This window comes from Tachysurus fulvidraco, chromosome 4 (assembly GCF_022655615.1).
Source record: "Tachysurus fulvidraco isolate hzauxx_2018 chromosome 4, HZAU_PFXX_2.0, whole genome shotgun sequence".
Taxonomy (NCBI): Eukaryota; Metazoa; Chordata; class Actinopteri; order Siluriformes; family Bagridae; genus Tachysurus; species Tachysurus fulvidraco.
Window position 1 is genome coordinate 12690788 of NC_062521.1, and position 72089 is coordinate 12762876.

The following is a 72089-nucleotide window of genomic DNA, read 5'->3' on the forward strand; positions in this document are numbered from 1 at the left end:
CCAGGATTTCAGCTCTAAGGCAGATTGTGCCAGTGCTAAACCAGCTCTGAGGGTTGATGCGAATGTACTGGGCCACTGTGGGTTCAGGGAGCAAAGCCAGCACAGGAGTCTCCTGGTCCTGACTCCCCACAAACACCTATACAGAGATATACATGAAATACCAGTTTAGCAGAACAGTCTGTGCTGTTAGGTATATATGCAGTATTAATAATCCATAATCATAAAACTCACAGCTTCTTGTGATCCATTCATGCAGGGCTGCCACGTCATAGAGTCATTACTGAACTGCACTTTATACTTTGTGACCCAGTGTAAGCTGCACGCGCACACACACACACACACACACACACACACACACACACACACACACAAAATTAATATAAGGTATAACACAAATAACTAGTCTTGAGACACATCACTGTTCAAAAATTCTAGGCACGCTAATTTTTGTGCAAATTTTGTTATCAATATTACATCCATCCATTGTCTGTACTGTTTACCCTACTCATGGTGACAGGAAGCCTGGATTTTTTCCCATGGGACTCTGGGCACAAGGCAGGGGCCACTATGGACAATTTAGAAATACCACTCAGCCTACAACACGTCATTGGACCCGTGGAGGAAACCGGAGAGCCAAAAGAAACCCCCAAAGCATGGGGAGAACATGAAACACCACACACAGGGCAGTGATGGGAGTTAAACCTACAACCCTAGTGTTCCGAGGCAAACATGCAAACCACTTATTCAACATGACACATTAAAATATATATTTATCTTGTGAATTCTGCATTATTGAGTCAGTACAAAAGCATTTTAGATTTTGATTACTTGTCAAGAAAATTTATGTTACAGAAAAAGATTTGTATGTCAGTAAAGAAAGCAACATATATAAAAGACAAAACCATTTCACACAGAAAAAAAATAATGAAGACTCCTGTTTTTTTTTACATGCAAATAAAAGTGCAATATCAATATATCCAGAAAAACTGTTTCTCCAAGATGCTGAATAACACATAGATATAAAACATAAATACATAACTTGCACATGGGACTACAAGTGAAGCTATATTAAAAAAAAGCAAAGCAAAAACTCCAAATACTGAGTCTGTGTAGAATATTACTGTTTACTCCAGATTTGTCTTCTACCTTTTATGGCACATTTTCTGTATTTTTATTTTAAATAGAAAGATATAATTTCATTCATTTTGAAGTTAGCTTCACTTTTTAGCATTTCTACATGTGCTTAAAACTTTTGTATGTATAAGTATACAGACACTTACTGAGTACTGTTAAGGGTGTATATGTTGGCTTTAACATATATTATGATCTCACTGTGTTGCTGTCATCATGTGCTGTTAATTGACACATCTGACTCAAAATACTCCAAGACTCACCTTTTCGGTTTCATATAACTCAGCCAAAACTAAAACGATATCCATATAATTACTAAACATTATTTATATTATTATAAAATTAATAATAGAAAAAGGCATTTGATGCTAAACAAAAAGCCTTATTTGACAAGCAACCTGAGAGATAAGGAAAATGTTCACACTTGCCTCCAGATGGAGCTTCTTCCCTGCAGAATGACCCCAGTGAAGAGTGTCGGCCTGAGAGCATCCAACTGCAGCCACTGCTCCTTATCCTCCGTCTCAGCACACCATGCTCCATCATACTCATCTCCGTCCTCTAGACCTGACTGTACACCAGTTACACTCATTTACCTCCTATAGACATGAGTCATAGTTGTGTACCAGACTACATAAACCTATACTACCCTTCATGCAGTGTCAGCACCTTCGAAAACCAAAAATAAGGCAACATAGTGTGGTGCAGTGATTTCATGATGAGGTCAGTAGTCTGTGCTGAATACACAAGGCTGCTAATATGTATATGATTCAGTTTCCAGAATCCCCATTACCATAAAAACCACACTTATGGAATGTTGGCTGACCTGTATGTTGAGGCGTCCCCTGTGGGGGCCTAACCCACTCCTCAGTGATGACGAGGCCTGTAGCTGGTAATCAGACACTCTCAGAGACTCCAAACCCACTGGTGGACAGTCTATAAGGGGGTGGGGGGTGGGGGTTTGTGGGTGATAGAGCAAAAGCAGACATGTAGAAAGGGAGAGAAAGGGAGTAAAGGTTGAGTCCTCAAACCAGAAATAGGCAAACATTTAGTCACTATGTGCAAGAAGATTGTTACAGACTGTTACAGAGAATTGAAAGGATTTCAACTCTAATTTAGAAATGCTTAAATGTTTTTGAAGAAAGAATTTTATTTATGAAATTCATTAGAATTCCCGCCCCCCTAAAGAGTCACTCTGTAATCTATTGCAAGGATAAGATCGATCTGTGTAATTTAAAACTTTGAACATGGATGGATTTTTTTTTTGACTATGTGTACAGTATCACATTGATGACTCATGCAATTTGGTGTAAAACATGTTAGGTTTTCAGCAAACTAAAAAGTACTTTGGAGTGATGAATAATGAACTGTAAAGAATACAGTAACACAAAATATTTTATACTGCAAAGCTTACATACATTAAAACTCATGGTTTAAACACCCCATAATCAATTTATTTAACACCTTTTCATAACTATTCATGAAATATGTGGTATCACAGTCAGGTTCAGAATTACTGGTAGCCTCAGTTATGTTTTGTTAAGGTGCAAAATTGTGCATAAAAAGACTCCACAACCAGTGTTGTTTTGAACATGTATTTGCTTGCTGAGTGGAAAGAAGATCCACTTCCTACTGTGCAGGAACCCACTGGGTTGTGGTATTTTGTCACATGCACAGGTCCTTTAATCATTACAAACTCTTATCATGTAACAACTTGCATCAGTACTTTCACAAAAGAAAATTGTGCAAATTATATAACATGTCACTGATCCTGTCTGTGGTTTTCTAAAGTTTCTTTACATCTGTTGAGTTCTCCAAAAAGCAACAGTTCTAGAGAAGGTTTGGCAAGACAGGTACAATGAAATAAAACATTTCTCAGAAGACAAGTTATTAATCACTATGAATTTTGTTTGGAAAAAGCTCAGAGATCTGAGATATTTAGTGCACTTAATAAATCTCCAAACCATATGTCAAGGTTTTATACTAGATCTAAGTTATCTCTAGTGTGTACCCAACACCAGCTGAAGAATCCAGCATAAATCCATCCATTTTCTGTCTCGCTTATTGTTTGCAGGGTTGCAGGGAGCCTGGAGCCTATCCCAACGGGTTTGGGCCACAAGGTAGAGGACACACTAGTCTGGGGGTACAATTGCAAACACACATTCTCAAACTATGGAATTTAGAGATGCCAATCAACCTACCACATATGTTTTTGGACTGGGAGAGGAAATCGGAATTCCCAGAAGATTACCCCGAAAAAAAAAACAGGCTGAACATTTTATAGACAGGACTTGAACCCACAACCCAGGAGGTGTGCGACAAATGTTCTCACTTCTAAGCCACCCCCAATAAATAAACATTTACAGCACTTGGCAGACATCCTTATCCAGAGCGACTTACATTATCTCATTTTTATACAACTGAGCAATTGAGGGTTAAGGGCCTTTCTCAGGGGCCCAACAATGGCAGCTTGGTGGACCTGGGATCGAAGTCACAAACTTCCGATTGTTAGCCCAACACCTTAACTACTAGGCTACCACATATACATCAGAACACACATATAAAATATACATCAATAGATGAAAAATACATGCAATTCATATTCATGCACCCCTAATCTCCATTCCATTCCCAGAACCTAAAAAAAGTTTTTCACTTGCCAGGTATTGTCTTGTGTTCTGTGTCCGACTTTTCCTTCTGCACATCATGGACTTTCTGCTCCGTATCGTTCACCGCAGGCGTCCTAGCGCGCGCCACCTCAGTGCCATTATCTGTACTAGCAGTACTAGGGGTTGTTAAATATAATTCCGTATCATTAAAAGTCAAGATGGTCACATTGCTTTTTACGGTCTCGTTTTGAAAGCAGGTAATGAGTCCAAAAGACAGCAACAGCACTGGTGCCAGATCGACGCGCATTGTGTCTCTGCAGCAACCTTTTTTTTTGACTCCCGCTAATACTATAAATCCGAGAGACCCCAGAAGACCAGCCCAGTATCATAATACAGCTGTTACCGTAAAGTCTACCGTAAAGTGTATAGTAGTCGAAGTAAAAAAAATAAATATTATCACGTGAGAAAAGTGAGGGTTATCGTGACAATTCTGTGGATGACATGACTTTTAATTGGGTATGAAATCATTATTACTTTAACTTATTAGAGGCGTTAAAGTAGAAGTGAGGGGCTCAATAACTGTGTTAACCTGATGGTGAATAGATGATTTGTCGTCAAGAAGTTTTTATTGTCATTTCAACCATATATAGATGTTGCAGTACACAGAGTAATGAGAAAACGTTTCTCCAGGACCAGGTTGCTACATAAAAGCAAAGACAGAGCTATAAGGACTTAGTAAGTTAGTCTTAGCCACATAAAGTGCATCTGTGCAACCTGGTGCAAACAGTGAAGAAGACAGTGAAGGACAAAAGACAAGAAGACAGTGCAGGACAAAAGACAAGAAGACAGTGCAGGACCAATGACAAGAAGACAGTACAGGACCAAAGGCAAGAAGACAGTGCAGGACAAAAGACAAGAAGACAGTGCAGGACAAAAGACAAGAAGACAGTGCAGGACCAAAGGCAAAAAGACAGTGCAGGACAAAAGACAAGAAGACAGTGCAGGACAAAAGACAAGAAGACAGTGCAGGACCAAAGGCAAAAAGACAGTGCAGGACCAAAGACAAGAAGACAGTGCAGGACCAAAGACAAGAGGACAGTGCAGGACAATAGACAAGAAGACAGTGCAGGACCGAAGACAGAAAGACAGTGCAGGACAAAAGACAAGAAGACAGTGCAGGACAAAAGACAAGAAGACAGTGCAGGACAATAGACAAGAAGACAGTGCAGACCAAAAAAAGAAGACAGTGCAGACCAAAGACAGGAAGACAGTGCAGGACAAAATACAAGAAGACAGTGCAGGACCAAAGACAAGAAGACAGCGCAGGACAAAAGACAAGAAGACAGTGCAGGACCAAAGACAAGAAGACAGTGCAGACCAAAATACAAGAAGACAGTGTATGACCAAAGACAAAAAGACAGTGCAGGACCAAAGACAAGAAGACAGTGCAGGACCGAAGACAGAAAGACAGTGCAGGACAAAAGACAAGAAGACAGTGCAGGACCAAAGACAAGAAGACAGTGCAGGACAAAAGACAAGAAGACAGTGCAGGACAAAAGACAAGAAGACAGTGTAGGACAAAAGAAACTGTCACACATTCTGGCCGGATGTGGCTAAGATATATGAAAGTATCTTATTTATATTTTCAGCAAAGTCCATATTATGGTGTTTCTGAATAAATGAGTTTTTTGCGGCTGCTCCCTGTTCAGTGTCCCCAAAGCAGATCACATGCTCCACATATTAGATTTGGCACAGGTTTTTCTCCGGATGCTCTTCCTGCCGCAATCCTCCCATTTTATCCGGGCTTTGTTTTGTTATGATTGTGTTTTGGGTCTTAGACTTGCTGCATGATAAAATTCTTCCATATTAGACTGGATGCTTTTCTCTGTAAATTGGCAGACAGAATGTGTCTGTAGACTTCTGAATTCATTCTGCTGCTTCCATCATGAGTTACATCATCATTAAAGCTGATGATCATCTCTGTAATTATATGTGAACTTCAATCTGGCCTCCTGTTTGTTAATGCTGATGTGTTGTTTGCATCTTGTGGTATATCCTCTATATTTCTGCTCTCAAAATATTCTTTGTGTGGTGGACTGTGATACCTTCATTCCTGCCCTGAGGGTTGTTGTTAGTGATGTCAGTGACTGTAGTTTTGCATTTTTCTTCACAGCTCTCCCAATGTTTCTGTTATCAACTTCCCTTGTTTTCCCTGGCTAAACTGTTCAAGGTCTGGTTATTAGTAGAACTGTGGATTCTTTTACAAGACATCTCAAATTGTGCTACTGGCTATGCCCAGTGCATGTGCTCAAGTTTTCTTCCTTTTTCAGCTTCAAAATATAAGAGAATGTAATATAAGATATCTATATGCAATATATTATCCATTAAAGAACATGGTTGTTTGACAAGGGAGGTATTGGATATGAAGAACACATAATAAATGCAAAGCATAATAAAAAACTATGTGGAAAAAGAAGATTACAGCTTCAGAATTGCATAGTGCTGTTGGGGTTCATTCTTAGGCTTTGCTGTTTTAAAAGAAATGAGATGCCACCTCCAAAGCAAACTGTTTGAGTAAAGATCCTTCTGATTGCAAGCCACAACACACAGAAGCCGAACAGGTGCCTTGCTTATTTAGAAAAGCAGCTGTATTTGTGTCTCTAATTTTAAAGTTAGAAGAGCTTGCCTTTATTATTGCCACAAATACATTACAGTGAAATACTATTCTTCACATATCCCAGCTAAGGAAGTTAAGATCAGAGAACAGGGGCAGCTATGATGCAGTGCCTCTGGAGGTTAATGGCCTGGCTCAATTGCCTGAAAGTGGCAGCTTGGTACAGTACTGTAGTTCTGGGCCTTGAACCCCAACTTTCTGATCAACAACACAGACTCTTAATAACTTGAGCCAATACTTTTCCCAAAGTTGCACTCTCCTGTCCAGTGATCCTTCTTTTTTTAAATTCTGATTAAAAAAATTGATTATATATTTTTTTATTCTCCCCAACTGTGACTGCCTGAAGTTGTTTTATAAAATCAAATTAACAAAATAACATTATTTGCATTTCATTTAAATTTTTTTTGTAAAATCAGCAAGGCAATACAAAAGAATGGACAAATACAGTAAGCATACCTGCATTAATCTTATTGCGCCTGTAGTGCCTGTGCTTTATGTCCATTGATTTACGTTTTCAAACTAATGCAGTCACACCTGAATGACCTAAAGGAGCCGACTCAAAGAACCGATTCGTTCCCGAAGGCCACATCGTTACCTTTAAAACAATTTAGTTGTGGCTGGTATTTCTAAACCTTCTTTTCATTGTCAGAGCTGTGCTTACTGTATATCTATGGTTATGTCAGGTAACTCAAATCTGAATGTTATAACATCATCATTAAGGCTACTAAATATCCATTCTTAAATCCAGTGATTTATTCCTTTTTTTGTTTTTTACGTTCCTAGCTCAAACATGACGAGGATACAGTTTTTCTTTACATTTACTTATAGGGAAGATGACAAGACGTAACGAAAAACAAATCTGTTTCTAACCGCAGTGATGTCTCAGAAGGTGCTAAAATACACTGCATACTGGCAGTCATTAAAAATTTAATTATTGTGTCAAACAATCCCCTGACACTGTTTTATAATCCGTTTTTTTTGTTATTACTGCGAAAACACCTTGTGACGTTAACATAAGGTATGATGAATTGAATGGTCATAATGTGCCAAAATAAACAAGCGATTGTGGTGGACTTTAACTGTGGCTGTATTTCGACATTAGGCCAAAAACATTAAGTCAAAAACATTTATTTTCTTGTGCACTGTGTTTTACTGGCACTTCACTGGACAAAGTAGACTTTACCTTTATTGAATTTAAATTCTATGTATGTGACGAATAAAATTTTAATTTGAATAAATGTGAAGAAGACGTTGACCAAGGGTTGATCCAATTTATCTTTTCCATTTATCTTTATCTTTTATCTATAATTTGTATAGGCAAACGGTTTAAAGAGTGACTCTATAAATTTATTTGTTTGTTTATATCATGTTTTGTGATACAAAGTAAATAAATCCAGGACTAGAGAGAAGACTAATCTACTGCATGCATACACACATCAGGTTTCTTATGAATCATTTTGTTAAAAAAAATCATGTACAGTGTCACACATTATTGTTATAATAATTTATGTCCAGTACGTTGATTAAACAAGAAGTAAAATAAAAGTAGTATGAAATATAACCGAAATATAGTATCTGCAACATACAGTTGTGCTCAAAAGTTTGCATACCCTGAAAGAAACTGTTAAACATTTATTTGTAAAATATGACTGATAATGCAAAAGATTTTTTAGTGGTCACATGAAGTCATTAATTATCACATAGTTGTGTGACTCCTTTTTAAAACCTAATGATAACTGAAATCACCTAAACAACCCTGATCAAAAGTTTACATATGAATGTAAGGTACATATGAACCCCCCCAGGCTGCTCTGGAAAAAAGTGGTGTTGTTTCAAGGAGCACAATAAGGAGGTACTCGAACACAAATGACCTGCATGGTCGAGTTGCCAGGAGAAAGCCGTTACTGTGCCCATGCCACAGAAAGGCCAGCCTTCAGTACACCAGACAGCATCTAGACAAGCCTTACAGCTTCTGGAGTCATTTGGAGTGATGAGACCAAAATTTTACTTTATATTCACAACGATAAACACTGTGCATGGAGAGGAGCCAACACGGCCTACTGTGAAAAGTACACCATCCCCACTGTAAAGCATGGTGGTGGATCTCTCATTTTTATGGCTGTGTGAGCTATATGAATGCAGCATGTTATCAGATAATACTGGCAGACAATTTGCCTTCTACATTTTTCTGAAAGCTGCACGTGGGAAACTCTTGGATGTTTCAACATGACAATTGATCTAAAGCATAAGGCAAGGCTGACCCTCTAATGGCTACAGCAAAAAAAAAAAAAGAAAAAAAAAATAAATAAATAAAAAAGAAGGCTCTGGAGTGTCCATTACAGTCTCCTGACCTCAATATGGGGAGATCTCTAATGTGCAGTTTCTGCAAAGCAACCAAAAAATTTTACAGGAACTGTAGGCATTTTGCCAAGAAGACTGTGTAGCTATACCACCTGAGAGAATAAGGACCTCATGCACAATTATTACAAAAGACTGCATTCCATCATTAATGCTTAATATTAAGAACTAAAGCTATGCAAACTTTCAAACATGGATTTCCTTACATATTAAATTGAGTCTTATAAAAATGTAATTTTTTTTTTTTTGCCTTCTCAAGGTATGCAAACATTTGAGCACAGCTGTGATGTAGTCACTCATTATTGCATTGTGGACGATGTCCTGTGCTCTTCTGAAACGTACTGTATTAAGTTTGAGTCCAACATGTCAATAAATAATACCAGGGACATCCTCTGAAACAAACAGGGCACCATGACAACTGTGATATGAAGGACGTTCTAACCGTCCTATCGGCATACTGCTTATTTGTAGCCAATCCACGCATGAGGCGGGACTTGGAACATTGAAACGGAAATGATTTGCCTGACTCCGCCCACTCTCAGATGGCGGCTTCTTAGAGTGGGGGCGAAATTATCACGTTTTATAAAGATGTCATTCACTTGTACGTTTGGAAAATAACTATTGCTGACCTTCATTCAGACACGAGAATGTAGTCAAGGTACTCATTTAATTTTGTCATTAAAACAAACGTATCTAGAGGGACTAGCTAGCCTGTGTAGCCAGTACCTAGCGGCTAACCCAAACTAGCTAATGTTTACATAGCCGGAAGCACTCTGTATTCTTTATCAAGTACTGTTTAAGCTGCTAAAAAGTGATCATCAAGCCTCCTGTTTAATGTAATTTAACAAAACATTATTTGTAACGGGCTGCGATATCTAAAAACTAAAATGGATCATTAGTTAACCTGCTAAACCTGTGCTGTCAGCTAACACTTTACTGCAACTATAGAAAAGTACAGAATTATTTGTTTACTACCGGGTAGAATATTTACTGTAACTTTACCTGAACGTGCTCAGTAAATGCTAAGTGTAAAATTCGTAGCTATGTGTTCTAAGTAAAGGTGAATACATTATTTCTGGGCTCAAATGTTATATTTATTTATGTCTGACGATGACAGAGGGGCGTGTAAGTGACCTGGATGACATCATAGCTACAGCACATAAATAGACAGACAGATAGATAGATAGATAGATAGATAGACAGACAGATGTCTGTAGTGGCTGTGCTGTCTGTAGAGAGTTTAACTAAACTGTAGACAAGTTTTTCACTCATTTCCCCTTTAAAATCTCATCTTAATGTGTTGATGAACAAATGTTTCATTACATCACATCATTAATGTTTATTATACAGTATAATCTGTTGGGCCAAAATGACTGGCTTCTGCAAAAGGCATTTTTAACATTGGAAGCTTTGACTGTTCATATAATTTGTTCAGAAAAGTATGTAGGAGATATGCCCAAAATATATCACAATACTATTAGACATTACTTTGACACCCATTATATCATGAACCAAATCCTGTTTTTTTCTGCATTTATAAAACACTAAAATGTTGAAATCTAATAAGGAAATTAGATGTTAACATGTATACAACGATTAAATCTGTGCACAACTTTGACATCAAATCAGTTAGATAAAAGGCACAAAATGTTAACAAATTATGTCATGATACACACAAAAGTACAGTCTGACATCATATACAACAATTGATATATCATCATCATCATATTATATTTCCCAGCCCTTCAATAAATGACACCATGTGACGTGACATACGGCTAAGTATGGTGACCCATACTGTTCTCTGCATTTAACCCATTCAAAGTGCACACACACACAGATGAAATATTAACAGTAACCAGACTGTTTCTAAGTAAATAATAAAATGTAACTTTAATTGCATTTATGTCTATAAAAGCATAACAGGAGTAAACTGTCTATAAAAAGGTGATGAATTAAAGGACAGACTGCTGGCTTTGTGCGCTTAGGGAATTTTTGCTTATGCAACACACACACACACACACACACACTTACTTGTGGTGCTGAATTAAATAATGCCACATCCTCTGTGGATTGTTAACTGCATGACTGTAGATAATCTGTTGATCAGCACAGTTTGTACCAGTGTTTGTTTAATCTCTTGTATCAGTGAATAAAAAAGTATAATTGGTCAGCTGTGTTTTAGATAGTGGACCAGTACAGATGTACTGAGACAGTACTCACCCAATTGTCAAACCTTAAAGCCCATTTTAAACCTGAATCGTCAGAGCATTTAATAGGAAATTTTATATATATAAAACTATGTATATCTATCTTGTATATAACCAGTTGTATATATCTTATATATATACCTGGTGCACATGACAATGTTGAGTTACATCAATGATCTATCCAAAAGGGTTTCTGTCAGATATTAAATAAGATGCAAAAGATTTTCTCATGCTCACATGCCTTTGTTTTTGTCTAGATGTTTTAGAAGACCTCTAAGGACACCGTCTTTCCTTCCTTCAAATTTAAAATGCAAAATAACCTCAGGCAGCACATCACCTCTATGGGTGAGAGATGCACTTCAGTGTTGCACATACCTGAAAGGCTGTTTAGTTCATTACTTGTTCTACCTTACATGTAGTTAATTGAGTAACATCTATTGTGCAGCATGCATCATTTGTGTATCAGCTCATGGCCGCAAAATGTATATGGTGACTACTGGGAGGTGATGCTGTCCGTGAAATCTCTAACCCTGAGCTTTTGGTCATGGCAAGAGTATGCTTCTTTGGTGGCTGGGTATATCCTCAAAGTTGAGCTGTTAGATATAAATCTAAGAACTTCATCATTACTGATATTCAGGCTGGGTCATTTGGTGCCGGGTTTTCTGGGTAGCATGGTGCTTCCTTTAGCTAATGCCTAACACATGAATAGCACAAACATAACTCCTTCTTCTCTTTGTTCTATTCTAGTGAAAGACATAATTCCACTCGGTCGTCCATTACATCACAGAGATGATGATAGAGGAAGAGCTCGCCCAGTTCCACAGTGCTCATCTCAGGAGACAAATAAAAAACATGCACACACTCTGAAACCTTTAAACCCATTCTCACAATGTATACCTCCTCATAAATCTGTGCTAGAAAGGAAGAATAGAGCTGCTGTAGAAATACCTTCAGATGCCAAAAAGACCTTTGCAGGAGACCAAGAGAGTCTCTCTAATTACAATGCATCAATGAGAAAAGTACTATTTAACAACAACAATGACAACTACATAACCAATGAAAGATCATGTCAGTCTACAGGTAAAAAAGATGCTCCTTTACAAAGGCAGGGTTCATATGTCAAAGAGAGAGAATTTGCCCTTGCTTTCTTTAAGCAGCTGAATGAGAATTTGAAGGTAACTAAAAGATTCAGATATTCTTCAGATATCAGAAAATCTATATCTGTTTTTATATATTACACTTCTTGCATTGTTTCCCTTAGTAAAGACCATAAACTATAGCTATAAAATCTTTTATTACTATCTCAGCGTTTCTATTCAATATTTTCTATATTGTATGTAAAAGCAGCATTAAAAACCTTTTAACAGTTAAGTCTAATCTGTGATATTTAGGTTGCAAAGCCTGTTGCGCAGTCGGGGAATACTCCACATAAGATGCCTTCTGTGCAGCCTCCTCTCATTTCCTCTAACATTTCTGAGAGCCACAAAGCATCAGCTCCACCAAACTCTCAGAAAAGACAGCATTTCGAAAGAGGTGTGAATCAGCAGAGCCAGCAGTTCGTTGAAAAGATGGACAAACCGGTTGATTGGGATCACAGCTCATTTTCCCTTAGCCAGGTTAGAAAGATTTCTGAGTAATCTTGTCAAAAATAATTATTTCAACTTGATGACATGGATATGACCGTGCATCTTTTAATATGGTCATGATTTTAACCCTGTTGTGCTGTAGGGAGAACATGTGCAGCACCAGGGAACTGTACCAGGTATGTCTCTTCTAAGCTCTTACAGTTTGACACTGCATGAAGTTACTGCATGAGGATTTCAACTTTGTTAGCATGAGTTTCTTCCGGTTCCCTCCCAGTGTCCAAATATAAATTTATATGTTACTGTATATTCCAAAGCAATACAATATTTAATTATTTTAAACTATTCTAACTATCGCCTATATATTATATGGAGTACTAGTTGAAGAGTTTTCTGAAAGCAATTTGGAAAATATATGTTCTTACACCATAGGGCAGAAACTACCCAAAATTCATTTTATATGAGAATATGGTTTAAATAAAAAATAGGGGGTTGAAGAGAAACAGAGAGTAAGATACCATCTGGGACAGAGTGCACATCTTTGTTAATCTGACTTCTCTGCATTTGGTCTATTTTTTTTTTTTTTTTTTTTTATAACAGGTGACAAATCTCTGTCCTTGAAGAGACGAAGAGAATCCATCGCAGAAAGACATGGGGAGAGCAAGAGACTGTGTCAAGATGATGTTGAACATTACTCATTATCTTCTAGTTCTTCCATTTCCTGCTCGCCACCAAAATATATTAAGCGTGCCTTCTTAAAGGAATTTGATGGGCCTGTGCTGACTCTAAAGGAGAAATGCTCCCCAAAGTTAAATAACTATACTGAAGACAGGATAAAGACCTCAAACAGTGTAGCCAAACCATGGACAGAAAGCCATAAACTCCAGACAGCAACTCCGATGACTACGGGCCATGGAACAGGTCATAAAAAAGAGATGAGAAGATCTACTGAAAATAAATGCCTTAGAGGCAACTCGGCCACTGCTGACCCTTGTGCTTCACATACCAGCAAAAAACAGGAAGAAGGCGGTTCACCCGTCTCCTCACACTCAAGCTCTTTGCCAGTCCTTACGGATAGCCTTGAGATCAGCTGTCCTATCCAGCAATCAGATATAACTTCACCCAGCTCTCTGGATGTCACGGACTCACACAATTCAAAGACTATTACCAGATTTAAGAAGGATGTTGGCTTGGTATGGCATGATCCTCTAGATTTGGAGTTTGAGGAGGATGAGTTGTTGGATACCTGTGTTCTCAGCCTCAGCAGCAGCCATAGTAGTGAGGAGGATCAACTGCTGCCTTTGAAGGATATCTTTGCACGCAGCACACGTGTGCCTGTGACTCCAGAGAAGATGACATTCTCTGAGCCCAGCACTCCAGACGTTAAAGTTGCTGTAAGCTCGCTTCAACACCCCTTTTAAACATATTAACAACTAAAAGATGAACTGAAGAAAAATCACTCAAGCTGTAAAGGCAGCAGTCGACGTTTTTTTTCAGTTCATAAAAAGATCTTTATACATTTTAGAAATCTGTAAAATATCTGTTCAGAAGAATTAAACTATAATGAATGAATACCCTATAACAGCAAATTGGAGAAAAATCTAAATTATATGAACTACCAACATTCAACCTTTCAAGCCAGTCATGTCGCCTGTCAATTTATAAATTTCTGCCTCTTGTACCAGCATTCAGGCATGTTAGCTTTAGCTTCTGTTTTGCAGATGTGAATTTACAATTTTAAAATTGCTAGGTTTAAAGAGTTTGTGATTTTGGTTACTTTGTTTAACAAATTGCACTCTGAATGTTTGCTATTTCCTGAAATGATCTTTTCACACATATTCACATTTTTGGAATGTCAATTTATATAGTCAAAAAAGTTACCCATGTTCCATATATAGGACAGCCGTATTATTTAGGACAACATTTTGAGACAGCATATCCTATTTAATGATCTGCAATTTTCTTTTAGCCAGAGGATTGTAAAAATAAGGCTGCAAGTTATAAGAATACACTGGAGCAAATGCTGAAGGAGAAGGAGCAGAATAGAAAGTAAGTCAGGAAATGCTTTGTACACGATTGCTAACCATACACGTCGACGTATAAGCAAGCCCATTCTAATTCGCCAGGCAAAAAGTCGCATGGCATTCGTAGTTCCTACTTTATTTCATTTCCTTGACATTTATAGATCTAAGGAGCGTGAAATGCAGCTGCTTCAAGCTTGTAAAGAAGACCTGTTGAAACTAGAGGAAGAAGATGAAAATGAAGAAGAAGAACTTTCCCATGAGCAAAGGTAATTTTTTTGATGGTGTTTTCACTTTGAGGAGTTTGAAACAGTTATGCAAATTGTTATCTGTCTTTTGTCTATAGGGAATTCTTACAAAGATTCTCGGTTACATCATGCGTCATAAGAGACATCCACCCTGGAGAGGAAGTGTTCACTCTCACCAACTCTGGCCGACTCTTCGACCATCATAGTCTGGACTTGAGGAAGACGGGTATTACCCCAAACAACAGAGCGCAGAAGACTCTGCTACAGTAAGATCAAAACCTACATATGTAAAATAAAAGCTTTATAAGAGTAGATGGAAAAGCTTCTTTTCTTATTCCACACCGCTTAATATGACGGTCTAAGAGGGAAATGGCCAACGAGTCTACTTTGTGCTGAATGCATGTTTCTCTCTGTGCAGAGCGCCTTTAGAGCAGCTTCTGCCACTGCTGAGTGCAGGCTTGTTTAGAAGAGCCTACTCATCTTCCCCCTGCCAGCCTCAGGTCACCTGCTGGCTGTTTCAGGTAAGGAGTTCTACATCACAGCATATTTTAGATACACACATAGCATTTCATACAGAGTCACAGGGTCATGGGCGTAAATTTCATTTAACAGTAAGGGGTTGGGCAATAAATGTAAAATTTCTCATGAGCAATTTTTGAAGGGGGACATAAATAATACAGTCTAATTGTACTTACAAAGACATGTTCGCACAGTGAAAAACGTTGCTATTATTATTGTAGCACGGAGACTGCGTCATTATGGTTATTTTCAATGTTTTTCTCAGGTTCAATGACGAAGCAGATTTTTCTTCAAAACTATTTATTGCATTGTTTGTGTTGTTTACAGTTAAGCCATCAACATACAATAAAATATAAACATGACTGTTATTGTGAAAAATATATAGAAATTAAGTATCAAAATTATTAAATAGTCAATTTACAGTAACTGCTCTATAAAAACAACAAAAAGGCTTTGGCGTGTTAGTTACAGTGCTCTATGCAACAAGCTATTGCAGATTCATGGAAAATTACATTGGTAATCAGCATTTTTGTCGCAACTAATTTATGAATGAGTCTGCATTAAAGGGAATCGCTTTATTTAAAGTGAATAAAATCCCCTACTTAATGGAGCTGAACATTAATTGAGCCGCAGCCACACACCTGACTCGCGTGTGCAGAGTACGTGAGATGAACTGGGAAAACAGGCAGTGGGTCAAACCACTGTGAGGAAGGGGAGGGGGAACTCAACTGTTTCTAAATGCATTTTTTGCATTTGTTTTTTTTCTACTTACACAATTATTTAGGTATACATACATATATTTTTCACAATAGAGAGTGCAATTTTTTTTTATAATTTTTTTGTGGAGGACAAGTCTCGGATGGGTGGGTGGGGGGACATCTCCCCTCCGTCCCCCCGGGATTTACGCCCATTAAACCGAATCACTATGCTCACATATTAATAAAATACTCAAGCTTTGCTTACTTGAAGAGCAGTTATTTATTTCTGTCCATTAATGTTTAACCTATGTGATGTAAACACAAAATAACAGAATAAGCATTAAAAGTTGTGATGTACATGTCCTATATGAATGGTGTATTTTATTAAGGAAAAGAAGGTATTTTTATCTCATAATCTTGTGATTCTTCTCTCATGAATGAGATGGAATTATATCTTGGATAGTTTCTTTGTTTAGATGGATAGGTTGTTTGTGCCGTTCTGTATTTTTGCAGTAAATTTGATTTTCGAATTAAATGACAGATGATGTCAGTGCACCCGAACCCAATCGTCTGTGCACAGATTCTTCAGGCCTTGACGTCTATTGCCTTATCCGCTGCTCAACAAATAGGTATGCTATCATGTGCCTCAAAGTTACTCTGTGCTACTACAGTAGTTGGTGTATTTACAGTTTCTGCTGTTCGTGTGTTGTAGTGGAGAAAAGCAATAAGAAGTTCGAGGTATGGGTGCCCACTATACAGGATGTTGCTCTAGTCTTTCTGAACATGGGTGCATCATTTGTCAGTTTGTTTCCATTGGAGGCTCTACAACCCTCTTTCACAGAGGGAGATCTGCTGTGAGTACTGAACCTCTGCTTCATTCAACATCCAACACACACACACACACACACACACACACACACACACACACACACACACACACACACACACACACACACACACACATGCCCGCCATCACTTCACTTACTGTTAATTTTTAACGTTCTTTGCTAGTGAGAGTTTGGAAATCAAGCCTGATGTTACAAGAAGTGAGAAAGAACGTGATGCATTTCCAGAGCACAATTTTGAGAACATTATCAAGGTAATTTTTCAGAAAAAATACATTATGATTTGTATGTTTTTAGATTTCCATGATGTGATTGTGTTGATTGATACCGTGTTTGTGTGAATTTTCTCGGCTAGTACATGGCACTATGTGCAGCCTTGTGTCCAAAGGTGTACCGTGACGAGGAGCTGTTGTTGATGTTGACAGTGGTGTGTAGAGTTAGTCTGGAAACACGTTTGCAGCTGCTGCCCACTGGAGACCTCAGCTGCCTGATACAGCACCTCCTCAACAACATGACACAATGGGAAATACAGGTTAGACAATGTCCCTGAACAAGATATTTGTTAACATAATTATATACATTTAGATTGGATTAGATGCCCCTTTTCCCCGTTCTCATCCACACATTCAACTCTTTTTAGCTCACCTGTCATTTAGACTCCCGGAACAGACACCACCACTATTATAGATCTTTTTTGCTATATTTCCTCTTTATTTACATTGTTGACAGCAAGAACATACAAAGAATATTTAAAGGTAGGGCCGGCAAACAAAACAAAAACAAAACTAACATGTAGCCAGTGAGCAGAAAGGGGCGTGTCTTGTCAATATGGGCGGAGAGAGAGTTCAGTGCGCATGTGTGACATTTGCAGAAAGCGATTGAAACATTGACATGGAGGATAAAAACAAAGAAAGAAAGAGAAAGGCTTACGAAAAGACAAGAAGTAGGACCTGTGTTAATATAGGATCAGCTTTCCAGCACTGGAGAGAACAGAAGGAGCGATAAGGCCTGCAATGGGACGCCGAGGGACTTGAGTAAAGTTGGCCGCATATTAAATATGAAGTAAAGTTGGCCGTATGTATTAAAAATGACATTTCCCCCAAATAAGTGTTGTAGTATAACTATCAGGACATCAGTGATGTGTGAGCTGAATTTGGTGACAGTACAGTGTATTACAGTAAAGTTATTGACTGTTTTTTAGTATTCGCTTTTCGGGTTTTGCACTTTGCAGACGGTCCCTTGGATTCTGTCTCTCAGTCGTCCGCACATAGAGACTTGTGTATATTGTCCACTGTGGAGGAAAGCTGATTTTGAGGAAAATTGGGTTGTAGCTGCCTCTCTACATTACTACGATTACATACATAACCGTGGGCGGAGCTATCAATACAGGGTTGGGACCCATTTGGGTTAGGGGCGTGTTTGTTTTGGTGATTTCAAATGTCAACATTGGCTTTCAAACAACGGAGATCCCACCTTTAAATAACACGTAGTGGAATAACTTCTGCATTTATTTGTCATTATGTTTAAAAAATGAATAATAATGCTCGATAAACCCATGCTAATGTTTTAAAACAATATTAAAGTATGTTAGTGGACTGGCCTCTGTTTGATATTTTGTGTACTTTACAAAAAATGAGTGAGATGAATACAGCTGATTGGAATGTAAACTGGCAAAAAAAATAAATTTCTCTTTCCCTCGCTCTCTCTCTCTCGCTCTCTTTCTCTCACTTTTGTGCACATTCACTCGCTCTCTTCCTTTCCTTGACCCCATGCTGCAGACTGAAAAGCATGCACATTGCTATAAAGGAGACATTATACTTTTGAGTTGAGTATACCTGAGCACAGTGCCAGAGTACCCTCACTATGTGGGAAGCAGTGGTGGTAGCATATAAAGTCCTAATTCCAGCAATGTAAAGCCTTTTGTTACACTTTGATCTTGTTTCACTTTGTAAGCATTTACTGTATATACTGATAAACACATCCCACATACTTTTCTGACTCATTGCTCACTGTGGTTTTCTCTTCTTTATGTGCAGTTGTCTCAGGTTTGCCAGGCCTTTACCAATCTGAGTGAGGATCACCACAACCTCAGACGTCTGGTACAGCTTCTACCTCATAGCGTCCGAGGAAAGTGAGTATTGTCTTTCTATGAAAATAAGTATGCTCTGATTACATTGTTTAACATATTTAAATATTTATATTCTCACTATGAAGGCAATTAAGGAGACACGTGAGCCTGTCGGTCATCTCTAAACTGTTAAACCACCGATGCACTTATACGCCCTCATGCATCGAATTTCAGGTTAGAAGAATTTTGTTATATTGTGGTTAGATAAAATCTTTAAGATTTGATCTGACTAACTTTACCAAATTATACCAAGAGGAAACAAGACATACGCTTGCATTTTTGTCCTGTCCACAGTTGTCTGATCTGAGATGTTACCTACCTCGAATGCGTCCCTCTTTGCTGTTAAAGGGCTTAATGGCTGCAAATACCACAGAGCCACAGGACACTGATGACTGTGCCACCACTCCAGACCAACAGGTGAACTGGGAGCATGTGGGCTGCATTACACTTGTCTTCAGAATATAAAAGTGTCTTCATTTTTTCAAATTTCACTTACATAGCGGTTAACTTGTATGTTTTATATTTATTTATGCTGTCTAGAATAACCTTGATTTGCAGCACACTGAGCACACAGAATTTGTCTCTTTTTAATTTGTGATAATGGATTTTCTACATTTTGTATGCATGATGTGCTACTTTTTTTTAGGCTTATTATCTCTGCTACAGCCTTTTGGCTTTGACAAACGAAGCCTCCAATTTTGAATTTTTGCCCCAAAATCAGAGAGTAAGTGTGACCTTTCTGTTCAGTATGTCTTTGTGTGTGTATTAATGAGACACTAAATAGTGCTGTCAGGAAAGACCGATACACTTTGTCTCTCTCTGTTGCTTACATACCCTAAAGACGTTTTTCTTTTTAAAAGAAAAAGAATTTTTTCTTTTCTTATTTTTTTTTCTTATTTCTTTTTATTTTCTGAAATAAGTTATAGTTTATACGATGTTCATACGATTTGTATGTTAGTGGATGGTCTGTGGGTGGAAGGGTGAAATTCTGTGAATTTTATGTGTTCTCTGCATTGTAAGAGCTCAAGGTCAGATTTGAATACCATAGTGAAATAGCAGTTCTGTTTCTTTTCAGCAGTAAGACCCTGTAAACAGTAATTGCTTGTCTATTGATGTTGAAAAAGTAATAGTAGCCTTACTCACAGGCTGCCATTTTGGTTTTGGTAACTAAGAATGTGTGTATAGTTAATAGTTTTGATAATATGGACTTTGACAAAAACACAGTACTTCCCTGTGTTCCCTGAGTTTTAGTTTAGCAATTATACACAGTGTCTGTCTATCTGTCTGTCATTCAGAATGAGCTGCTGCTACTGTGTGCTGAACTAGAGAAACACGTTAAGTGCGACATCAGGGAGAGTGAGAAAATGCTTTACAGGAGTAAGGTACATAATATCTATAAACTTCCAAAAATTATCCCTCTAGCTACAGACCGTCAATTAAAAAACAATAACATAAAAAAAATCATAATAATATATTTTTGTTATTTGCAGGTAAAAGATTTTGTTGCTAGAATATACACCAAATGGCAGGTGCTTCTCAAAAGATCAAGATCCAATGAGGTATAATCTATTTATGTATTTAAATGTATTTTTTTTGTCTGATATTCCAGTTTTCATGTATCCTTGATTACCAGGGTACCAAAGCTCACTACACTGATTTATTGTGCAGATAGTCTTCTTAAGGAGCTGCATTTTATTTTATTGTAAGCAGTGAGGTGGCCAGACAGCACTCAAATCTAACTGTGAGGAGTCAGAAAACTACCCAGACACAGCTAAAACTGATTGCTGTCATTGTAATACTGGGCCATCAGTCAGGTGTATCTGTGATTTTAGACATTCTTGTATGATCCAGATCACTGAACTCATTTTTTTTTTTTTTAACTTCCTTTGTTTTTAACCCAGGCATTTGATTTCTGGAAACCTCTCCCTGAGAATGAAAAGCCCATAAAAAATGAGAGCCAATGTGGTAAGCTGGAAGACACAGAGGAGTCATTGAGTGAGGAGTCTGCTATTGTCCAGTCAGAGGAGGACGAGGGCATGGAGGAGAATGAAGACGTACCGATGGAGAGTGAAGAACAGCTAGAGGACAGTGATGAACTGATTCAAGACAAGATTGAAACGTTACAGGAAGCTTTCTCTGAAATGAAAGAGAATCAAAGCTCTTTAAGCCTGGATGAAAAAGATGCAGATGAGATGAAAGATTTTAATGCAATTGATGAACTGCTAGGAAGAAGTTCTGAAGGGTCAGTGGAAAGTGATGAGGATGAAGACCTCATTACAAGAGAAGAAGAGCTTCTTAAAGATGACGAGTCTCTAGATAGAAATGGGGATCTTGAAGGAGAAAATGAGCTTGAGTTTGATACGTTAGAGAAAACAAATAAGGAGCTAATCTTAGATGAATAGTCATTTATTGACATCTGGACATGGTTGCCCCCACTTTCCTGTATCACACAAACATACCCAATGTTATATGAAAGGGCAGCATCATACAAATATAGAATAGTCACGCAAAGTGTCCAAAGTATGCGGCCATTAAAATTTGTGAATGTGTGGAGAGCAGTTTCCTCATTTAACGCTTTTGGGAAGCTTAAGCTGTCCACATATTTACTCTGTACTTTCAGTACAACTGTACCAGGCACTTACTTGCTTGGTTCAAGTCACTGTGCTAGAGAGTGAAAGAACACTTCGATACAAAAGTTTTATAGTACATTTGTATAAAAAAAGCATGATGCACTGCCATAACGACCCTGTAGAGGGAGCTTTTATCCTAATCAGTCAGTGGGACAGGGTTTCTCTTGTTTATGCTGCTATCTTTGAAGGTTTATTTATATTTTTAAATTTTTTGAGAGGTGTGTGTGTGTATGTATTACTGGGGAATTTGGCTGTAATGGCTTTGTTAATAAGATGTTAAGGTGGATTTATTTTTATCTGTTTCTATGACCGTTTACAAGATACATAGGTGTCAACATGTACAAATAAATTGTAATGCACTTTTTACATTTCATTAAAAATATTTTTTAATGGCCAAATAGTTGTGGTTTTTTTTATGTTTACTTTCATTGCATGAAAATTCATTGAACGTTACAGTATAATTCCTGGCTAAACAATTTATAACTGAATGTATGTACAGAAAGAAGCTATTTTTCTGTTTATACATTACTTAAATGTATCCTAGTTGATTATGTGGCACAATCATGAGGACGACAACCTACTTATCAATAGAATATTTGTCGTACTGTATATTTATCATCAGACCATCCAGACTCACCCAAATGAGGATGGGTTCCCCTTTGAGTCTGGCTCCACTTAAGGTTTCCAAGGGAGTTTTTCCTTGCCACAGTCGCCTTAATCAACTCAGGCTTGTTCATTGAAGATAAATACAAACACATTTAAATATATCTAATATTAATCTTGAATTTTTGCACTATATTAATCTTTATATTGTTTCATTATATTAATCTTTATATTGTTATATTTTAATGTTAATTTTCTGTAAAGCTGCTTTGAGGCAATATCCAATGTTAAAAGTGCTATACAAATAAATCTGATTTTGATGAAGCTGATGGTGAGTGCATCTCAACACGTACAGAAATATTGAACCTTGAGCTAGATGGGTTACAACAGTAGACTTCCACATGGGGTTCCACTCCTCTAAGCCAGAATCTGAGAGGAACCTCATGTGCTCGAGGTTTGATATGGTGTTCATTATGAATGCTTTTCTGCTCACCTCAGCACTGTAAATAGTGCTTATCTGAATTACAATTTGAGAGATTACAATTTGCTGAATTCCTTTCAACTCAAGAGTCGACATGGTGTTTCACCTGGCAGATCCTCTGCTTACAGGATGCTTTTCTACACCATTCAGAGTAAATTTTAGTCTGTTGTGTGTGAAAATCCCAGCAGATCAGCAGTTTGTAGAATACTCAAACCAGCCCAGAACCAAGAACCAGGTCAGGGTTAGTCACAGAGATCACACTTCCCCATGCTGATCTGTAAACATAATAAAGTGGACAGCCAGTGCATGGTTAATATCGAGTTGTGTGTACTCTCAGAAAAAAGGTACTAATTTATATTTTTCCTTTACACTGGGGTGGTACCATAGGGTGATATTTTGTACCGTTTAGGACCCATCATTTACTTAATAAAACAAGAAGCACAGTATTTATTGTCCACCATTTGTGTACTTCACATTTCAAAAGGTAAATATCCAGCTTTTTTTAAGATAAAAAATAATATCTAAGGTAAAGGAATCACTCCCAGCGAGAAGGAAAAGTGACTTTAACTAGTATATTCTCTCTGGGTGTTCTGTGAGGCTGTTATATTAGACTTCTGTTATTATTACTCTTATTATTATTATCACTCTTCTCTGTGAAAAGATACTGTGAAAGTCCAGTTAGTCACAAAAGTTAATCACTAAACTCACCACATGCCTACTTCATGCGTTTTCCCTTTCTTATCTTCGTATTTTTAGTTAGTTTTACCTGTTTTAGTTAACATAACTTTGCTTTATGCGTCTTTCCGCGGGAAGCTTTTAAACGAGCACCTGCTTTATTTAAGCGCTGGCGGAAAGAGGGCGTAAGAGGGCGTGGCTTATCTACCTGAGTGACTAACCGTCCACGCCTGAAGCTAAACTAGCGCTAGCTTCGACGCTAATATGTGTTTAGTGTATCGGATATGAGATAATGGTCATCCTAGATAGCGCACTTTGCGTCCAATAGGAAGGCGCTTGGGTCTGAGCCTGAGAGGGAGAAAGAGAGAGAGAGAGAGAAACAGTTTATCTTCAGCCTGAGAGAGAGAGAGAGAGAGAGAGAGAGAGAGAGAGAGAGAGAGACTTCAGCCTGAGAAAGAGACTGAGAGAAACAGTTTATCTTCAGCCTGAGAGAGAGAGACTTCAGCCTGAGAGAGAGAGAGACTTCAGCCTGAGAAAGATAGAGAGTCTTCAGTCTGAGAGAGAGAGAGAGAGAGAGAGAGTCTTCAGTCTGAGAGAGAGAAAGAGAGAGTCTTCAGCGAGAGAGAGAGAGAGAAAGAGAGAGAGTCTTCAGCGAGAGAGAGAGAGAGAGAGAGAGAGAGAGAGTGTGTGTGTGTGAGAGAGAGAGAGAGAGTGTGTGTGTGTGAGAGAGAGAGAGAGAGAGAGAGAGAGAGAAAGAGAGAGAGTCTTCAGCGAGAGAGAGAGAGAGAGAGAGAGAGAGTGTGTGAGAGAGAGAGAGAGAGAGTGTGTGAGAGAGAGAGAGAGAGAGAGAGAGAGAGTCTTCAGCATGAGACGCGTCGCCGTTTAACTTACTCAAAATCTTCAAATCTCGGGATCTTTATTTGGCTGGACTTTTTGTTATAGAAGAGTGAAAATAAACCCGAAGCACAGCAAGGTAAGCTGAACAGGGTTATGAATATTTTATGCATGTCACAGTTTCTAATTCATGGTCTTAGCCCGAAACGAACTTTTGTTAACGTTGTTGTTCTGGTTTATTTTGGTGTAACCTGTAATCCATACAGATCCTATATGACTAAACACAACACAAACTGTAACTCTGGAATCAACTGAAAATGTAGAGCTACCTAGTTTTTCCCTCCTTCGTCACGTTAATAATCGATCAAGCCCTTTAACCTGTATTTCTGTTGAGAGGCATAGAGTTAATCATTGATGAAGTTAGATAGTCTGTAGATGACTGATTCTGTAAGTGAGTTTAGTCTTATTTACCTTCTCGATCAGGCTGGATTGCAGTTCAAACACCAGAGAAGTCTGCAGTGCAAACAGAGAAGTCTGCAGGATGGAGAATGTAGACTGTAATGATTACTGTAATTATAATTATTATACACTGCACATATTATTATGACAGTGTAGTCATTCTGCAGAGATTTATTTTGTTTGTTAGTTGCATGATTTGTTAACGTGTGTTCGATGTAGTTTGATAGATGATCCCTGATTAGCTCTATCTTTTTTTCGATTTGGTAAACAAATAATTCTTAACCAGTCTGAACTTGATAATGACATTATTTACACTGGGCATGTTAGATCTGCCTCTTGTGGGTCTGACGATGAGCATCAGGTCTAAACATTATGTAAATGTAAATAAAAGATGAATAATATTTTTTTCCATAATGATGTCTCTTGTACATCGTCTTATTATCTTCTGGGAGATGCCTGTGTCATTTCTAATCAAGAAAAATCTTGCTGGTTGAATAAAAGTAACTTTAAGTCAGAATTTGCCAGGGGTATGAATAATTTCAGGCTTGACTCTAGTTCCTGTGTGTACTGTGGGATTTCCATGCAGCACCAAGCAGCATTTAAAGATTTACAAAAAGACTGGCGGTGTTCCTGCTTTTATTATTGATTTAGCAGAAACTTTTACACAAAGTGATATTTGAGTGAGTTAAATTACAATGCAAACACTGAGGGAACAGGAAATTTCACAGGTCTAGGATTAGAACTTAAAGGATTTGACCTGATACCCTGCTTTGAAATGTTTGAATGCATATAAAATAACTCCATCTATCTATATCAGTTTAATTTGTCACTTAATACTGCTCAGGGGTTTTAAGCGGATACAGATAATATTCCCGGAACACAGGGTGAGTGGTGGGAATACGAGGACACCAGTCCATCACAGGACACCCCACACACACACACACACACATACACACACACACACACACACACACACACACACACAAACACACATAAACTGTTCATTTCAGAGTTTCTAATCCTGGTGGGAGGTTGGGTGGAAATCAGAGGACCCACAGGAAATCCACACTGACACAGAGAGAACATGATACCCCACACAGGCAGTAACTCGAGCTCAGGACTAAATCTCGGACCCCGGAGCTGTTAGGCAGCAACTTACCTGCTGTGCTATTGTGCTGGCCTTGATATGAAGTCTTTATCTTGTACAAAACTAAACTAGCAACATTTATCAGTTTCCAAGAATACATTAGTCATCTCTTTGGTTTTATTTTTTGCCATTTTTGAACGACTGTTTAAGATATGCAATTGAAAGCTGACGTGTTGACTGAATGTTGTCAGTATGTTGTGAGAACAGTGCATTTATGGCAGATAAGGCATGTGCAGATGAGACAGCCGGTGCTGGTGAGTGATGGAGGACTTGTTCCCAAACACAGGAGCAGATACACAATTTGTTTTCTTTGTTCTAGCACACCTAGTTCGCTAAGAGGTGGTAAATGTACTTACTGCATAACAGTAGGAAATCCCTGTAATAATTTTTTTTTTCTTTTTTGTGAGAAGACAATTTACACTTGAATTTACACTGGAAAATATTTAACAAAGGTTGTTTAGGTGACTGTATATTCTGACTGTCAGCACAATTTAGGTTTTTACTTATGTAATTGTATGTAGGTAATTTATGGAAAACATTAGCTCTCATATCCAGCAGCACTGCAACATTTTCCTGGTGTAGGGTTGAGCTTCACACCAAACCTAGAAGATAAATTTAGCAGGTTCTGGTTTTCTCTGACTAAACAGACCTTCATGCATCCAGACTTGTTAAACTCAACATGCTCTAAAAGCGATGTGAAGCAGCCCTGCTGTCTCGCGTTATGCAAATGTTACTCAAAATAGAAGATTGTCATCTGAAGCTTAATAACTCCATAAAGCAACCGTTCTGTCATCCTTTTTTAAACCACACAGGACAAGGCTTAATCATGCCAATTCACCACTAGTTGCATTCTCTATTTTATTTTCTTCTTTAAAAAACACAGGCAGCTTTATTTGACTACATAATGTGCCAAAATGGGCAAAATTTAATTCATAGATAATTAACGTGTATGAAAATAGAGCTGTATGTTTGGGAAGTAATTATTTTAGCCTATGAGTGCACCATAGAGAGAAACAGAAAGACATCATTCTTATTTATTTATTTATTGCTAATGTGACCTCTTTGTCTCCACTATTTCCATTTATAGCTCACCAGAGTCCCTTTCTCTATCCTTTATGGGAAAAGCACAAGGCTTCCCAGGCTCCTCGAGTCAATAAATAAGCATGGATCGTTTAGTAGCAAGACAAGCAAACACACTGGCTTATTTTCTGTCAGGCAGTTTTAAGTGCAAGAAAAGAAACTGTCAGACACGTAGAGCTTTCATTACAACATTACAATGCTAACTTGTGAAGAAAGGCTTTATTAATCAGTAGCGTTATAGTTTTAACATGTCAAAGTTACCATTGTTAATAATGTCAGCCATCATATTATTCACCATAGCTGATTCAGAGGTTTTTTTTTTTTTTAGGAATATGGCTTCAGGGAGAATATTAATGATCCATCAATGTATTAGAATGTAACTATGTCATGCTACAATAGACGTCAGGTTCTAAAAAGTAGCATGTTGGCATTGTTGAATATGTTTGATTAATGAAGTATAGTTTACTATTTTACTGCTTCTATTCAACATGTTGAACATGTTGGTGTACTGACTGAAGCTGAAGGGTGGCTGCGGTTAATATGAGCTGATGGCGGACTAACATTTTTGACGTGTGGATGGATGTATTCAGTGCGACAGACAGCTGGTTGAACATACGTTTGGGTTCTTGTACCAGCTGAGCTGCTAACAGATGCTACCGGTGTTCAGATTCAGGTTCATGTTTTGCAAATTTTTTTTTTTCCATGATTTATCCTGAAGTATTAGTGAGACTTTTATAAAATGTTCATTAATGCAGCTCCAGATGATGATGATGATGATGATGATGACAATGTAATAAGCTGGTATTTTTTTTATGACTAGCTGAAATGATCTCAGGGTGGAATGCTGTGGAGTATTCTCAGGTTTGCAGGGTCTCAGGTTTTCAAGTTCTCATATTTAGAAAGATTGATGTATCCTTCTGTACAATCTGAAATGTCACATTAGAAGCATTAGAGGAGTTGAGTTTTTCATATCATTCTCTTTTGCCCTCTTTCCGGGCACGTGCTTAGCTTTTATAGCTCTGGGCATGAAACCGAATGTGGGCAGCCTTTTATAATACTGACACCTGAATTTCTTTTTCCTCCTCCACCCTGTTTATCTCCTTTATCTGCCTTTAGGATTGTTTGAGAGTGTGGCGTGCGAGAGACACGTGCTGTGTTTATTATTTCAGGACTGACTTCTATGATGATTTCTCTAGACATATTGTAACTGCAAATTATTGCAATGGCTTATTCACCTAGTTTGTAGGGAAGCCAGTTTGAAACCTCTTCTACACGGCAGACAACAAGATATGATCTGTGGATATATTGTCTCAGGACTATGAGCTGTGAGTAAACATCTAACATGTAAAAATCTTACAGAAGTTTCATCAAAGCTTCGAAACATGAAATTGCAAATTGTGTTTTATATTCTGTGAAAATGTCATTATTAATGGGCAGATAGAAATGCCCTAATCTGGTAAACTGAAATCTGTCAGTCAAACTGTTTACAGCTAGTGGTTTATAACAAAAATGTCTAAATCATGGAAGGAAAAACAATTTGTTGTGTTCTAAACCAGGAGCTTATTTAAAATGCACCAATTGAACAGTATAAAAATGATGTTACATGGAAGCCTTATAATTCTATTTAAACATGCTACTTGACTGCGTCTGGACTTTTTGGATACTCTATTTGCAAAGATAGTAAAATTAGACATACGGAATTTTGTCTTTATTATTTGCAACATACGCACTACATACCTTACACTATTCATTTTGTCAGCTTGTATGAACGTTTTTCTTAGAAACATATCATTCTTTATAATGTTCTTCAGTACAAATGTCATAATGCCAATAGGCTCACCATCAGCTTTGTACGAGGTCTTCCCTGGTGGTCAAGCACAGCATTCAGAAACCCTGGAATAAGATGGAAAGAGGTACAAATGTTTGCACAGTGGTACAAGTTAATTGCTGTCGCGACTGCCCAGTTGTTTGTCTGCAGCAGACACGCACGTTCCTGCAGTTCCACTGCTTTTGCTCTTTCTAGTAAGGGATTAGATGTTATTTTGGCAGTGGTTGTGATTGTTCTAGAAATTCCTGGGCTCCTGTCACATCCTGTTTTGCTTGTGCAACAGCTTGTTATTAAAAGCTGGTTACACCGCACCTGTACACCACACTCACAACCAGCTGTGACAGCCCAGCGGTAGTCATGGAGACGCACAGCAGCCGAAGCTGAACCAGCGTAACTGTTCAGCGTTGTGTGTTGCTGAATCCTGTAATGCAGCAGGTGTGTGTGTGAGTGAGAGTGAGTGAGAGTGAGTGAGAGAGAGAGTGAGTGAGTGAGAGTGAGTGAGAGAGTGAGTGAGTGAGAGAGTGAGTGAGTGAGAGAGTGAGTGAGTGAGTGAGAGTGAGTGAGTGAGTGAGAGTGAGAGAGAGTGAGTGAGAGAGAGTGAGTGAGAGAGAGTGAGGTGAGAGAGAGTGAGGTGAGAGAGAGTGAGGTGAGAGAGAGTGAGTGAGTGAGAGTGAGTGAGTGAGAGTGAGTGAGTGAGTGAGAGTGAGTGAGTGAGTGAGTGAGAGTGAGTGAGTGAGTGAGAGTGAGTGAGAGTGAGTGAGAGTGAGTGAGTGAGTGAGAAGTGGAATTGATTGAAGTGATTTAGTTGAGTGATTAATGATAAGTTATTTAGTGAGTTGATTGAGTATATTTATTTATAGTATTTAGTTATATTTATTGTCTTTATAGCATCATTTGCTTTTACTATATATTGAGTTATTTATATTTATTGATGTTATAGTTATTTAGATTTATTGATATTTATTGAGTTATGATTGAGAGATATTTATAGTAGATATTTTATTTAGTTCTTTTTATTTATTTAGATTTATTTATCTTTATTTACTTGATTTATATTTATTTCTCTCATATGATCTATCTATATTTATTTCTTTATTTATCTTTATTTCGCTCTATATCTATATAATTATTTTATTGAGTTGTTATATAGATTGACTTTAACTATCTATATATTTAGATAGTTTATATATATATCTTTATTGCTTTATATTCTTTCTTCTTTCTTTCTTTCTTTATTTATATTTAGTTATTTCTTTTTATTGATTTATTTATTTCTTTCTATCTCTTTTTACCACACTTTCTTTCTATATCATTAGTATTTCTCTATACTTTAAAATTTATTATGCAGATTTATCTTTATTTCTATATTTATTTATATTATTTCTTATATTTATTTATTTATACTTTATTTTCTTTCTACTTTCTTTCATTTATTTCTTATTTCATTTATTTCTTTATTTCTTTATTTCTTTCTTCTTACTTTATTTATTCTTTGATTTCTTTATGTTCTCTTTCTTTCTTACTATTTATTTAGTTCTCTATTTCGTTTATATTTATTTCTCTATCGTTCTTTACTATCTCTCTTTCTTTATTTAATATATATTTATTTCTCTCTAGTTCTTTCTGCCTTTCTAGTCTTTAGTTTCAGCACAGATGCTTGTATTTAGTTGTGTGGGATTTCGGGAGAACGAGATTTAGAGGGAACTGGGTGCATGGCCTCTTAGGGAGCGATAGAGGTTAGGATGGAAAAGAAAACAGCTCTCATCTCGTGCGTAAGCTTGTTTAATGGGAACAAGCGTGTGTTTATCTTAGACAGAGAGGGAGTGTTCTTGAGTGTTTATAGAAGGGAAGGACAGTTTGTATAAAAATGTTGGGGAGAGAGGTGAAGGGAACAGTGGGAGCATAGAACAACTGTCCCTCTAAATCACATCTCGTGTGTGTGTGCGCTTCACAGAATTTGTGTATTCTTTAGTAACCATTAAGCATTCATAAACATGCTTCTAGTACCTCTTTAAAAGCTAAATTCCATAGGGTTTTTTTTTGTTCATCAATTATGATGAATTAATCCGGGGTTTAAAACACCCCCTTTCCATTATCAGGATGTTTTTAAGCTGCTGCGAATCGTTCTGACAATCCGGAAAAGCAACTCGCAGTCAGAGCTGTGTCATGGGTGCAGCATTGGAAGGTGCACAAAATTTACCTGCATGTGTCATACATAATCATGCCTTACCTTCGAACGCGGAAGAAGTCTGACTACATGGTGATTGGCAGCAGCCTCATCCAATCAGCTGAGAGTGTGTATGAGCTCACTTGAGAATGAATACAAGACAAAGGGGACACGGAGAAGGAGTCTGATACTACAATATAAATACAACTTCTGGTCTTTTATTTGCTGAATAGATGACAAGATCAATGCGACAGTTTGTTGATCCTTGGACGCTGCTGTTTAATCGGTTAGTCACAGTAACAGCCACCCAGCTGTGGACAAATCAATGACAAGCTCGTATTGAGAGTTTTGCTCTTTTTTTCTAATACTCATTAGCTGCTCTAGTCACGGTGCTGTTTTTTTTTCCGCCTAACACGTGAATACTTGTAAAGCACAAGCTTATTATTATTATTTACTATATCACAGTTTATTTCTACTTTAACAAAGATTTAGATATTGTGTCATTTGGGACGCAGCCTTGGATTCTAACTGCAGGTGTGAAATTAATCAATGCGGTCGAGAAAGTAGCAGCAATATTTTCAATAATACGGACATTTTAGCACTCAAGCGATTTTTTTCTAGATGTAATCATTTATTAGTGTAGCCCCTGGCTGCTTGAGGAATGAAATCAATTTGTTCTTTAATGGAACTTCTAAAAATACTAGTAAAAATACTAAATATTCTATTATTTTAGAAAGAGAGATAAAATTTATTCCTTTAAGAGCTGCATAATAGAATCATTTATCTGGTAATCATAATTTTGGCATTTCCAATATTGACACACATGACATTCTAACCAGTTTCACTTATTGGTTCCATATGAAGAGAAATGACTGATAGTCACTAAATATTGCAGGACAGTTTTTTTTAACCACAACACATCACCGAGTCATTGGCTGAGGTTCCTGCATTCAGTCAAACTTGCTGAGGTTTGTTTTTTTAATTAACTTAACTTTCTAACTTTTCTAAAAGAGCTTTCTCCGTGGGCTATAACGATGTTCCGCACACATGAATTGAAGATGTCTTTGGTTAAATGTGACCTGTAAACTGTTTTGGCCTAAAACTCAAATCTGCAGAAAATCTGTGGTAATATTGAAAAAAAATAATCATTCATCGGATGATGGATGTATTTAACTGAGGCATGTCATGGAAGTGTAGAAAGAACTTTACATGGAATGTGCAGAAGAAGTTGGGCTGATTATCAGGGTCAGAGTTATTCAGACTCTGCACCCACTGATTATCTGCGCTCATTGAACCATCCATTATACGAATTAAAATCTTATACATCAGAGGGAGCACAACAATCTGCGATATTACAGAATTTCTTTCTAAGAATTTGTGTTTAACATTTTCATTAGGTGATTTTAGCTTCACTGTGATGTGTTTTTTCCACAGATCTGTTTCTCCTGCAGCCTCAGCAAAACCTTTTTTCCTGCCTCCACTAACCTTTTGTTTTTCTCTTGGTTTAGATCAAGTGTCCTGAAGGATGACAAGGTAGCTAGGATTGGCAGGACCTTGTTGTGGAGACAAGACTTGGTGCAAGATTGTGGAGTTTGTGGATTTGAGGTGTTCACCTTCCTTGAGCGTAACGAGTGGCGATAAGGATGAGGAACAACGTGGCCTGGCTGTCATGTCTGCAGCTGCTGTGGGCCGTGTCTACACTCAAGGCATATCCATTCACACCTCCTCTAGACCTGGATGTTACTCCTAGAACTACTGTCCCTTACAATGGTACGAGCCACTAACATCCACTAACGTCACACTCACATTTACACTCCGGACAAATCAAGTAAACATGTAAGAATGCCATAGGAACAATGTCAGTCACAAGTCAGTCATGGTTTACTTGTAGCAGTAATGCAAGAAACATGAGAGGCAAACACAAAGGAATGGATTTGGAGGGTTTGGCACCTCCGGGGTTGGGGGTTTGATTTCTCCCTCTGACCTGTTTGTATAGCATTGCATGTTTTCCTTGTGCATTAGGGCGGTCTTCCAGGTTATCCTGTTTCCTCCTCTAGTCAAAAGACTTGCATTGTAGGCTGATAGTCCACTTAACATTGGTGTGTGTGTGTGTGTGTGTGTGTGTGTGTGTGTGTGTGTGTGTGTGTGTGTGTGTGTGTGTGTGTGTTTGTGTGTGTGTGTGTGTGTGAGAGAGAGAGAGAGAGAGATTGGGCCCTGCCTTAGAGTAACACCTTGTCCTGACTGTCCTTTACCTTGTGAGACCCCCTGGGGAGGCTTCAAGGTCTATTATGACCAGATTTAGGAAAGGTGGTAGAGAAAATTGGATCATGGGATGGATGTAGAGAAATGTTGGCTGTAATACTATTGCCTTTCAATTTAGTGTCACCTCAATTTTGTCAAAGTATCACCTAGTAGCTCTAGAATATTCTTTTTCACTGCAAATTCCTATCTGCATGCTTCCTCTGAGATATGGGAGGCCCACCAGGGCACCCTTTCAAATCTTTTCATCCAGGTTTCTGCTCAGATGAGTGCACTAGATGCTCAAGATTGGCTGTTACTCAGATGTTGAGGAACGCCATCTTTTCTAGTTACAGATCCGGGCTGTCAGGTTGACTGTGCTCTATAGTCCATGTGCAAATATTGCAGTCACTCGAACCACCTCAGACTCTCCTTTTATCTCCTACTTGGAGTTAAGCAAGCATGGATGTCAAAAGTCCCAAGTTTGTTTAACTTCCCAGGCCACAATCTGCCCTGAAGCAACAGTTCACAGGGATAGAGCATTCCTCTGAGCAGAAAGATCCCAGTGCACAGCTTTGACTCTGTACATGGGACGAGCTCATTTCTATTTCTGACATTCTCAAGGATGACCTATTGTTTTGATGACCAGAAGGCTTAGCATCATACATTGAAACTGCATTTTTTTTAAAAACTGCTAGAAATGAGTGACGCTATTGCTGACGCAATCGATGTGTGTACTCGTGTTATGTAAGTATGTGCATGTAATCCTATGCCACAATCATTCATCTTCTGTCCACCCACATACTACCATTTTCCCCCCTCAACTCTCTCACCTTCTCCTGATGCACGTATCTGGTCTTTTTATATCAGCCACTAACTTAGAAAAATCTGTTCGTTGAGTTTCTTAGCAACTTATTCAATATAGAAAACTATCAGATGACCTCTCTCCCTCTCTCTCTCTCTCTCTCTCTCTCTCTCCCTCCACCTCACCCATTTAATCATTTCATTTATTCACTCCGTGTGCTTTAAAGAACATTGTTTAATGTAATGTGCACATTGGAGATTCTGTGAAATCTCACTGAAAGAGGGGAAAAAAAGAAAGCTTATTGTCATATTTTTGAATGTATAATCTATACCGTGGTTGTTTTTGTGTTTTGATTTTTATCTCCATCACAACATGCCAACCTATACTGTACATACACTCTGCATACACTCTACACACTATAGACTATTTAAAAATGCCTGTCACCCTACATTGCATATATTTGAACTGGGGATGAAATTGGGGTAATGGGGGAAACCACTGAAGCACAGGGAGAGCATACAATCTCCACACACACACACACACACACACACCATGAGATGGCAGAAATCGAACCCCCAATCCAAGAGGTGCAAGGCAAATGTGCTAAGCATGAAGTTGCTATGCCCTTTAAGTGCGACTAATTTACTTGTATTTTGAACACTTATACCAATAACATGAAGAATGGCATATAGGATAAGGGGATAGAGCAGAGAATAAAGAAAGGATAAATCTATTTGGTTAAAAAAAGAGAGAGTGAGAGACAACACATTTAAGATGGAAAGGTCATTTGTGTGGGTTCCCAAGGCCATTTGTGTGGGTTTCTCTTATGTGTAATTACTTTAGCTGGAACAAAACTGGCAAAGTAGCCGGAGATGGATGACATCATCACTTAGCTCTCCTCCGCATAGTAAACCTACACACACATACAAACACACACGCGAGTTGTGTGTGTGTGTGTGTGTGTGTGTGTGTGTGTGTGTACATGCCAATCTTGCAGAATTGCCATATCATACCACTGTAGTAATTTTATATACATTAAACCAGCAAAGCACCACGTTGAAGGTTTACGGTGATTTTCATGGGTTAAAAGTAACTAAAACAAAGACCTGGCTGACGACCTCAACACCTTCTACTGCAGGTTTGAAAACAATATCTTCACACCTCCAGGTGTGCTTCATATCTATAAGTATTGCACTCAGAACTTATAATCAGAATCAGATACTTATAATCAGAACTGTCAGTCATCACGTCATGCGTATACGTTACATACACTCCTGCTGCTGCATGTTGCACAATACTGTCATTTGCACTACCATGCTCTTCTCACACTTTATTATGTACATAACCGATCAGTCATAGGCCCCGTTCACACTGCAGGTAAAAGAGGCCCAAATCCCAAATTTTTTGGGGTCAAGTGACCAGGTCAGACTTCTTCAGGTGTAGTGTGAACACTCAAATCAGATCTGGGCCACTCCCATATGTGGTCCTGAATCAGACCCAAATCAGATTTTTTCCAATGTGGCCGCAGTGTGAACAACCAAGGGGAATTTGATGCATATTTTACGTCAATCTACATCGACATTCGTCACAATTATGCTCCAACGAAAACCTTTTTTTTTTTTGTGCCGCCCAAAACGTGACTGGTGTGTGTGTTAAGATTGTTATATAAAGTGCTTACGAGAACCAGCTCATAATGTTTGCATTGAATACCTCACATTATAGCATTACATGATATGTTTGCTTGCACCAGATGATACAATACTTCCTCCATAACCTCGCCAACTTTTTAGCGCAACGGCGTGCTGCGTGTGACGTCATTGTTATTGTTCGTTTGCGCATGCGGGTCAGTTCAAAACAGCAAACGGTTCACACTGGTATCTGATATAGGCCACATTTTAAAAGGTAATGTGAACAGCAATCTGAGCAAAATATCCGAATTGAGCATTAAGACTTGCAGTGTGAACATGGCCATATATTCTGTATTCATATTTAATACTCGCACTGTCTATATTGTATCACATCTGCATTGTCTTGTATAGTCTGTATTATCTCGTCTTGTATAGTATAGTGTTATTTACGTCTGTACTTTTGAGAGTCACAAACAGCTGGAACCAAATTCCTTGTGTGTGTCAACACACTTCTGAAAAGTAACCAAATGATGGCTCATTAAAACAGATGACAAGACTGTGTTTAAAAAGAAAACGTAGATTACTCCTTCTGTAGCCAGATAATCTGTTTGGGTGCTTTTGATATTGAGGGCTAACAGAGTCATGTGGGAGGGAGCGACAGTTATTAATGTGAGAGTAAATTCAGGCTGTTTACTGTTATGTTTTGCTGGTTATTTCAGCAGAATCCTTCAATCCTTTACACAAAGATTTTGCTACTAGTGAGTCATCGTGGGAAGACACTTTGTTCTGGGTGTAGTAATTAATAGGCAGGTCTGAGCAGCACCATTTGTGGTTAAAGTTAATTGTTATGCAAGGCTGAATAGGCAAGAGTTCATCTGGCAACCTCCGGGGATAGTCATACTAACTAACATGCCAACTGAATACATGGTTTAGCACAGCGTGTATACAATCTGACGAGCACTCAGTAATTCCTCAAACTCCAAGTTTCTGCATGATAGAAAAGAACATGTCACAGTGAGCCTTGTGTTCTGCCCTGCTCGGGTCCTCATGAGACCTTCAAAGATGTTTACTCAGAAAACATTCCTTCGTGGCGACACACACACTCTGCTATCTTTCTGTCTCTATCTCTCTTTCTCTCTCTCTCTGTCTCTCTGTTGCTGATTAATATTGTGATCAGGTTAGGTCAGCATTTGTTTTTGTTTTACTTCAATATCTCTCTTTCTATCCTACAAGTACACACATTAACATACGGCTGTCGGCTCACTGATCTTATGATCCCTCGTTGGAATTAATCTGGCAAGACCATGACAGTGTGTGTATGGAAAGGCAACAGAGAATGTGATCGCTTGTCACAGGATCTTGAAATCTTAATAAAATGTTATGCTGTGTAACAATGTTGTAACGCTCACACTGTGGCAGCTTCAGTTCCACAGCTCTTCTCTCTCTCTCTCTCTCTCTTCTCTCTCTCTTTTTTTTTTTTTTTTTTTTGTGTGTGTGTATAATGCTCATGAGTGTGCCAGATCCAGCGTGTACCTCAGACTCCATGCTGAATCCTGCACTGTGATTTAGCACAGTCATCCAAACGTCACAGGAAATAAATGTCTTTGCTCATGGACTTTTGCATGGGTGTCATTAAACCCCATATTTTGATGAGGAAGCTGCTTGTCAGAATAAAAAAGGAGGAAGTTTCCCCTGGTTATTGTGTTACCTTTGGCCTAAATGGATTGTGAAATAGCATTCTTTATTCAGAGCTGCTTAAGAAATTGAATTGTATTGTGGGCTTGCTGTGCTTTCTCTCACACCTCTGCTGTGAATGTGAGTCATAAGTTCTTCACTAAGGTGACTGAAAGGCAGATGTTCAGAACCAGGTCTGAGAATAGACTTGCCTGGTCTGTGTGTGTGTATCTGTGTGTGTCTGTCTGTGTGTAGTAGATGATGATGTTTTGTTGAATTGGGTGTAGGTTCTTTCTCCCTGCTTGTTTGTACCCATTGCTTGCTTTGCCTTGCCCTCTTCAGGGTGGGGATATCGTACTCTTATAATGAGAGTCCGGTTTGGAAAACCTCGGCTTGGAAGATCTACCGTATCAGATTAAAGCATAGATTATTTAATACAGTACACTAATATAAGATCTGTCCACATGTGTGGGCTAGTTGTGTAGCTGCAGGAATGTAAGGATCTGAGGTATATGGGAGTATGTACATTTTAAAGCTTATAGTACAAACCAGTTTAGCTTGAATTATTACTAAAGGGAATTTCAAATAAACATCATGACTGAACTTTAGTACTTGTAGTACTTTACATATACACAGACACACAAACGAGAGAGAGAGCGAGAGAGAGCGAGAGCCCCTAGAAGGATAGAGCTCACAGTTGGATTATTCTGCTTCAGGTCTTAAAGAAATGGGTTCTCTCATTACTGACACTGTAAGGCTACAGTCTGCCATTTTTTACATTAGTCATACTTATGGTTTCCCCTGATTGCGGTTGATCAAGACATGTCTATTACACAAAGAAAATGGAAATAAGCAATACTTACATTGATATTCTATACAGTCAGTCCTGTGTCTGTTACTATTAACTATAGACTGTTCTGGGTATGCAAACAAATGCGGATACTTTATACGGATTAAATACGGATATGAAAAGGAACTTCTTTATTTATTTATTTTGGGGAGAAAACATGCCTGAAATATTTACAGGGTATCTGGGTAAGACTAGAGACTGTAAATGAGCAAATACGAGTTGCAGGACATGATTATTGTTTGGGCCTGGTCAGGGTGATGGTGCTTTAGAGTACGCTGCTAGTTTGTTTGTCTACTGGTTAAACAAATTATAATCGATTGCAAGCTAAATGTGTTAAAAATACTGTGTGCATGTACAAACATGCATAAAATCTGTGTGAGCAGTTTTGTACTTATCACTTGTGAAATAGGGTGTGAATGAACTCTTAGAGATGGAACCCAGACACTGCATTTCTTTTTTTTAATATAGTGTTTTCCGAATGTTATGTTTATACTGCTACAAATACAAATTTTTGAGCACTAGACAGACGCATACAGATCATTGTCTGACACCCTAAACTGTTCAGTACAGAGCACTATATAAGGCAGCAGTGAGGGACTGAATCCAGGCATTTGCTAGCGAGCGAACTCATGACCTGTCTTTACATAAACAATGTGGAGGTTACAAATTACCAATGAGCTGAAACCACAAAAGAAAGATGTTTTAATGCTCATTTGTGCGCGCACACACACACACACACACACACACACACACACACACACACACACTTGCCTGTGTCCATCCTTCATAAATGTGAGTTAAAAGAAAATCGCTATGTAGAGTGCTACTAAGTAGTGTGCATTGCTTGTGCCCTGGATTTATGGTGCGCTATGGGTAATAATGTAGTGGTCTATCGTGGGAGTAGTATGTGGACAATATTACAGAATGTCTTCACCATAAACAATGTACTGTATGGTGTTGAGGGAACTAACGGAGACTCATCCAACCTCCAGTTCCTGGCCATGTGCTGTGATGTCATAGTGGTGAACTTTAATTCCTGAAGGCTGGTTGGCGATTGTGTTGCTGACTCACTTTTCTGAGGTGTTTTGCCCAAGTTAAGGATGTGTGTGTGCATGTGTGCGTGTGTGTGCATGTGTGCGTGTGTGTGCATGTGTGCGTGCGTGCGTGCGTGTGTGCGTGTGTCTGTGCGTGTGTGTGTGTGTGTCTGTGCGTGTGTGTGTGTGTGTGTGTGCATGTGTGTGTGTGTGTGCATGCGTGCGTGTGTGTGTGTGTGTGTGTGCATGCGTGCGTGTGTGTGTTTTGGGGGCGGGGGGTGTTTTGAAGGATTCCAAGGCTGGATATTTGTAAAAACAAGGTATTTTGTAAACCTGATGCATTCTTCAGTCGTTTAAATGTTTGACCAAGTTTTTTTTGTAGATAAGTTACACACATACACACTAACACACACGCACCATGCTTGAGGGATAACAATAAAACTGTCTTACTCCGAGAGAAAAACATGATTAATGTGTTTTTGTCTAGTGATTCATAGGTAAATAGAGAGCAGCGTCAGCAGAGTGCAGTGATTCTCTCGCTCTCTCTTTCTGTCTGTCTTTCTCTCTCTTTTTCTGTCTGTCCTTCTCTCTCTCTTTCTGTCTGTCCTTCTCTCTCTCTTTCTCTTTACCTCTTTATCGCTTTCTTTCTTTCTGTCTGTCTGTCTTTCTCTTTCTTTCTTTCTGTATTTCTTTTCTCTTACTTTCTGTCTCTCTCTCTCTCTCAAAAATCAATCTCTATCTCTTTCTGTCTGTCACTCTCTCTCTTTCTCCCCCTCTCTCTGAAACCTACTCCACTCTGTCACTCTCTGGCTTTGCTTGACGTCTGTGTCCCTCCAGTTGATTGCTAAAGCATTCCTAAAACAACATACGATCTTTTACCGTTACTGCCTCTAAGGCCCGTCCTTCTAGAGACACCCACAGAGAAGAAACACAATATGTAGAGTGTGTTTGTCATACAGCATCAATGGAAAAACAGTACCACATAAGCATGCCATCACTGTTCAAATGTTTTTAATATAGAATAATAAAGCGTAACTGTTTTACCCACACTGGTCCTCATTCATCAAGCTGCATACGAATTAGTTTATTGGTAAAGTGTTAAAAGGTATGAGTGTTTTGCACAAGAAATTTGGTATTTGTGAAAAACCTCTAAGACGTATATTAAGATATGAAATGTACTGCTTAATGTACAGTGTTTATTCCATTTTATGATGTTTATGCTTATTTTATGCTGTTTACAGCATTTTGAGACCAATATTCAGAGTGAGCTATAGAAGTGTTTTTGGCTCTCACTCGGACAGCAACTCTTTCATTTTATGTTACTGTCTTTTAAAGTATATGTAAAATAAGGAAAGCTATCCAATACAAATGATGACCAATAAGACAAATCATTCAGTTGTGACAAAGGAAATGAAGCTGCTCTCTTTGTGCATAGTCATAACCTGTTAAAATGCATTTATTTTTGTAATCAATCAATTTTGCTTTGTGTACATGGGCATTGATGGAATGTTATTGTTGGCATACTTTTGCGTACATCTGCTGGACTCGAGATTTGATTGTTTGCTCCTTTAATAGTTTTCTTGCAGGTACCATCTTTTTGTGGAAAGTCTTTGATACGTCAACTTGAAATTCTACCAGTTTGAGGCTTTTCTATGACCTGTGTGTGTTGTGTCCCCATCAGAGTTGTGGAAGTGCAGACGTTTCAGTGGCTCTGCTGTGAACTACAGTACCCTACTGCTAGAGGACGAGTCAGGTTTGCTGTATGTAGGAGCTAGAGGAGCGTTGTATGCCTTACAGGCCTCCAATATCTCCAGCTCCAGTCACACAGTGAGTACTCCACTGGCATGTCACAGATTCTTTTTTTTTTTTTTAGTGTCTAGTGAAAAGACAGCTTTTTAGATTTTTTGCTGCCAGAATAGAAAATTCGTTATAAAAACAGCATGCACTTTATTAGGGTTACCTGGACTCGGTGTCCAAACATGGTTGGTAGAGTTACTGTAGCTTTCCTTTTTGCTCAAACCAGCCTGGCATCAGCAGTGTGTTCTCGCACACACAATGGCCACTATTGCTGGATGTTATTTTTTTTGTTGTTGATTTGTTTTAAAGAAAAACAAAGCCTAATCTGGCACAAGCAACCTTGACATGGTCAAATACAGAGATTGCATTTGTTTTTTCATTCAGATGTCCTTTTTAAAAGTATGGTGAATGTAGATGGCGCAAGGTAAATGAAAGACATGCCGATCTTTCCCTCGTACAGATTGACTGGGAGGCCCCTGAAGACCAGAAGCAGCTCTGTCTGAAGAAAGGCAAAGACAACAAGGTTAATACCATCCTTACACATCTAGATCATTTCTTTTTTATCCTGTTCTAATTTACCGACACATTTCTTCTCTTACAGACTGAATGTTTTAACCACATCCGATTCCTGCAGAGATTTAACAGCACCCACTTATATACTTGTGGAACTCATGCCTTTAGCCCACAGTGTGCATATATTGTGAGTACAATATCTAAAACCCTATGAGTCCACACATGAGTTTCATGTTTATTTTGATGCTTACAATGTTTGTCTTTATAGCTTTATAGATGTCTGTCTGGTTTTTTCCCCTGTGTTTTTGCAGGATTGTAGGGAGTTTAAATTGTCTTCTGTGTTCGAGGAGGGTCGAGAAAGGTGCCCTTATGACCCTGCTAAAGGCTACACAGGCCTACTTATTGGTAATGAAATAATCAGCAGCAGTTGTTTACGCTGTAAAGACTTGTCGTAACCCTGCGTTCAGACTAATACGAGACAACCACAAATTGCCTGTGCAGGTCTTGAAGATGGAGCTGCAAGTACAGCAACAAGGACTTAATTAAGATTAATTATTAGTAGAAAAACTGCTCATGAAAAAAATTGCTTGTTATAAAGAAGCTGTAGTGCAGGATGTTCAATCTTTGCTTAATCTTCTATACGTCACCATCTAGTTGGAATAGGTTCTAAATAAATAAATATTTTCATGGCTTTTACTTAAATATTGAAATGCATTTTAAACAAAAGTCACATGGAGGTATGTAGATATTACACAGTACTTATTATACACATGTTACATACATGTGGGCTGCTGTCATTTTTACAGCGACAAGAGGGAAACCTGGTGCAGCACCATTGACTTTACTCGCTAATGTGAACACAGGGCAATAGTTTCAGGTTGATTTTATAGAAAAACATATTACTGGTAAACACTATATAACTATGTAATAACATGCTTGTAACTACATACAAGTATATAACTTCTGGTGAAAGCATCCTTTTTTTTGTTGCATCTTTTATGGTCATAAACCTTTCACACATAATCACAATACTGTTCTTTTTTCTCAGATGGTCAAATGTACACGGCTTCCCAGTACGAGTTCTGGAGTTCTCCAGACATTCGTAGGAACTCTCCAAACCCCACGCTGAGAACAGAGGAAGCCCCCACTCGCTGGCTTTATGGTCAGTGAATGCATTACAGCATATGGAAAAAACATCTGCTCCTCGGTTAATATCAGCGTATTTATAGACTGATACTTTTTCAATTTAATAGCTTTCCCTGGATTAGTGTAGTGATGTTTTCCATACGTTTCTCCAGTGGGGATTAAGGTCATTTTCTCCACACTGAACACACATCGTATTAACATAGAAATGTTTTTGCTCTGTGCAGAGGCTGATTTTGTCCAGTCAGCGCTGATGAAGGAGAGTGTGAATAGCTCTGTCGGAGATGACGATAAGATCTATTTCTTCTTCACGGAGAAGAGTCAGGAGCACAGTCTGTACTCCGGCTACAGCAGGGTGGCCCGAGTGGCCCGTGTGTGTAAGGTACAACCCAAGCCATTCCTGATCTGAGCACACATTTGTAATTTGTGGCCAGCTGCTTATTTCAGCTGGTGTGAAATCAGATTTAAAAAACACATTTGATCTTTAAACACAGTCATTTGGTTACACATGTATTGGATTCGACACATTTAATACAGTCAGTTATTACCATGTTTGATAAATGAAACCTTTGAGGAACAACTATTATTTAAGCAAAGTGTTCACTGGTGTTTATCTCTCATGCTGTGTATATGCACAGCTTGTGCCATTGATAAATCCCACACGTTGAAAATTGATGTGACTCCTTCAGATAAAGAAGCACAATCTAATATCCATAGATCGTAAACAACTTCCCTTTTAAAAGCAGAGTTGCTGCTCGCGGTGATGTCTGTTTCCTGTTATAGGATTTTACATTCCATTCCATCTTTGTCATCTATCTGCATGTTGTGAAAACTGAAAATAGTAATTAATCTTTCAGTTATGATGAAATCACTGACGGTACATGGTGTTGGAGCTCTACATAGTCGTTTTACCTGATTTTAAACTTCTGCCCCTAGGGGTTCTTACATATGCATGGTCAGGACTATATGCACATCCTCATGAATTAGCAAAACTTTATAAATCCCATTCAGTGCATAATAACGTGTATGTACGTTTTGCACACAAAAGTATGCCTTTGATAAATGAGGCCCCAGAATTCTGTTTTCATTTTGCTTAGAGAATTGGTTCTCTCTCTCTCTCTCTCTCTCTCTCTCTCTCTCTCTCTCTCTCTCTCTCTCTCTCTCTCTCTCTCTCTCTCTCTCTCTCTCTCTCTCTCTCTCTGTCTCTCAGTATCAGCACTATCAATAATTTAATTTCATCCATATTTGATATTTCCCCCTTCGTTTTCCTGGCATGAATTGGCAACACTTCATTTAAAACCAAAGAACGTACGATATGTGTAAAGCCTTCAGACGCCCACAGAGGAGGCATTTGTATAGAAATGTGGTGCAGTGGAGTGTATTATAGAGTGACTACAGGAAAGAGAACAAGAGCTGAGAATAGAGTTCAAAGCCTGTATGACCTATATATGTATAACCAGTGTTTATCATGCAAAAAATTGTAAATCTGAGTTTATTAATTTTTTATTATCTAGTATAGGATACGGGATATTAGTTAGTCAGCTGACCTATTGGATTATATAGGCTGTCACCCTCGGCCGTGTGTGTGTGTGTGTGTGTGTGTTTGGGGTGGGGGAATGGTAATCATTTAAAGTTAGATTTAATTGTATGTATAGAATTAATTATTATTTACCATTAATAATTAGCATTAATCTTTAAAAATGTTCATGGATGGTCCTCATAAGAATAATAAAAGTGTGTGTGTGTGTGTGTGTGTGTGTGTGTGTGTGTGTGTGTGTGTGTGTGTGTGTGTGTGAAAACCTTTTTTTTTTTTTTTTTTCACAGCAGAAAGCTGAAACCTTATTAGTTCCCTTTTCTTTGCAGCTTAACGCGATCCTTAATAGAGTTTTCACATCAGTGCAGTTGGTGTAGTTGCCAAGACTCTCTCTCCCATGCTGCTTTTCCCCCTACACACTCTGCTCAAAGTGCCAGTCTCAGATTACAGTAAGCTCATTGCTCTCACTCAGTGATTCTCAGCTTCGCAGTTCTTTCTTTATAAAAATGTATTCATCCATCACTTAGTTGCTCTCCAATCCTCAGCAATCAGTCTGACGTAAGCTAGTAGATGTTCCCCACTCAGGCGAAGCTTAGTAAAGCAGAACTTTGTTTACTCAGGCAGGATGTTCTGCCACGGTTCTCGTTAGACATTTGGCACTGTGTTCAAGGACAGAATGCACTTGCGCCAAGTTATTTACTGCACTTGCAATGCTGAGTCTACACTGAACTACATATTCCATCAGCCTGCTAGGTTACATCACTGCAATAGACATTAAATGAAATCGAAGCTCATCGAACATTTCATGGAAGGCTTAGTGAGAGGATACACTGTTAGACGCTGAGATTGCATTGATATAAGCTTGTTTAGCACTGTTAGTAGTGGGCTGTGAATTTGATCTGTGAATTACAATTAATTTACTTCTTTATATGTCTTTAAAAAAATGAATTGTATTGAGTCTTGCAGTTTTGCAGTAGTGTCTCATGTATATTGAACTGTGTTGACTGTGGGCAGACTCGTGATCTCTCTTTGCTAGTCTACACAGCAGGATCACTTTAATGAGAAGATTATCCTTCATTATCTTCATGCTAGCAGCAAAATACGCTGCGCACACAGACTGACTAAGGTTCTTCACAAGCTGAAAATGAGTCTATTAACTATCTAATTACACATGCATCTGAAAAATGTGTTTCTGAAATGTTTTTAATATTCTCTTCATTAATCCCTAATGAGGATATGTGTGTTATTATTTTCGATGAATGATTACAATTTTTTTTTCCAGCATTAAACATTTATCTGCATTTAAAAATGTTTAAAAAAAACTTGGAGTGTACATTTGTGAGGTGGAAGACTAGCCATTTTTAGAAAAGAATCTTATTTCAGTGCTGATTCCGAAAGGTTCAACTAATGATTACTGCAGATACATTGTCTCAGAAATTTTGCCAGTTTATACTAAAGTTTCTTTGGCATTTGGTCTAGTGTATTTTAGTATAGCTTAGTGTGCAGGGCCTGTTTAAACACACTGGCTCAGGGGAGGTGCCCGGCTGGGAGAAAACTGCATGCAGAGGCATTTGGTGTAGTGTCCAATAAGAGCTGTGTTCCTCTGGGGGATCAGAGTGTAAATGAAATTTGCTAAATCCAACCCTCAGCATGTCAAATATCTTTTCTCACCAAGTTCAACCTGTTCTAATTTCCCATGATCACAATTGCAGCAGAATAGTGATCCTGCCAAGAGCAAATGGGTAATTTATGCTTGACTTAAGTGTGTTATGCATTTGATCTCCAGCTTAGTTTTCAATAATATAAATATAAGTAATAATAATAACCCTTCCTCCACCATATGTGTGCCATTTACATGCTCTACCCCTATATTATATCTGGTTTCATCCAAATACTTTGGTTTTCTGTGCCAGCTGTAGGCTGAATGGCATCTTTTAATTGTCCATATTCATATTATTTAATAGGATGTAAGCGGCTAAGACTTTTTAAACCTGTAAAATTCAGTAATAAGTGCATTCTATTAGATTTTTCCCCCCATTCTCTATTCTCTTCTCCTGCAGAGCGACAGAGGTGGTCTCCTGACCCTACAAAAGAAGTGGACATCCTTCCTGAAGGCTCGGCTGGTCTGCTCGCTCCCCGACTACGAGTTCCATTTCAATGTTTTACGCAGCATGTTTGTGCTGGAGGGCCCCAGGACTGAGGACACTATGCTATATGGCATCTTTGGCCTGGAATGGTAAGAACAAGAAGTCTGTAGAGTTTGATATCTTTTGTGGTCCTGGTTGTTTGATTCATTAAAGGATTGATTGATTGATTGATTTTCCATTAAAAACAAGAACCTAACCTTTTCAAATCTTGATTGAATCAAGCAGGCAGCTGAGGTTTATGTGTGTAGATCACACAAGACTCATTTCAGCGGCTATATAAGAAATATGGAAAAATTCTGATCCTGAGTTTGCCCAGGTAGATGAGCACCTGAACGAAGGCATTGACAGCCACCACCAAAGATTATTCCAGTGACTAGTGAGCATTTTTGAGTTTACTAAGGTATCAGTCTGTTCATGAGTGCATATGTCCATTTGGCCATGCACCTCATGCTCGATGTGTCTGTACTCAATCTCTCAGAAGCTCACTCCAGCAGCATAATCCCAGGAAGAATGGCTGACAGGATTTTGGCTGCCTGAGGTCTGTTATCTTTTTTTCATAAGCAGGTCTGTCACTCTGAATAGATTTGAGGATGTTCTATGGAGAATTCTGAAGCTCTGCTCCTCTAAGTCTTGGTTTAACAACAAAAAAAGACTAGTGTTAAATCAAATAAAATTAAGATATAAAATAAATAAGGTATTGAGGTATTAACTAGGTTTTTTCCATACAGTATATTGTGGAAGAAAGCATTGCTTTTTCTTTTGCTCAGGCTCTCCTTTTGTTATCTAAGTGAAGAGCAGTTTTAATGAGCTGGCAGGCTGGTGTGAGATTTGACATGTGAACTGCAAGCTGATGAATAAATGAGGGACAGATGACTGAACTGAGAAACCCTTCGTGTTTGCTGACTCAGAAAGGTGAAACAAGTGAGGAGAGATTACTTTGAAAACTGCACTATAATGAACCGCTTGTTGTGACCTTCAAGTTCAGGTCGAATTGTTTTTGGTGGCCACATGCTAAGAACTTGACCAGATAGTGTTTGCATGCATGCTTCATTGATTATGCAATGTTTGTGTGCTCTTGTGGATCTGGTGGAGAGAAAAAAACGGACTGCCATTGGCCAGATTTTAAGAGGGTTAACATTGAGCTATTGCCATGAAACCTGGCCATGTACAGTATGCACTCTCTAGTAACCTGTGGAACTTGATCCAAGTTGGCCACTGACAGGTAATACTTCTGTATTTGAAATGGAAAAACAGGTATCTCTTATAAAATAAAGTCTACAGTGAAAATTGTTCATTTGTTTAAGCTGTAAGAAGTTGCTTATTGGTCCAATTAACTGTGTTTGCTCAAACTTAAGTTCAATTTGTCCAAATGATAAGACACATGAAAACAACACGGCTATCACATTGCAATCAATACTAGCAGAGTAGATTTTGGTTTACTCGAATAGCTTTAACTGATATAAAGCTGAAAGCCATGTTCAAGATTCCGATAAGGTCAGCGTTGCAAAGTATAGGGTGTGATCATCCATAAGGGTCGGTCTGTAAGTAAGCACACGTCTGATTGGGCAATTTTGGTAGAAATAAATAATAAATACAGTGATTAGTGTATAATGCTGAATTGATAACTTGATTAAATATTCTTGATAACAAGAATATGACCACTAACCGTTACAGGCATTTGACAGGCTTTCATCATAAAATCTAAACAGTATCTTCATTTGTGGTCTTTTTAGTTTTCTGTACAACTTGGAAAATACTGGTAACTGGTGTGCAAGCACTCGCAAATAATCCTTGTACCGCTAATTCCCTTTTTTGGCTTATCTTCCTTCTAACTTCTCTTCCTATTTTCTACTCCTCATCTCATGTTCCCCTCTCTTCTCTCTTCTTCAGTCACTAATATATGCTCAGTAATATATGCTCACTCTGTCCCCGTCCCTTTTCTACCCTCTTGTCAGACGAATGTACTGCAGCTCTTGATGAGTTTTGTCTCTGTCTGTGTCTCACTCTCTCGCCCCCGTCCCTCTACCTTCCTTTATATCTTTTTGACGTCTATTTTTTATTTTTTTTTAATACATCTGTAATCTATTTTTATGTTGCTATGGTTACACTGTGGGCTCTTGGAGCCTCTGTGCCAACATGCCAAGACCTTGAGAAACAAAGAGATCAGCCAAGGCTCAGAGGAAGAGAGCCTCTCGAGCTGCTGAAGCAGGCCCACCCACTACAAACTGTAAAAAATCAGACCTGCACTAACTGATTCAAAACTTTGATTTGAAGCCTTTTTTTTAGCTTTCTACTTTCTGTTGCCTAGAAACATTCAAATAATGATATAACGTAAGCATGAATTTACTCAGTCACATTTTGAGCATTTATTTTGGGTTTTTAGTTAATGTGGTGCTTGAACCTCTTGCATTACTGTTGCTTTGAGATTGCATTAAACACTGTTTTTGTTTTACAGGAAAAACGTCAAAGCCTCGGCCATCTGCCGCTATTCAATCAAAGACATCCAGCAGATTTTTGAAGGGCCTTACATGGAAAACCAGGAGGACGCTGGCGCCAAATTGACTGAGTACACAGGGAAGGTGCCTGATCCAAGACCTGGCTCGGTAAACTCTGCAGCTCTGTAGTCTCCTCTTACTCTTGCCTGCTTATCTTGATCCACCCAGTTCCACCTGCTTGCTTTGTGCTCCTACGTGACAGACGTAGCAAGGACAGAGCATTGCAATTAGACTGAGGAGAGAGAAGCAAGCATGAAGCAAAGCCTTAGTGATGAGGTTCTTAAGGCGTAATGGCTCATTGCCATGGAGATTAGGATCAAGTATAAAAGACATGTCAAGATGCCAAGACATTTATAATGAGTGCCTTTGCAGATATATGACATTTCATGTTCAGATTCAGTAGCTGTTTAGCTTGTCTAAAAATTTCTGAGAAAACAGTTTTGCTGACTGTAATTGGTGCTTTAAACCTGTCAGCCTTTGCTGGCAGTTAGGTTAGAACCTAAACATTTACATGTCGACATCGATGGGTCTTTCCTGGAGGCTAAAATTGTGCAATGTCTAACATCATGGGACAAGATGCAGTGTTTTACTTCAGTGGTTTTAGTTTTTCCTGTTTTCAAGCCAGGGGGCAATAATTGGTGCATAGTGTGGCGTTTTTGCATTTGGACTTCCCTTAAGTGATACTTTAACAATATGCCTTCATATCTTTTCTCCTCAGTGCATCACAGATCAACTCAGAAAAAAAGGCATCAAGCTGTCCACTGACCTGCCAGACGACGTGCTGCATTTCGTACGACGACATCCATTAATGTCTCGACAGGTCCTTCCTCTAGGACAACGCCCCCTGGTGTTTCAAAGGACCGTGGACTACTCTAAAATAGTGGTGCACAAAGTGACAGCTCTAGATGGCCAGTCATATCACATGCTCTTCATTGGGACCGGTGCGTTTTACTTGAGCGTTCACAACTACTAGTCTGTTTGTCCAGTCCGAATGAGAGAGAATTTGGTTTGTTAGTGATTTGGTTTGCTTGGGTATCGCATATCCCTTTATTAAATAAACAAAGTATTAAAACAGCTCATTTCATTCATTGGTCAGCAATTAGAAAATGGAAGAATGTACACAAATCTTCAGCAGGTTTGTACAGAAATCACAGAATCGTTTGAGCACAGAGAACACACACACTTTCTCTTTTTGTTTGTCAGTTGAAATATCATTAATGCTACAGCTGTGCTCTTTGGCTCAGATTGCGTCTTGTGAATCATTAAAGCAGCTTACGTCTACTGAAAATGTTATCCATACCCCAAAACACATGCCACGCTTGCTTTACTTCCCGCACTTGGGCTGATTAAGGATCGAACAGCTTTCTTAGTAGACTATCAAACTGGTTGTTTTGGTTTGATGTAAGTGTCGTAATTGTGTTCTCACCTGCCTCAATGACTCACACGGGGCAAACAGGTTTTAATTCAAACAGACTAAACTCTGCATATATGAAAGCACTTTTAGTTGCTTATACACTTTGTCACTTCAGACTCTACTTAAGCATGTTGGGTGGCTAAGGTGTGCGTGTTATTCTATGGCACATGATTGTGGTATTAAGTTCCTCAGTTTCATTGATCATTTTGGATGTTTGCATGCTGCAGATGAAGGTTGGCTCCAAAGAGCAGTAGAAGTTAAAGGTCAGCTTCACATTATTGAAGAGCTGCAGCTGTTTGAGGAACCACAGCCTGTGAACAGTATAGTCATCTCTCAGAAGCAGGTTGGTAAAAAAAAAAAAAAAAAAAGACAAATGCCCTCTACAACAGAAGGATCTAGCTCAAAATCATAGACATGTTTGTTTATGTTGTTGTGTCTGATTGTTGTTTCACCTCTAGATGAGTGTGTATGTGGGCTCACCCTCTGGTGTCGTGCAGCTGCCCTTGTCCACATGTCACAGATATATGTCCTGCTTTGATTGCGTGTTAGCACGGGATCCTTTCTGTGCCTGGGATGGGGCTGAATGTGTGGACATCACCTCACACACAGACAGGTACGTGTCTAGCCTTTGGTTGCGTAAGTCCAGAACCCCCCAGGGAAATTTGCCTTCCTGAATCCATGGGACATGTCTCTGTTTTGAGATACTTTAACATTTCTGTCTACACAATATTATTAGTAGTTACTGTATATTCCCATGCACTGAAAACAAGTTGGGGATTTTTAAATGTACTCAGACTTCTTAGAAGTTCTATGTGGATTCAACCGGAACTAATTATGTTTTTTTTTTAATTATGTGCAGATCCAATCTTACTCAAGACATCCTTAATGGGAATGAAGTCTGTGCGAAATCTGCAGCAGATGGTATGCATACTGATTTTCCCATCAGTCCAGTGTAACAGGAGAAGCCTTCAGTGCTTCAATAACACAATATTAAATAGCTTAAGCTGTTTATATCAGTTGAATATTTAGTGCAAAACATCCAATTACAATTTATTTATTATGATTTCAACATATAATTGATAATTGATCGATAGCACTTGAGTCAGTAAATGAATGATGAATGAATATACCTCAAAACTATTAACGTTATACTCAAAATGCACCTGTTCTTATTAACACCCTTAGATGAAATTGCAACCACTGATTTCCCTGACTTCATTTTCAGACCTGGTGCAACATCGTGTTCGCTCCGTGATGGCAGGGGACGATGTGCTCCTGCAATGTGAGCTCGGCTCTAATCTTGCAACCCCACAGTGGATGAGGAACACAGAACAGCTGAAGGACTATGGGCTGAACTCAGGCTATCGCATTGGCACTGATGGCTTGCTGGTGATTGAGGCAAGACTAGAGCAGAGTGGCAACTACAGCTGCTTCGCTCTGGAGAATGGCATGCAAATGCACATAGTGTTATACACTTTGATTGTGCACCGTTACCTTCCACCACCACCTCACTCGACACTCCATCCCAACTCCAATGGCAGCAATCCATCACCACAGCTGCCCTTTCCCCTCCCTCCACAGTTCCAGTCTGTGAGGAACATGGAGGCCATGTATATCTCTCTGATCACCATCCTTGGTGGATTGTGTCTGGTCCTGACTGTAGTACTTCTGTACGTGGGTTTCTGTGTGCAGAGCAAACGGGGGAAGTACTCTCTCCGAGCAGCAGCTCAAGCTGACAGAAAGAGGAAAAAAAATGACCGCATGGAGCTGAAGACTATCTCCAGCCACTGTAACGGGAAAGCAAAAACACAAGATGGACTACTGCAGATTGTTCCTGGAGAGGCCCAGGTTTCCTCCAATAAAGAGCTCCCTCCTGCACCACCACTTCCACCACCTCCACCAAACTCCGAGTTAGACTACACCAATGGTTTCTCAGCCACACTGCCCAGCGTCTTACGCAAAATGAATGGCAACAGTTACGTGTTACTCAGACAAACTGATGGAGACACCACGTCTCCAATGTACTACTCTTTTACCGAGGAACTCAACCGGATTCTGGAAAAGAGGAAGCACACCACACAACTGTGTAGCAAACCTGATGAAAGTTCAGTATAACACTTAAGAAAGGAAATGTCTAACATGTCAGAAAGGAATTGTTGCAGCTACAGCCTATATTGCGTACAGACTGAAACAGAAAATAGGCTGACTGATGAAAGTTTGTTTTATATTTTCCTGTCTAGTGACATTTTTTTTTAATTGTCTCTTATTTTGAAGAGAATGGATTCAGTGAACATGAAAAACAAGAACAGAACAAAAGTAGTGACACAAACACATAATGCATAATCTACCTCGGAAGAGTGTTGCTATAATAATAGCACTGTGTTCCACTGGGAGTGTGAGATGGGAGGTGGCAAGGAACAGCAGGTACACAAGTCTGCCTGTGGGGTGAAAGCAAGGATGCTTCACATAAAACGCAGAGGAAAAGGTCGGGACATGGACATGAATGGATGGACATTATGGAATGATTTGATCCATTGGTTAAAGAAACTGCTGGCTGGAGTCTTAATAATTTCAGAAATTTGTGGATGTGGCCGCTTTGGAGCAATACTGCTGAACTGCACTATATGTTGATATTTTCTATTGGGATAATCTGCTATTTATGTCACCACTCACTACACTGATGACTCAACTAACTGCATTTAATGCACAAGTGAACACTGAGAGACATTAACATTATGACTTCAGCTTTTATATCTTTTGATTTTTGAGGTAAAACATGAAAGTGATTAGTATTAACTAATGGGATGCACCTTAAAAGCAAAAGGTATTTGTTATAAATGTTGCCTGTTCTCCGAGAGCTAGGCCGAGCTGTGAGGATCAGAATAGAAATCCTGGTTTTGTAATATAAATGGAGGATTCTTCAAAAATCAACACCGTTGCTCGGCCAGATGCTTTACTAACCACTAAATGAACATGTTTTTTAAAGAAGACTCTAATAAGTCATTTCACAATTCATAACCCAGACAAAATGAATTGTAAACAGTAAACAGTCATTTTCCTCTGGTTCTGAGCCCTTCTCTGTCTCATGTGATTTGCTCATGACTGAGTGTAGGTGCAGTTCCTTTTTGTCGTTGCTGGAACTTCACAAAGTCTCTAACCTGCCAGTTAACCATGACCACAGAGGAGCACAGGTAAGCTGATGCTGACGAGCTGCCAGCATTTTCTTGAAACAGACCGTTACAGTGTATCCTCCAGACGGGCGTTTTAATCTTAAGCAGGAAAAGCGAATTAGTACAAAACAATAATCACTGAATTCTGTGCACAGTAATTATTACTATTTAAAATAGCTGAGATGGAATTACTCTTACAGTAATAAGTGTTTATAGGCAAATGCTCCAGGAAATGTATTAGATTTATTCTATAACAGGTTGAGGTCCTGTTTGGTCTCCCCTGCTCTAATCTCACACATACAGTACACACAGAGAGAGAGAGAGAGAGAGAGAGAGAGAGAGTGCTATTTTTCATTGGAAATGCATAGATTGCAGTAATGCTAAGACGAAAATATCAAGGCCATAGGTTCAGGACACAGCTGAGATTAGCTATGCTGATCCAACATTCTGTCTCTCCCCTTTTCTCTTTTTTCTCTGTTTGTGCGTCGGGGGGTCGGCATTAAAGTGCATTAAATCCACCATCAGTTTCTCCTTTCTTTCCAAATATCTCCTGTTTTATCCTCCTATCACCCTCTCAGCCAACCCTGCCCTGTCCCTCAAATCGCACATCTACTTATCTCACAAATTGCTCCCAATCTCTTCTAAAGCTATGATGTCGAGAACAGATGTGTTCATGCACTATGCTCCCTCTGAGGCCTGTCTGCTCACAAGCTGGTTGTTCAGGCACCACATGTGATGTTTTATGTTCCCCAGATCCAGCTTATTTAGTGAGAAAGAGTGTGAGATTGCTTCTAGCATGCCAGGACATGACTGTATCTTGAATGTGGCCTTAATTCAAACCAAAGGCATTAGAATCTAAGCCACATTAAAGGAAATGAAAAAGAACAGAGTGACTGTTTAAGGAAAGGTCATTAGAGAGATTTAGCTGGAGTTTGGTCATGATTAGGTAAAGGTGTGTTACAGGGAATGAGCGGGGCTGACTAATATTCGTACAGCATTTACTTTATTAATGTTATTTTATTGGTCTGTCTGTGTGAGTCATTCTGAGCATTACTAATCTTGGTGCTTTTTAATCTGCTTTTAAGGTTTTAAGATCAGTTTGCTGCTGGCTCATGCTTTGCCCCAAAGCAGGGAATATCCAGTCAGCCAGAAATTATGCACTTTATAAACTTTCAGGGTGAAGTAATAAATTTATTAAAGACAAATAATGGAAGCACAAGTTTTTATATAATCGGGTATAGTTTGCCTTCTTGAGTTTACAAGAGCAGTCCGAGTAAATCAATCTACATCTTAATTTGCACCTCTCCAACTTAATCCATTTATAGTTGATAATGGATCAGTGATTCTATTAAATCTTGTATATTTTATATTTCATTATTTATAGTAATAATTATACATTATTTACATTATTATATACATTATTTATTGCTAAAGATTTATGTTTTTAAAGTATTGATGTATGTCTAAACTCTCTCTCTCATTCACTCACTCACTCAGAGAGAGAGATTTTTAACAAAATTATATCCCTGGCATCAGGTGTTCTCTTTAGTTTAATAAAAAGAAGTAGCATTACGGCTTTCATCAAGTGCAAAACTGTACATCATTGATTCGGAGATTGTAATAAAAACCTATATTTCAGGCCCTTATGAGAAAACAACCCTAGGCCTTCTGAGTTGTACTCCGGAACGTGCTGGCTGTCTCCAGGTCTGCATGTGAAACCATTCAGAGCAGCGTCTTGACAAGACTGAGAGAAATTACAGTCAGTGTGCATGGTTCTGTCATGCTCTCGTGCTCGCTCTGTGAGAAACTCTGTCACCTAGAGCTGTGTGTGTCCAGACAGGCCTGCACTCAGCTATACAGGCTAAATATGGAAGTTGATATGACTCCAGGGAGAATATACTGTACGAGTGGTGCTTTGTGTTTTGTGTGCTGATAACGTAATTAACATGTGAGCTGATAATGTGTGATCTGAATTAATTGAAAGTATATTTACATTTCCCTCTCTTTAAATCCCAATCACCATGTTAAACTTTCTTAGGCCTAAGATTCAGCAATATTTTAGGTATTTTCTGTGGCAGATAAAATCAAAACAAATTTCTCTTTTGAGTTCTGCCATTATTTGTGCAATACACATTTTGTTGTCTTGCAAATAACTTTGTCAGTAGAAAACAAGTTGAAACGAGGTTATAATCTAGTATGTTAAAGGAAATTGAGCTGGAACAGCTTGTTCTGCCTGTTATTGTTTCGTAGTCATGATGCATCAGATCTGTTTACTCCCAAATTGCTACAGGGAGAGACACAATCTCAATACATCTTCCTTAAACATTCATCCACTCCTCTGTATTACAGGTTTGTTGTCAGCATGCCAATGTGCTCTGTATATGTGTGCAATAACAAAGTCTTGGGTGAATGTGAAAAGAAAGTTTAGAATTTCTATCTTTATTACTTTGTATTTATATGTTGGTGTGTTATATGATGTAAAACAGTACATTTTGTATCAGACCACACATTATTTAGGAAAGCAAAAATAATGAAACATGTGACTGACGCGTGTTTCTTGTTACCCAGGTGTGTCCTGTTACATCGTTTGTTTGTTTGTTTAACAATAATTAGATTTGCATGTCTACTGTTGCTGTTAGCTTTCACTTTTACCTGTGAATATTGCATTTGTTGTGGAAAAGGATAAACCCACATAAAGACCAGAGAGCTGATTATGGGGGGAAAACAAACTATTCTGAACATCTGGAAAAAGGGTCAAATCCATCAAAACCTTTGCACAAGCATTGGGCATAGCAAATTTTGCAACATTTGGAAACGACTGCGGTACCGATCTACCGATATAGAACAGACCGGCCAAGGAAAACCTCAGTCAGTGACGACAGCAACAACCACCTCCACAAAGCAGGGCTGAAGGTATCACAAGCCACTGTTTGAAGATGCAGATATATATAGAGGCCATACCACAAGATCTAAACTATTCCTCAGAAATAATAATCAGGAGGACAGATTAGAATTCAAAGAAATCAGATATGAGCCAGAAAGTTGTGGAAACAAGTAAAGCCTCTCCAACAAAGGAATGGAAAGGTCAAAGTGTGAAGAATAAAAGGATCTGGATCTCATCATTTAAAATATATCAGCTTGTTGGTCAAACACTATAGTGGTAGTGTGCATGGCTGTTTCTGGAACAGTCTCACTAATCTGTACTGATTATGTGTCTAATGTAATTAGGAGGAACTTCTGCAAGAAAATGACCCAAGACATACTGACAACACAACAAAGGACTTCATCAGGAGAAAAAAAATGGAAGGATGTAATTTGGCCAAATCAATCACCAGACCTTAACCTTAACTGAACAGCATTTCACATCCTGAAGCGGAGACTGAAGTGAGAAGCCCCCAAAACATTCAACACCTAAAAGAAGCTGTGGTACAAGCCTGGAAAAACATAACAAAAGAAGAATCCAACAATTTGGTGATGTCAGTGGTTTGCTGGCATGGCTTACTTATTGCAAACAAGGCAAGTGTTATTTACTGCAATTTAATTTTTTTTTGTTCCTATACTTAAAAAATAAACAGTGATCTGATACAAAAGGTTTTATGTCTTATTTACATCCGGCTGTAAATACCATGAAATAAAAGCGGAAATCCGAAACTTTTGTCTCATATCCGTCTCTTTATTTCAGGCACAAATGTTTTTGGTGTATATCACAAACAAATGAATTGGCCTTGTCGTTTCAATCATTTCAGATGGGACACTATGTCTCACAAATGTCATTTCTATTAACAGAATTTAGAATGTAAAACAAATATTGATACAGTGAATTCAGTCTTGCAAAACGTAGGAGTTAAAAGACACCTTGCTGTTGAATCTGAGCTTGTTCCTGGGGCTTGAGCTAGGAGGTTTATGTAAGACCCGAAGTAATACACCATATTGCACCATCACGCTGCACCACACTCTCACTGTCCTCTGGGGCTGAGATGGGAAAAAGTCTGTACTGATATCAACATCTTGGATGGTTCGGTCACTGAAACCATGATGAGGTTGATTGTAATTACGCCAAAGAGCATGCTTGTGTAAAAGATGTATGATTATATAAGCTCATAAACACTGGGGTTACCCTGATAAGAGGGAAGGTTAATTAGTACCTGTAATGCTTGTATAGTGTGACTCATTATTCAGCCTTACAGCTTCGTATTGAGCACAGTGGTTTCAGTCAAAACATCAGTCTTGTGCTGTCACAGTCGTCAGTCAAGCCTATCAGCGAGGGTGTGTGCTATACTTTCCTGGCAGGTATTCAACAAAGGTTGCAAAATCTGAGCTGTGTCCGGTGGTTTATCTTTCTCTCTCATCCTCATCTTCTCATTTACAAAATGCTATTGTACAACCTGTTGTCAACCAGACTAATTTGTGACTTATACTTCATAATTTATTAGTTAGCCCTTTGGTCAACTAAAATCTCCAGAGTGCTGAATAGGCTCATGAGTTGGTTGCCTAGAAACCAAACTAGTTACTGGTACTGGTACAGCTAGTTAAAACAGACAAAATAAAAAAAAATTAAAAAAGTGTATATGATTATTATACTCTTCTAACTGAGTTTTAATGTAGCATATTGTGTTTTTTACCCTTAATAAAAAGTTGTCCAATATTTCGGTGATGAGATTTGGTGTTCCATGCTAATATATATTATTTAAGGCTGTCTAGGTGTAACTGTGAAGTGACTGCATGTTGTGCTATCGGGAGAGTTGTGGCAAACTCTTTCTTGTTAGGCTTCTTCAGTATTGTGCTGTTAATTCTAAAAAGTTATTCTGTCTTTCAGACATGCTAATTAATTTCCTGAATAGCATTTTACCATTAAACATAAATGCAGCATTAAGGTGTTGTATATTTAAATGATAGTATAGTGTAAATAGTATATTTTTAAATAGTATATTTAAAATTTAAACCAGAAATATTTGGTTTATGAAAGTCACCAAGAAGGGTTTTTCTCTTTTTTTTTTCTTTCTTTTTTCTCCTCTCCTCAGAACGTTGAACCTATCTGATACATATGTGAATGAATTCATGAGAGAACAGATATATGGATATACATACATACATACATACATACATACATACATACATAGGAGATTATCAGTAGATATTCATCTTTTCTAAAATTATCTTGTTTATCTTAAAGAAAATGTAATAGAGCTTTTAACACGTACATCTGATTTCAACACGTACATTTGATATAATCTGAACTCTCTAAAAGTTCAGTCTTGTTATTTTTTCTTATCTTGCATGTTTTTTATTTATTTAATGAACCATCATTTATCACTACTGCAAATATCCTTGTTGTTTTGACACAGTCTTTTCAAGTGAAGGCGTAAAAGGCGGAGGTGTACTGGTTTTTCTGGTTGAGTTGTAGGTGTTTACTGGTGGTTTGATATGTTATAAAAATGGGTTAAATGGTTTAAACTGTCAAACTGGAGTTACAGGAGTGTGGATTGCGTGCAAACACTGTTTGGTTCATTGCAATGGAAAATGTCATAGCACTATTGTTTTTCTATTGCATAGTAACATACTGTATAGTGAAAGTACACAGAACAGCATCAGTACAGCAGCAGGAAGAATTTAAAATCCCAAATTTAATTTACAGTTCTTGGGTGTTTAATATAGTCTCTTTCGGTCCCAGATCGGTGTAGGTAAAAATCTGTTCCTGTTTGGCTTTAAGCCCATCCACTCATACAAAGCCCAGCAGAACTTGGACATGTTCATCACAACATTTCTAAACTAAAGGAGTTTTCAGAGGTTGCTTAGCAACTAGTCTGTACAGTATGAGCCCCTGCAGTTCCCTCCTGAGTGTGTGTTTTGCCTGTCTCAGCAAGGCAGCCATAAATCCTGTTCCATGGCTCAGCCTGAGACTTAAAAACCAAATGAGAAGGTGACGCCTGAGGTGCAGCTGTGACGATGACATTTGCAGCATTGTGTGGGAGGGCTCGTTGCCGCAGGAACTCATCACTGCACTATAACTTTAAAAAGTGACACATAAACTCAGACCTCTGAAAAACTAATGGAATAAATGGAAGCAGGGGTGGAAAAATCATTGGCCTAGATACCTGACACAAGCAGATTTTGTTCCTGGCAAATATTAGTTTTATATTTGTAGTTAAAATTAGTAGAAAAGAATTTCAAAATGTTAGATGAACCATGAACACTTCAAATGCCATCAGTATCAATTGGAGAAACTGGAGCACCATGGTGACCTCACCATTAACAGGACACCCTTCCAAAACCTATAAAGGGACAAGACAAAAACTTGTAAAAACTGATTACTATCTTCATATGACAGCAATCTCTAATAATCAAGGTTATTTGGTAGGATGGCAGGATTAAAGCCTTTTTGACCAAAAAGAAAAAAAACATTGATGCTGACAGGATTAATCTTGGTTTGATTTTTTTTTTACACATCACAAAAAAGTCATTATTCTACAGCGAAAAGATTTGTTTAAAAATGTTATTGTTATAATGTGTGTGTGTGTGTGTGTGTGTGTGTGTGTGTGTGTGTGTGTGTGTGTGTGTGTGTGTATACTGTGTATATAATGTGCTGATGGTGCCATCTACTGAGATTCACATGTAAAAGCATGTACAAACATATCCTATAACATCACGTGGGCAAAACCCCATTCACAATCAGTTGGCACATGTAATGCTTACACTGTCATACCTGAATTACAGTGATGTGTATTTTACAGTAAGAGTATGAATGTGGAATTTGGCTTCCCCCACAATGAACATCTACTAAAGACACAGCTCATTACTTGCTAAGAACTATAGCTTATACTATAATTTTAGCTTTCTGTTCATGTGCACAGGGATACTCATTTAAAAATGTTATACTAAGGGTGTGACATGAGGACATTTTCCTTTTTTAACCCACCAAAATCTCTGACACTTAAGTGTTGTATAATATTTTTTTTAGTGTTTAGCTGGTCAATCTGAAATACAAGAATACAGAATATACAGTGGGTATTGTCCAAATGTCAACAGTGTGGTCAACATGTCATGTACTAATCACCATATTACCATGCGTCTTTTAAACCCACACTCATCTGTGTATTTCTTTAATCAGAACATAATTTTCACCAATGCATTTATGAATATTGGGTAATTCATCCAGATATAATATAATATTTCTTTTTAAATGTTGGTGAAGCTTCAAACTGTCTACATCAATTGATCAATTGTTGTTGTTGTTTTTTCTAGAAATAAATGATTTAAATAAACAAAAAGATCTTCGAAACTTCAAACGTTTGAGGTTAAATCACAGCTTTTATTTATTTTATTTTTATTTTATTTTATTTTTTGTTTTAAATGTCTGCACAAACTTAGATCAGACATGCCAGTAATCAGTAAATATCCCCATCTACTGGCGACATTTTGACATGTTCTGAAAACTAGCACTAAACTGTAGACCATTCTACTGATTTAGGGAACATAAATGATCTTAAATGGAAGTTAGATCACAAATTTATCTTGTTATCAAGAGACATTCGTTAACACAATTGTTTTATTTTATCTTTATTTGTTTCTTTTCTGTGTTTTAGGCATTTCATTTCATTTTATTTAGTATGACATACTATATAACAAGAGGGTTTAACACAGTTACGACACATACAGCAGTGCTGCCACAGTGGTTCTAGCACCAAAAAAGCACAAATAGTAAGTGATCCTGCTGTGTATAATTGTAACATGCTATTTTGATATATGTTTTGCTATGCTAGTAGGTAGATTTAATCAGAGCCCTCTAATTAGCACACTAGCAAACTTGAACATTAACTGTGAGCTGAAGAGGCATGAACACATTAATCAATCCGAGTGAAACAACAGTGTGCTCATTAAAGTCAAAACTTAAAACTGTTCTCTCAAAAACTCAATTTTCTCAAGACTGAACTGAACACATTACATTAAGTAACAAATTAGCATAATTCTTGCTCTTGTCTAGAACAGGTAAGTGTTCATATGTGAAGACATACGAGCATATTATTAGCTAATTTACTGAACGGAGCTAGCAAGTTTTGTTATTAGCAGTAGCTTTCTAATTGTAAGCCTATAAACTCTGAAACCTGTCTCACAATGTATACCATGCATTGTCCTCATGTCCTGTTGTTCAGACCATTTGTACTACTCAGGTGAGACAACTAATAAGTAGAAACAAATATTGTTGTCTTATAACTAGTTAGTCACAGTGAAACGGCAGTGAGTTGGGGAGGTACTCTGTAGCCTCTGCTATACTGGAATATAGAAACGCTAAATAGAATATTAGTGCTTTGGGCTTTTAAACTTTTTGAACATTCAAAGATTGATTGGACTGAGAGATGTTCATCAAGTTCTGATGTTGTATGCTAACAATAATCACAGCAGCACACACAAGACTGTCACAGTCATAGTTCATTCATTCATTCATTCATTCATTCATTCATTCATTCATTCATCCTGGAAACACAGGGCATGAGACTGCATTACACTACAGATGAAACACCAATCCATTACATGGCACCATGCACATTGCTAATACTGACTTTTTGCTATTTCAGTTGATCATTTTCTTTCACAATCTCTTCATAACAAGCATCAGTGCCTTTAAATTTGCAGTATGGATCAGTAAGTTCAAATATCTGAAGCATAAAATTTTTTCAGTGGTGACCTTTTGAATATTGCTAAAGACTAAACGGTTTCTTTTTGGAACCACAAACGGTTGAAACATGGTCTGTCTTTATATGAAGTTGCATTCATTCTTGGTTGTTATCTCTGTCTCCACCACAACAAACCTTTTTTTTGAATGCTGATTCAAGTGGAAGCAGGGCCTCACTAATGACAGCTCTTAGGAATCTAACTGGTCCAGTCACTGGAAACTTGGGACAAAGCAAGTATTTGTGTGTGCCAGTGGAAAATTGAAAATTGCTGTTAGCCTTTATTAGACACAGAGAGCTTACATAGTCATCCTTGAGGACAGACTGTCTGCATGCTTGTTATGCGTTAGTATCACATTTGCTCTAGTTCGTTGTCTGAAGATTAGTTTAACAGGGCAAGAGGTTATGGTGAGTGACCGTAGAGCTTTATGTAAACACTAGCCATTTACAATTTTCGCTTCATTCATTGAGTCTAATTCAGACTTGCAGACTCTGTAGTACTTGTGCAGGAGCCTTGTGGAGAATTGGCTTGATGCTCTGGAATGTTAAATAGCATTTAAAAGTGCTCATCGTGGGCTCTTTTATATTCCAGTCTTTACCTTTATAATAGGTCTCTTGTGGGGCTGGAATCTAGAAGACTTCAAAATGATGTGAGTACTGTGAGAGATTTGGAGGTGTGTGTGTGTGTGTGTGTGTGTGTGTGTGTGTGTGTGTGTGTGTGTGTGTGTGTGTGTGTGTGTGAGAGAGAGAGAGAGAGAGAGAGAGAGAGAGAGAGAGAGTGAGAGATAGTCTCAGGAGGAATGACAGAACGTCACAGTTCATAATTTCCATATGGTCCTAGATTAATCCCATTTAGAGGTTCACAGAAAAAGTACCATTTGGAGAGTGTGCTGTTTTATTTTCATTCTAATGAAAGCCTTGTAGGTTTGCTGTTTGGACATGAGCAAATTGAGGGAAAGAAGGAACAGCTGTACTGGAAGTGATCCTGGTGTTTTATCCCCTTGTTGCAGACTATAGCAACAACCAAGCCATTATGTACATAATTATGGGTGGTGTTAAAATTCACATCCATGTAGTCAGACTATCAATTGTGAAAAGTAGAGATGAACAAAAACACAAGAGGTTTCCCTAAACACATGCACCTAATGCACCTAAACCGTTATTTAACACTCTTATAGTTCATCTGTTCAATTTAATATACAATTACTACTCAGTTCTCAAAAACAACGAAGCATTGCTTTACTTGGGAAATATTGTGGAAACAGTCTCATAATTACACTTTCTTCCTCTTGCCATTGCACACTGATCCTCCACACTCCAACCAGGGCTGGTCAGATTATTTCTATTTGGTGGAATGCCATGTTGTCATTGTAATGATGTCTGTAATATTTGGCCCCTTATTAATCTCAAGAGAATCCTACACACATGCAGAGGTCTATTTTACAGACATTTAAACAAAAACTACTCCCCGAGGCCTGGGTGGAGACTGCATGACTCTGTTTTCTGCTTTTTCCATCTTTTAGCCTGGAGTGTTCTCTACTTTCTATTGAGGATAAATGTGTTCTTATTTGTGTCTTTTGCCAGAGACACCTTAAGGCCATGGCATACAGCAGAACTACAATTTTACAACATATACTACTACAACAACTACTAAAAAAACCTTTCACACATGTAATTGTTTATTTATGAGATCATGAGTTTTTATGTAAGGCAAAATCCCTGAAATGTTATTAATAATACATCTTTTTCCTTTTAGTCCCCTGATAAAAGTCCCTGCTTGTGCTGTTTCTTGAGAATTTGTTATCGTACAGATCATAGCCTTTTTCAGCTGCTAATTTGTTATGTTTTTCACTTCTTCCCTGGAGGCTGATATGTGATATTTCATGCAAAGGTGTGTTACGTAAGACTGCAGCTGTACATGTACTGTAGCTCCTCCTGTAGTAATTAGTCAGTCCCCTGCTGACCCCTTGAATGTGAGAGGCAGCGGTGGTGCTGCTGGCTCCCTGCTGTGGGTGTGTAAAGTGTCAGAGGGTTGATGAGAGGACCACTGAAATGGAAGGACATGGAAGCTGTGCAGGAAAAGTCCGTTTCTAAAAACAGATTCTCCCAAGCCTCTGTCCCTGTCTCTTTTCATCAGTGCATTGGGCAGAATGTCGCTGAAATCCACTGCACCAAGAAAGACCTCACCACACTCTCTGTCACTCTCTCTGCCCCTGTCACTCTCTCTGCCCCATTAAACTCTCTCTTCTTCCGTCTCTTGTCATAATGATTATCCTGCTCTTTTTTTTTCTTTTTTTATTGAAATTTGGTTTGGAATCAAACCCCTGCCCTGTGTGGGTTAGGGTTAGGGTTCCTCGCCAAGTCCAAAGACATGTAATGCAATGTAGATTGTCTGTAATGTATGAATGTGTGTCCCCTGCCTTGTATACTGAGTCCCCCTGAGACAGACTACAGACTCCCAGTGACCCTGTGTAGGGGTGCAGAAAATAAAGCACACACACACACACACACACACACACACACACACACACACACACACACACACACATATATATATATATATATATATATATATATATATATATATATATATATATATATATATATGCTTTATATATATATATATATGCTTTATATATATACTGTATATCAGTGTATTTGCACTAAGTGTGAGAAAGTGTGTTGCATAGTGGTGCGCTGCTAAAAAATGGGGGCAAACTTTGTATCCAACACACCGCCACTTCTTCTAATCTCACTTGTGGGGTAATGGGATCATTTTTATTCAGACCTTTCTTTTCTGTAGTGCACATAAACCACCATGATAATTTACTGCTACTTCTGTGATACTGTGACTATCTTGCCTTATATCAGTCTTCATCATTGCCTTCTCCTCAGTATTTTGAGACAAAGGTCTTCATATTTCTCCTTTTGTTAAATTGCATTTTGAGAGAAGAGCCTCATTTGCCAAAGAAATGCTATTTTGTAGTTTATCTTGCTTTAATGTATCTATAATTCATATTGAGGTTTCCTGTGTTTCTGATTTAGCACTTGTTCTGGGATTTATTAAAAAGGCCTCCACTGAATTGCTCATAGTTCAAACATAAATCCAAACATAAAGAGCTTTGGTTTTAGAGACATAACTGTAAAACATGTGTGGATCTGAGCTGACCTGGCCTTGACTGCTTGTGTTGTGAGAGAGATGGGTATGTACCATCTGTGTTTGTGTGTGTGTATTTGTCTGTGTTTACGGCTGTCTCCGATCCTCTGTGTATGTGTTTACACACCATCAGTCCACCTACGCTGTGAGCAGGCTCTGCTTCTCTCACAGCTCTGCACACCCACTTCAGGGAACTCTTACACATGCACAAATACGCATAAGGTAAAAGATTTTTGTCTGTCTCACAGAAACACATGGTGTCCACCATTGTTTTTTGTATGTTTGGAGATATTCTATTTAAACTTCCTTGAAAACAGTTTATGAAATTTAAAATCAAAACAAAACAAAAATAAAAACACAAAAAATGGTTCACGCAACACCACATTTGTCATCTGTACTGTTTTCTCAAATACTTTTAACAATTAACATGGATTAGAATTAGACAAACTTAGATACAGCCCTAATTATTTAGCCTATACAGGATTACATCTAATTCTAATTGTTCTGAATATACTAAAATGGTCCCATTTAAATTTGGAGTGTTTTATTTGGCTACTCTTGATACTCAGGCCTGACTATTCTTACACACACTTACACACACAAACACACACACACACACACACACAAACACACACAAAGACTTTTGTGAATTGGAGGCCCACCTTACTTTAGAGTGAGCAACTCTGAGCTGTACTAATGCTAATTGCTTGCGGTCTCGGCACTGTGGCACACGGAAACTGGCCATACAGAAAGCCTTCACTTTAAGCAAGTGTGTAATTATCTTTTGCAGTATAATGTAGGAGGAATGTAAAAAAAGTTAACTAATTTAATTTCCTCCTAAACATTTAAGCAAACAATTTAACGCACAAATTTCCACTTACAAATCGGTTGGTGAAATGAAAAGGATTTCATTTTGATTGTTACAGTATAATGCACCTCTTCTCATCTGTTCATACATTAAACCTGCTTTAATTTATATTTAATAAGCAATAATATAGCTTTGGAATTGCTGGAATTGGCTTGCTTAAAACGATCCTGGAAGATGTGCTAAAAATTGTGAAATTTATTTTAAGAAAGAGTTTGTGTTGTTTGATTTTGTTGTCTCTGTGTCACAGGGGGAAGACTAACTATTTGCTGTGCTGTATTTATTTATCCATCCATTTTCTCTATCACTTATATTTTACACACGGAGCCTGGAGCCTATCCCTGGGAACTTGGGGCACAAGGTGGGGGATAGGCTGGACAGGGTGCCAACCCATCGCAGGGCACAATCACACACACAATCAGCCTAAAATGTATGACTTTGGGCTGTGGGAAACCCCCCCTCAAACATACAAAGTACACAGTACAGACATAGGACTTGACCCCCCAACACCAAAGATGTGAGGCAAACATGCTAGCCAATAAGTGACTTTGCCTCCTGCTGTATTTGTATTTATATCAATCACACTCATTCAGACACATTTAATAATCCTTGCTGTTGAAATGTTTTTGTACACTTGACTGTTACCACTTTTATTAATTTTCTTCATACACTGGGCTGATTTTATTGTTTCTTGTATGCTATTAAAGTTGAGTGAAGCTGTGTTTTATGTAATATTTTAAGTCTGAAATAAAAATGTTTAATCAGAATTGAGACTGAGTGGCATTTCTGAAATGAACAGTTTTGTGTGAACAGGCTACAGTTTCTGGTGCATTTCCTCTTTAGAGTCTCGGAAACCATCATCAAACTTAGAAACAGAAATAAAAGTTATATTTAGTATAAAACATTGGGAAATCCTTTACATTAAAAATACTAACATTAAAACATATGCCAAATCATTTATCACTATTCAAATATTTCAATATGCAAATATCTCCTATCGATTCTTTCTCAAGGGATCAGGATCTTTGCAGTCATCCACCAATTTTGGCTCCAAATGGAAAGGAGGCAATTTAGTATCAGTTCACTGCATGGCTACATCCAAAACCATGAACTTACACCATACCTCTGTGATTGTGGAACAAATTACCTGACTTCAATTAACAAAAACTCCTGCCATAGAAGAAACTCTTTTAAAATTAAATATTAACTCCTAATAATTCAACTGAATTTTATGTCTATGTTTATAGTGCCTCTATTTACTACCATTTACTCCAAATATCACATGTAGCTGTTCATGCCGCTCAAGTAGTTAGGTGTCTTTATTGTACTTACATATGTGTAAGGGGTTTTATTTTATTAATAAATGCAAAAATCTAAATAAAAAACAACAACATTTGTGTGTCTTTTTATGGGAACTGACAAATTGAATTACAGCTAGTAGAGCAGATTAAGCTGGTTCAGTGCCCTGGTTCACATTTGAGGTAGTCATACTGTATGTTCAAAAAGAATCAGGCTTGTTTTAACGAGACATACTGTATACTACTGTATTTCCAACACTGTGTTACACTAAGCTCTCGCCTAAAGGCCTGACATATTCCTCTGAGCATCAAATTGGGTCATATGCCATTTTTTAAAGGAATTCATATAATCATATTGATCTGTATTTATATTTGGATTGGTTGACCTCTATTCTTCTAGGCTTACAGTGACACAGAGAATTGGCTATAAGTTATTCAAAAAAATAATTGAAAGATCAAATCAGGTTATAGTCATTTAGCAACAATTTTATACAGTGTAAAGACCAATGACAATGAAAAAGAAGTAAATAAAAGTAAATAAAACATTCAGTCTTAAGGGAGTTTGTTTGCATGTTCTGCTAAACAAGTGAATCCTGTTAATGCTCAGATATTGAACAGATAAAAAGTACACAATTGGTCAGCATAAAAACATAGACGAATAGAAATTATATTACAGAGTAAGAGCATAAGGAAATATGGAAATATGGAAACTTTTTGGTACTCGGCTCTTTTTATAGCGACTTCACACCTCTCTAAGATACATCCATTCAAACTGAAAGATGTGTCATATTTTAAAATGACTTCATGTCACTGGCATTAACTACAGTCTATTTGTGTAACTTGAATTAATGAGATGACTGGCCAAAGATTGTGTTACTTAAATCAGTTTGCCTGTCATTCTGTCAGCATGTAGAACGTCTCAATAAATATATGGTGTAATCTCAACGTGCACTTGTTTGTTCATCAACACAATTATGTTTACAGGTTGGGCAGCTTAATGAATAAAATATGTTGTGAAGCTTTTGTAAAGTAACCAGTTTCTTGGCCCAACAGCCTTAACAAATAGATAATACATAATGACTATGATTTCATTTTTAGTGTAATCTCACAAGATTTATTAAACATGACATTCATTTTCCATATTTTACAATAAATACCACCCTTCCAGACAGACTCAATAGTTTTCAATATGTAAACAATGTAAATCATAAACATTCATAAACCACAAATCATTATAAGTGACGTGACATACGGCTAAGTATTGTGACCCATACTCAGAATTTGTTCTCTGCATTTGCAAAGTGCACACACACAGCAGTGAACACACACCTGGATTACGAGTCAGACTCTCTAACCATTAGGCCACGACTTGCCCCAAGTCATTTAAGTGAGTAATTAGCAGCTAGCTGTCAATAATGAATTGCACAAGATTAGTTCATCATCAAGAAGTGTTACTACTGTATAAAACCTCTATAAACGTGGAACTTTTGGCAGTTTTTGCCAAACGTTTTTGCTGGTTTTTTTAAGCACATACAGTATGTGTGTGTCTACTGTACATGATGTCAAGAAGAAAGGGCAACAGCAGTGACCTCAGAGACGCAAAGGTTGCTGCTCTGCTATAGAAAAGTATATTATAAGTTCATCCCTCACCAAAAATTTTTAATTTATCATTCTGCAGTATAGAGAGCCATCAATACATTTGCCAATTTTCCCGGCAGTGTGTGCCCACAAATTCAGCCTAATGTCAGACTATTTAATCTTAAGAGACTGAAAGAAATACCCAAGACATACATTATGATGGAGGGAGTGGTGACTTGGGCATGTTTTGCAGCCACGGGATACCAGGACATGGGAAACTTGCAGTAAACATGACAACAGATGGAGTGAATTTGCATCATCTAACAGGAAAATGATTTTGTGGGACATGCAGCACCCAACTAAATGTCTCTGAAGGGTTTTTACTTCCACACTGACAGGAGCTAGTGATCAATATTAGTGTCCAATCAAAAGTGTCCAATTCAGTAATTGAAAGCTTGAGTTGTGGATTGCTGAGAATGCAATTTTACAATCTTACAGCACTGAAAAGACGTACTGGTATGTGGTTTCTCCATACAAAGCCGTACTAGGGGAAGTGGGTGGAGTTTGGAATACGTACTGACAACGGATGTGTATGGGTTTCATTGTTTTTAGACGTTTAGACACGGTTGGCTATCCATAAGCCCAGTGTATTCGCGGTACAGAGGATGCGCCTGTTCTGCTTCTTCTCCTCCAGGAGCGAGCTTTAAACTGGCACAAGACCTGAAGTTGTGTTTTTCAGCTGTGTTTGTTGAAGCGTCCCCGTAACATGTGGTAAGTTTAGTGCTTCTGGCTTTTTTTTTTCCTTTAAACTTTCCTGAAGGTTAAATATAAATATAGTATTCAACACAAACAGTAAACTAGTTTGGCGAGTGGTGTTTCACTGTATGCGTATTTGTGTACAGAAGCTTGTTTTACACTGAACACGGTTTTGGTTTGAATTTTGAAGCATTTCGGTTCAGACCGAGGACTAACGTAGATGATTAAAAAGTGTTATTTTGCCATTGACAGAACTTCAATTGTAAAAATAAAAAATAAAATAAAAAAATAATTGTATTAAATCCTCTGCTACTGGGCTGTTTAACGCGCTGTGCCTCTGTGTGTGCAGCTCTGAGTGCTGCTGGCTTTGGCTGTGAGTCTGAACACTTCAAGCACTTTGGGCTGGAACAAAAATAGTGCACTTTGCCTCCACACTGCATAAGTGTTTATAGTTTATTTATTTATTCATTTTTGGTTATATTTATGTTTCTGTTTTCTGATTTATGAGGTGCATCAGTATTTACCCCAGGTGCACTTTCACACATTTTTCCACTCTCACAACCTGGAATTGAAATGACTTTTACTATCTGATTTACACAAAATGACTAATATTTCAAGGTATTTAACCCCGTCTTTGGATCTATTCATCCATCCATTCCACATTTATGTTGATGTGGTTTCTAAACCATTTTGGCAAACTAGGTCACCCCTTTTACATTTCAGAATTATTACTTAATTTGTGTAAATTCATGACACAATCAAATCAGGAAATGTACTATTGTGCTTTTCAATAACTTGGATTTTTTATTTTTTTTTTTGGCAGGATGTATTGTCTTCTTTGAGCTTTTTCTGACAAGTCATGTCAAATGCTTTGAGCTGACTCAACAGGAGGATTTTTATCAATTACATAGCAGAAGGAAATCTTTTTCCTTAAATGTCGAACAATTATTTTATATTTTAAGTGATCATTTGTTGGTTAGATGGATTGCGCTGTTTCACTGAAGATGTTCACGGTTTTAGCAACATTTGTTAAGTATCTTTAAATTAAATAAGAAACATTATAGGATAAACAGCTAGGAAAATGATTCATGACATGACGGCTTAATGTGCCAGACATAAAGCAGGGGAAATTACACCCTAGAGTTCATTATTTTCCAGTGACAGCAACTGAAAAACCGTTCTTTATTACAGAACATCATACTTTAATACATTTATTGTTTCTTCTGGTGAAATATTCATGAAACAAGTTCCTGTTGTTAATTGCATTACAACAGCTAGCCTGTTAAATGTCCCTCATCACCGTTTTTTTTCTCTCTTTCCATTGAAGTGAATAAGAGTCTCTAGAGCCAAGCATTAGTATACGAGCCCTTTGATTGTCTCAGCCGTCTCCAACAGGGTGTTCAGATCAGTAGCCTGGTACTCCGGACAAGCAGATATTGTGTCTAGGCTATGCTTTTTTATGCATAGTTGCCTGGTGGACAAGGTTCAGCAACTAAGAAAGTAAAAAAACTACTCTTTATAGACATATGTTTGAAAAGTTATGTTTAAACAGGAATTGCCTCACATGGCCTTTTCTGAACCAGAGATATGCAAGTATGTGGAAACACTAACCAAACTCAAATTTGACATAAAGCTGCATGTCTTACTTCTCCGTACCACACAAAGTCACTTCTCATTGCAAATAATGGATATTTGGATAAAGAAAATGGATAAAGTCTCGCTATTGTAGAGATTTCCAAACTCCTGGGTGTACCGAACTTGCAGGGGGATACCGGTATAAGGTGAGATGGAAAATAGTTATAAAAAAGGATTTAAAACACTTTATTAGACCTGCCAAACTTTATGCATTTTGCATAGAAGCCACACTTTTTATCATAGGTGCACGCTGAAAGATACTCCAAGAGATGTCACATATGTACTCACAAATGTCAGATTATGCCAACATGCTGATAGGTGTTGGGTATAAACTCTGGAAGCCTTCTCCTATTTCACACTAACAAAGTTTTAGCATGAGTGCTTGAAATATGCAGGTAAAGGTGAATGGAGAATGTTTTTCGTGTTCACAACCACACCACTTCTATTTTATTTTATTTCATTTTATATTGAAGGTAATTAAATCCCAGGACAAATGGGGCGATTATTATATGTTTATGCTGCAATAGAAGCCTATTAATATACTTGTTTTTATTGGGCAACAGCAGAGAGTGGTACAAGTTAGAGAAAAATTAGAGAAGTGGGTCTTTTGGGTAAAAAGTTCTATATGTCATACTGAGAAATGACAAACTGCATTATAGCCCTACCTGCTGACTTATTAAGAACTGTTTACAGAAAACAGAAATATGCACCAGCACCAGTATTTCTTCAGTGCCTCGAGGTTTTTGCCCCATGACTGGAATGAA

General features: G+C 38.1%; 4 protein-coding genes across 12 annotated transcripts in view; 3 read left to right on the forward strand and 1 right to left on the reverse strand.

The window, feature by feature from the left end:
• cpxm1a (carboxypeptidase X (M14 family), member 1a) overlaps positions 1-4099 on the reverse strand; it is a 9855-nt gene extending 5756 nt beyond the window's left edge. The window contains exons 1-5 of the mRNA XM_027142239.2: positions 3789-4099; positions 1955-2064; positions 1560-1699; positions 232-316; positions 1-136 (exon numbers count right to left, since the gene is read on the reverse strand). The exon at positions 1-136 is cut by the window's left edge and continues 15 nt beyond it. Of these exons, the coding sequence (XP_026998040.2) occupies positions 1-136; positions 232-316; positions 1560-1699; positions 1955-2064; positions 3789-4044 (727 nt within the window). The 5' untranslated portion in view covers positions 4045-4099. The remainder of the gene's footprint in view (positions 137-231; positions 317-1559; positions 1700-1954; positions 2065-3788) is intronic.
• Positions 4100-9284: 5185 nt separating this feature from the next.
• Positions 9285-22049, forward strand: slf2 (SMC5-SMC6 complex localization factor 2). Of its 4 annotated transcripts, XM_027142088.2 has the most exons (21): positions 9285-9427; positions 11237-11324; positions 11727-12154; positions 12371-12595; positions 12708-12741; positions 13163-13956; positions 14532-14611; positions 14748-14852; positions 14930-15097; positions 15250-15352; positions 16590-16677; positions 16761-16902; positions 17060-17147; positions 17249-17425; positions 18930-19024; positions 19108-19195; positions 19316-19438; positions 19668-19745; positions 20317-20403; positions 20512-20580; positions 20923-22049. In XM_027142088.2, the coding sequence occupies exons 2-21, from the start codon at positions 11288-11290 to the stop codon at positions 21421-21423; spliced, it is 3510 nt and encodes a 1169-aa protein (XP_026997889.1). In that variant the 5' UTR covers positions 9285-9427; positions 11237-11287; the 3' UTR covers positions 21424-22049. The 4 variants fall into 4 exon arrangements, with proteins under 4 accessions (XP_026997889.1, XP_026997893.1, XP_026997888.1 ...); XM_027142087.2 differs by having other exon boundaries at positions 9306-9427; positions 11237-12154; XM_047812616.1 differs by lacking the exon at positions 9285-9427 and having other exon boundaries at positions 11231-11324; positions 11425-12154.
• A 2131-nt stretch (positions 22050-24180) lies between these two features.
• sema4ga (sema domain, immunoglobulin domain (Ig), transmembrane domain (TM) and short cytoplasmic domain, (semaphorin) 4Ga) lies at positions 24181-53260 on the forward strand. 2 transcript variants are annotated; one of them, XM_027141936.2, is made up of 15 exons: positions 24181-24383; positions 32434-32695; positions 40836-40981; positions 41412-41474; positions 41553-41651; positions 41776-41869; positions 42513-42626; positions 42835-42989; positions 46202-46377; positions 48744-48891; positions 49502-49724; positions 50425-50540; positions 50656-50810; positions 51057-51118; positions 51423-53260. In XM_027141936.2, the coding sequence occupies exons 2-15, from the start codon at positions 32569-32571 to the stop codon at positions 52310-52312; spliced, it is 2568 nt and encodes an 855-aa protein (XP_026997737.2). In that variant the 5' UTR covers positions 24181-24383; positions 32434-32568; the 3' UTR covers positions 52313-53260. The 2 variants fall into 2 exon arrangements, with proteins under 2 accessions (XP_026997737.2, XP_047668267.1); XM_047812311.1 differs by lacking the exon at positions 24181-24383 and adding an exon at positions 28043-28255.
• Positions 53261-69565: 16305 nt separating this feature from the next.
• Positions 69566-72089, forward strand: part of lzts2a (leucine zipper, putative tumor suppressor 2a) — a 39098-nt gene continuing 36574 nt past the window's right edge. For 3 of the 5 annotated variants that reach the window (XM_027141788.2, XM_027141789.2, XM_027141793.2), the window contains exon 1: positions 69566-69705. The gene's annotated coding sequence lies outside the window, so the exon portion shown is untranslated. The remainder of the gene's footprint in view (positions 69706-72089) is intronic. The other 2 variants (XM_027141794.2, XM_027141790.2) reach the window with 2 other exon arrangements.

What these genes read in the sequence shown, in the direction of transcription:
- slf2 (XM_027142087.2), top strand. Translation starts at nt 11,681, where the DNA reads ATGAATAGCACAAACATAACTCCTTCTTCTCTTTGTTCTATTCTAGTG. An exon ending in CTCCAGACGTTAAAGTTGCT is followed by an intron (nt 13,957 to 14,531) that starts GTAAGCTCGCTT and finishes ATTTTCTTTTAG; the next exon opens with CCAGAGGATTGTAAAAATAA. An exon ending in AAATGCTTTACAGGAGTAAG is followed by an intron (nt 20,404 to 20,511) that starts GTACATAATATC and finishes TGTTATTTGCAG; the next exon opens with GTAAAAGATTTTGTTGCTAG.
- sema4ga (XM_027141936.2), top strand. Translation starts at nt 32,569, where the DNA reads ATGAGGAACAACGTGGCCTGGCTGTCATGTCTGCAGCTGCTGTGGGCC. An exon ending in GAGTGGCCCGTGTGTGTAAG is followed by an intron (nt 42,990 to 46,201) that starts GTACAACCCAAG and finishes CTTCTCCTGCAG; the next exon opens with AGCGACAGAGGTGGTCTCCT. An exon ending in ATCACCTCACACACAGACAG is followed by an intron (nt 50,811 to 51,056) that starts GTACGTGTCTAG and finishes AATTATGTGCAG; the next exon opens with ATCCAATCTTACTCAAGACA.